The sequence below is a fragment of the Mya arenaria genome, chromosome 12, assembly GCF_026914265.1.
Source record: "Mya arenaria isolate MELC-2E11 chromosome 12, ASM2691426v1".
Lineage (NCBI taxonomy): Eukaryota > Metazoa > Mollusca > Bivalvia > Myida > Myidae > Mya > Mya arenaria.
This window is the reverse complement of record NC_069133.1, coordinates 65,078,029-65,142,357: the sequence shown is the minus strand read 5'-3', so window position 1 is coordinate 65,142,357 and position 64,329 is coordinate 65,078,029. Positions and strand designations below refer to the sequence as shown.

The window sequence follows — 64,329 nt, the reverse complement described above, 5'->3', positions numbered from 1 at the left end:
ACCTCTTCAAAATAGGTACATAAGTGACTGCTTCAAAATAGAACATAAGTGACCTCTTCAAAATAGTACAAGGTGACTGCTTCAAAATAGAAGATAAGTGACCTCTTCAAAATAGTACATAGTGACTGCTTCAAAATAGAACATAAGTGACCTCTTCAAAATAGTAATAAGTTCCCTCTTCAAAATAGGTACATAAGTGACCTCTTCAAAATAGTACATAAGTGACCTCTTCAAAATAACATAAGTGACCTCTTCAAATAGAACATAAGTGACCTCTTCAAAATAGGAACATAAGTGACCTCTTCAAAATAGTACATAAGTGACTGCTTCAAAATAGGTACATAAGTGACTGCTTCAAAATAGGTACATAAGTGACTGCTTCAAAATAGGTACATAAGTGACCTCTTCAAAATAGGTACATAAGTGACCTCTTCAAAATAGGTACATAAGTGACCTCTTCAAAATAGGTACATAAGTGACCTCTTCAAAATAGAACATAAGTGACCTCTTCAAAATAGTACATAAGTGACTGCTTCAAAATAGAACATAAGTGACTCTTCAAATAGGTACATATACATAGGTGACAGCTTCAAAATAGGTACATAAGTGACTGCTTCAAAATAGGTACATAAGTGACTGCTTCAAAATAGGTACATAAGTGACTGCTTCAAAAAGTACATAAGTGACCTCTTCAAAATAGTACATAAGTGACTGCTTCAAAATAGTACATAAGTGACTGCTTCAAAATAGTACATAAGTCACTGCTTCAAAATAGGTACATAAGTGACTTCTTCAAAATAGTACATAAGTGACCTCTTCAAAATAGAACATAAGTGACCTCTTCAAAAAAGAACATAAGTGACCTCTTCAAAATAGAACATAAGTGACCTCTTCAAAATAGTACATAGGTGACCTTCAAAATAGAACATAAGTGACCTCTTCAAAAATAGTACATAGGTGACTGCTTCAAAATAGAACATAAGTGACCTCTTCAAAATAGTACATAAGTGACTGCTTCAAAATAGAACATAAGTGACCTCTTCAAAATAGAACATAATGACCTCTTCAAAAAAGGTACATAAGTGACCTCTTCAAAAATAGAACATAAGTGACCTCTTCAAAATAGAACATAAGTGACCTCTTCAAAATAGAACATAAGTGACCTCTTCAAAATAGAACATAAGTGACCTCTTCAAAATAGTACGTAAGTGACCTCTTCAAAATAGTACATAAGTGACCTCTTTAAAATAGTACATAAGTGACCTCTTCAAAATAGGAAAATAAGTGACCTCTTCAAAATAGGTACATAAGTGACCTCTTCAAATTAGAACATAAGTGACCTCTTCAAAATAGGTACATAAGTGACCTCTTCAAAATATCAATAAGTGACCTCTTCAAAATAGGTACATAGGTGCCCTCTTCAAAATAGTACATAACTGACCTCTTCAAAATAGATACATAGGTGACCTCTTCAAAATAGGTACATAAGTGACCTATTCAAAATAGTACATAAGTGACCTCTTCAAAAAGGACATAAGTGACCTCTTCAAAATAGTACATAAGTGACCTCTTCAAAATAGGAACATAAGTGACCTCTTCAAAAAAGGTACATAAATGACCTCTTCAAAATAGTACATAAGTGACCTCTTCAAAATAGTACATAAGTGACCTCTTCAAAATAGTACATAAATGACCTCTTCAAAATAGGAACATAAGTGACCTCTTCAAAATAGAACATAAGTGACCTCTTCAAAATAGTACATAAGTGACCTCTTCAAAATAGGAACATAAGTGACCTCTTCAAAATAGGTACATAAATGACCTCTTCAAAATAGTACATAAGTGACCTCTTCAAAATAGTACATAAGTGACCTCTTCAAAATAGTACATAAGTGACCTCTTCAAAATAGGTACATAAGTGATTATTTCAAAATAGGTACATAAGTGACTGCTTCAAAATAGGTATATAAGCGACTGCTTTAAAATATGTCTATAAGTGACTGCTTCAACATAGAACATACATGACTGCTTCAAAATAGTACATAAGTGAATGCTTCAAAAAAGGTATACAAGTGACTGTTTTAACATAAGCCTATACGTGTCTGCTTCAACATAAGTCTATTAGTGACTGTTGTTACATACCTCTATAAGAGATTGCAGAAACATAAGTCAATAAGTGACTGCATCAACATAGGTCTATAAGTGACTGCGACAACATAGGTCAATAAGTGACTGCATCAACATAGGTCTTTAAGTGACTGCGTCAACATAGGTCAATAAGTGACTGCATCAACATATGTCAATAAGTGACTGCGTCAACATAGGTCTATAAGTGACTGCGTACCAACATAGGTCTATAAGTGACAGCATCAACATAGGTCAATAAGTGACTGCGTCAACATAGGTCAATAAGTGACTGCGTCAACATAGGTCAATAAGTGACAGCATCAACATAGGTCAATAAGTGACTGCGTCAACATAGGTCAATAAGTGACAGCATCAACATAGGTCAATAAGTGACAGCATCAACATAGGTCAATAAGTGACTGCATCAACATAGGTCTATAAGCGACTGCGTCAACATAGGTCAATAAGTGACTGCATCAATGTAGGTCAATAAGTGACAGCATCAACATAGGTCAATAAGTGACGGCATCAACATTGTCAATAAGTGACAGCATCAACATAGGTCAATAAGTGACAGCATCAACATAGGTCAATAAGTGACAGAATCAACATAGGCCTATAAGTGACTGCGTCAACATAGGTCAATAAGTGACTGCATCAACATAGGTTAATAAGTGACAGCATCAACATAGGTCAATAAGTGACTGCATCAACATAGGTCAATAAGTGACAACATCAATATAGGTCTATACAGTCTGCTTCAACATATGTCTAGTAGTGTCTGCTGCTACATCGGTCTATAAATGACTACTTCAACATATTTTGCCAATATAACACATATGCACTGTATTTCATTCTGTCACATGTAATATACGGGTCACGGCGTCGTCACGTTTTGCTACTATGCATGTCCCTGCACTTCGTTTTGACTTAAGATAATCAATGTTTGAAGATAAGACCTACTCCGTTAAGGCAGTAGCGTGTCAAGGATCAAAACTGGCGTAACTTGCGGCGAGAGGGGATGTGCAGAATCCCGAAGGGTTTTGGCAAGTCTAGGAATCTGTTACTTTGAAATAGACATACTATAATAAGTATATATCTTGACGTTTAAATGGTGATGTCTTAACATCAATGGATAACATTTGATAACCGGCTATTAAATAATTAATCGACACACATGGATATCAATGAGACCGCACGGAATGAATAAAGAGGCTACTTCATGATCCAAATAGGTCAAGTTAAAAATGCTTATTCATACACCACTCTAGAACATTTCAAAATCTTGATTTGAGAAGCTGAACACAACTCCTAAACGTTTGTCTTCCATGTTTGTCCTATATTGTAATGGTTCATTTGAGTTGGTTCTACATTTGCAAACCCTTTCTCATACAGCACTGGTCTTTATTTGTCAAACTAACATTGAACTCCTGAAACATTAATTCTGTGTTACAAAGATAAAGAAATGTTCACTTGAAATATGAGGTACTAGATACAGCATTTTAAAATAGGAATATCTTTGTATCAAACAATAACAGAGCAAGCTGTGTCAACTCAGTTCTTTTTGTAAAATAAAGCCCATAACTCGGCAACAATTAAAGCCTATAGTTATGGGCCTTGCAACATGTTCTTGTTGACTCTGATTTCATGTGTAAATATCTTGACTCGTAACTGAGTTGTGGGTAGGTTTGAGCCCATGTCAAGCCACAGCTGCTAAAATAACTTAAGAAATAACTAAATAACTTGATCAACCAATTGTACCATATAACACACAAGCATGATACACACGTTTGATTCGTTTTATTTCTTCTCGCCACTTACGTTAATAATATTGTGTTTAGAATAATTTTGATCAAAATTGTTTTAGAGCAAGACATCTGTTTGAGTAATTGCCCCCCAAAAAATCATATATAGTTATTTTTTTGAGATTACCTTAATTATATAGAAATAAGTAAAAAACTAAATCATAGTACGAAATAAAACAAAACACCCCAGTATTTTCTCTCCTTTTACATCTTAAAAAAGAGGAACTCAGCTAAGTAGAGCTTCTGCTCAACTGGGGTAAGGTCATTATGGGCTCTGCTACACATTTAAGCGTAGTGTCACTGGTGACATACGGTACACACTGGAACGTAACACATTTTGAAGAATGATTTTCATCACAGTTTATTAATTACAAATCACAGTGCAACACAATTAATGATGTCTGCACACGCACTGCATCTCCCCGGAACCGCCGCCACCTCCGTGCGCAAGTTCGCATGCGTTGTATTCTCCGTGACCGGTGCAAGCTGTATTCGGGCAATCGGCGTCGGTCATACAATGCGTGGTTGCTTCAATGAAAAAAACATCGATCTAGTTGTTTTGCAAGTGTTCTTGGTCTAATATAGTGGAAATGAGTGATCTATTGACTCACCTAATGTGAGCCATGATTAAAGTAATATTTTTTTAATAAATTGTAAGCTACTTTAAGATAACTGTCAATGCTAACGCTATTGACTTTCACTATTGAATGTCCTATTTCTCAATCGCGTTCACATGATACCATGATAAGACACAAAGCGAGTATAGATTGATGCAATGGGGTTGTTTGTTTTTAATGAATACCCTAAATGTCAAACGGTGTTTGCAGCTAATTAGTTTATCTTACTTTGTCTTTTATGGTGAACACATTCACACTGGTTTTCGCCTTGGCCAACCCCACCCCCATGGAGAAGACTGCACGTGGCAACCTCCCCATGCCCGCATGTGACAACCGATGTGCAGTCACTATCTGTCGTACAGGCACTGTACACGGTGGCTGGAAGAATACACGGAGCATTTGATTAATTGTTATCGCAAGTTTAGGGAAGGCTGAATATGCGTGTACTCATCTTTAATTTTAGAAACAAAAATGAATATAATTGAACTTGGTCCAATCTATATTCAGGACAGCCTTTGTTCGCGATTCATATCTGTAGATCATTGATTGGATTTAAATCGGTTATTATAAACTGTACAGTACACAATCATGTCGTGCACTCAAGTAGGTTGAGTCATATTCTTATAGTAGATGTATTAATTTAACAATAATTGCACTGAAATAATTATTATTAAATGCTTGAAGAATGTTAAAAAGTGCTAGACATGCATTGTGACACCGCAGTAAAGCAACACGGGTACGACTGATATGCTTACTAAGCTTTACTCACCCAAAAGGCCCACGAAGGCAAACACTTGAAGAGCACGAACCATGACTGCAAATTGATAACAAATGGTGATTCCTTTGTCGGGTCCTCTTTTATTGTCCCGATCTCGCCGTAAGGGCAGGGAATCGTGACATCGACATATGGTTTGAATCCTTGCACCTTTGCGTTATGACGTATCTACATATTTGTCCTTTGCACTCTTTGTCTTGAGTAGGTTTCAATTAGTTTTGAAACTGACTAATGTCATATGTCATATGGTTCTTTAAGGCAATTGTAGAAGAATAAAAACTCAAGCACGTTTTCTGCCTAAATCAAGTAGATGACACTGTATCAGCCATGGCGTAAGCGAAGAACAATGCGTCTGGGTAACAGGTAACAGGTGATCGGTCATGTTACCCAAAGAATTAACTGCGCAATACAATGTTCATAATGCTGAATCAACCTATTCGGTTCTCTTTATTTAGTGGCCTTTAATGGAGTTCTCGAGATTCAGGAAGGTTGTTCTCGGTATTCAGTTGCTTTTTATGGAGTACTCGAGACTCAAGAGGATGGTTCGCAGTATTCAGTGGATTTTAATGCAGTTCTCGAGTCTCAAGAGGGTTGCTCACGGTATTCAGTTGCTTTTTATGGAGTACTCGAGACTCAAGAGAGTAGTTCGCGGTATTCAGTGGATTTTCACGGAGTTCTAGAAATTCAAGAGGGTGGTTTGTGGTATTAAGTGGGTTTTCATGGAGTACTCGAGACTCAAGAGGGTGGTTCACGTCATTCAGTGGCTTGTTATGGAGTATTCGAGGCGTAAGCGGGTAGTACACGGTATTCAATTGCTATGTACTCTAGACTCAATAGGGCGGTACACGGTATTCACTATTCAGTGGCTTTATATGGAGTACTCGAAACTCGAAAGGATGGTTCACGGTATTCAGTGGCTTTTTATGGAGTACTCGAGGCGTTAGAGGCAGGTTCGCGGTATTCAGTGGCTTTAAATAAATTACTCGAGAATCAAGAGGGTGGTTCGCGGTATTCAATGGCTTTTAATGCAGTTCTCGAGACTCAAGTGGGTGGTTCGCGGTATTCAGTGGATTTAAATACAGTTTTCAAGACTCAAGAGGGTTGTTCTCGGTATTGGGTTGTTTTTATGGGGTATTAGAAATTCAAGAGGTGGTTCGCGGTATTCAGTGGCTTTTCATGGAGTAATCGAGATTGAAGAGAGTTGTACGCGGTATTCAGTGGCCTTTAATGGGGTTCTCGAGACTCAAGAGTGTGTTTCGCGGTATTTATTGGATTTTCATGGAGTACTTGAGATTCAAGAGAGTTGTTCGCGGTATTCATTGCCCTTTAATGGAGATATCGAGACTTCAGAGGGTGGTTTGGGGTATTCAGTGGCTTCTTATTGTGTACTTGAGACTCAAGAGGGAGGTTTGCGGTATTCAGTTGTTTTTTATGGAGTTCTCGAGACGCTAGAGGGTTGAACATGGTATTCAGTGGTTTTATGGAGTACTCGAGACTCAAGAGGGAATTTACACGGTAATCACTATTCAGTGGCTTTGTATGGAGTACTCGAGACTCAAGAGGGTTAACATGGTATTCAGTGGCTTCTTATTGAGTCCTGTAGACTGAATAAGGGGATTAGTTCCTTTTAACAGCTTTTTATGGACGACTTGTGACTTAAAAGGGTGGTTCGCGGTAATCAGTGTTTTTATGCAGAGGGTGGTTCACGATTTTCTGTGGCTTTTTATGGACTACTCAAGACACACGAGGGAGGTTCGCGATATTCAGTGGCTTTTTGTGGAGTACTCGAGACTCAAGAGGTGGTTCGCGACATTCAGTGGCTTTTTATGGAGGACCCGAGACTAGAGAGGTTGTTCGCGATATTCATTGGCTTTTTATGGAGTACTCGAGACTCAAGAGAGTTGTTCGCGGTATTCAGTGGCATTTAATGAAGTTATCGAGACTCAAGAGGGTTGTTTATGGTATTCAGTGTTTTTTTATGGAGTACTCGAGACTCAAAAAAGTGGTACACGGTATTCAGTGGCTTTTTATGGAGTTTTCGAGATTCGAGAGGGTGGTTCGCGATATTTAGTGGCTTTTTATGGTGTAATCGAGACTCAAAGTGGTGATTCGCGAAATTATGTGTTTTTATGGAGAACTCGAGCATCAAGCGGTGGTTCGCGAGATTCAGCGGCTTTTATGGAGTACTCGAGGATCAAGTGGATGGTTCGTCATATTTAGTGGCTTGTTATAGAGTACTCGAGATTCAAGTGATTGGTTCGCGATATTCAATTGCTCTTTATGGAGAACACGGGGCTCAATGAAGAGGGTGGTTCGTGGTATTCAGTGGCCTTTTAAGGAGTTCTCATCTTAACCAATGAATTATCTCTGCGATACGATGTTCGCGGTATTCAGCAGCTTTTAATAGTGTTCTCGATACTTAAGATGGTAGTTCACGGTATTCAAAATATTAAAAAAACCAAATAACATTGACAAACTTTGACTTTATTAACTAGTTAAATAGCATTATTGTTACTCCGGATATATGTAGAAAACGAAGGAGTAAACCATATGCAAAGGGGTTAACTTAGTCTGGGTATTTTAAATAAAGCGTTAGGACGGGCACTGGAGTTCAATAATCGTACACTGCAAAATCGAACAATAAAGAAGACAAAACGGTCCCGGATTTAAAGAATTATATTTCCAAACGATTCTTACACGTGAAAGCATGTGTTAATAGAAATACGCAGTATTCGCATCAACATACATAAAGTCAATTATGTTGTCCCACAGTTTGGTATCTGGACTAAGGAACGGCAGTTTAGTCGTGTCTTATCTCTGCGACCAACATTACACTACTCACAGCTCAATTGTCACTGGGCTGGGGGGAAAGTAAGGTCATACGTCATAGAAGTAGGACACGGTCTCAGGCAATCCGTGACCATTGGAACGCTCTTATCAGTAGCATCTGCCTTATCATTGCCTAATGACAACGACCTTCGTACTCACCTTTTCAGACTTGAAGGAATATTATGCGAAGTTAGCTTTAACGTATGAAATAAATGGGAGGAAAAGTTCAAATAACATTGTTAATTGTTTCCCATGATACTTTCCTTTCTTTTTAATAAAAATTCGTTTGTGAAACCAAACAAAATAGTGTTATTAATTTGTAAATTTCTATTTTATTTCAAGTTATTTTCAAAAATGAGGCAAAAATGAAATGTTCAAGATATGCATTACAAATGTAAAAGCCAATGCCTTAGAATATGAGCTTGCATATTAGTAAAATTCAATTTCTCGCTTATAGTATTGAAACGTTTTGGGACAACCGTTGTTTTCCTAAAACGTTTTGTCTAAATGCTTTAATAACACAAAAAAATTATGTTCTTATTTTACAACCATACAGTTGCGTTATTTCATAGTTTTCAACATACATGTAAAACATTCACATGAAGATGACATTTCGGTTCCCATGGAGCGCTCCCATAGACCCTTCTTAATAAGCTCTCACGAATAATGTATCAGCCAAATCAGAACGAGGCTAAGATGGGTCAGATGTAAACACAGCTGATAAGCCAACATGGTCAACTATAGTAATAGAGATGGTAGTCTCATTCCACAAATCAATTTCTCTTTTGTTGAGTATTATATAAAAGAAAACGAGTTTATATCTGGTAATAAATCCATAAACAAAGGCTACAAGTTCTACAGTGAGAGATAGACTCATTATTTGAAAGGTAAGACTATACGTTTTATTCATATGATTGAAGTACATGAACATTAACCTAAATTGCCATATTCTGTTTACATAGTCCTGATACTATCAGAAAATAAACCATATCTAATGCATTTATAGTTTCTCCCGACCACTCTTAATTGTTAGGCCAGCACATTTAGCCAATGAGGTTTACTGTCTATAGTAAGGACTTAGCCTATTGTAAAGTACAATATCAAGCTAGATGCATGTCTCTGAAACAAACGTTTATATACAGTTGGTCACTAGGAGTCAAACTGACCTGTTGTAAAGGTTTCTGAGCTTTTCTCAGTCCCACATAATTCTAAAGAAGTATGGTATCATACTACATCTAATTAAAACAACCTTACAGTTCACCAAACAGAGTCTGGTTGCAGAGTATCAGCAAAATGTCAAAAGACTCAATAAAAGAATGAAGTGCCATACACTGTTCAGACGCACTGCACATTTTTATTTGTTATGAGTGTTGAATTATTCTTTATAAAACAACAGTAATTATTTTCTTGATAGCTTGATTATGCAAATATTAAGAGCATATTAAGTACAATTCTTTAGTTTTTACAATTTCATTTCTGTTGCTTTTGTAGGTAGACATTGACAACAAAACTGTTTTTGATCCCTTCATCAAGTGCACCTCACGTGGCAGATTTTTTAAGCCTTACTCAGTCGGCAGTGACAGGATTTATTGAGTGGTGTATTTTTTGTAAGGTGTAAGAATGACCATAAAGAAACCTTATATCTTAACCGAGATCTTTGGGATAATGTGAAAGACAAAGTGGACACATTATTTTCAGCTCTCATTTAAATACATGCGTACTTTAAAAATACAAAATTATCAACTGTGTCAATTATAGGTAACAAATTGTATGTATTTGCATGATATATCATATTTGTTTTTTAAATTGACACACTCTTCTTTTTTGTTTTGTAATTGTTCTTTCAATTGTCCGATTTCCTCTTCATAGTAGTCAACATGCAATTGAACAGCTGTGAACATTGCACGTGTTGAGGGATGTTCTTCAAATATGTCATTGCTGCTGCTCTTTTGTCTGCAAAGGAAAAGCCATATGTTTAATATTGTTCTATTCTTAACTTAAACATTTCATTTCAAGGTTGCCTTTATGAAATCTTATATATATTTTAGAATATGTTGGTGATGTTCTTACTGTTTTGATGTTGTCTCGTGTGGTGCTAGTATCATCCCTCTTAAGCTCTCTCCTCTTTGGTATCTTCATCTGCCAGTCTAAAGTACTGGGAACAGCATCTGGCTTTAAACGTCTTCTGTTTGGAGTCCAGCCAGTATAATCATCTTTGGTGAGGTGTTTTGAACAAACTGCTGTTGTTTAAGAAATCTAAAATATACCATAAATATAAAACTAAGTGTTGTTATAAGAACATTTACGGTACTGTATTCGATTCTTTTTCAATTAAAACACACCAGAAACTATTTTAGAAAAGAAACTTTTTAATATCAAAGTAAAACGTTATTTAAATCACATAAAAGAACATCATGCATGTTACTGCGTTTTTGATAAAATATACGAAAATAAGTATGTATACTAAACATACGGTACCTGAAATATAGGCCCTTTAATTGTCTCTCCTGATTTTGGCAATCCATTATTACGTTTTCCTTCTTCTATTGCCATTTTATGAAAGTTCACATTTAAGTCATATCTTTCATTAGAGTTACAAAAAAGAAAACACAATATAAATAATTTGATATTTTATAGCTTTTTCCTAAGTTCAGATCACTGCTATCACCTGTGACAGCCATGGCTAGTATGGCTGGAATCTTTGTTTACATCTGACCCATCTAAGCCTCGTTCTGATTATGGAATGCCAAGCATACATAGAGTTTGAGAATGGGCTATACAGTTGCTATTTTTGACACAAGCATAAACCTATGATAATAAGCCGGCTATTACCTGCTCATAATGATAAATAGCATTTACATCAAGGCTTTGAATATCTTCGAGATCACTAATCCATGTGAGTTTAATAAAACAAGAAAACATTCAATTAACATCTGACCGTTGACTATTAATTCCCATTGTTATTAAAATGTATTTCATTAACATCAACAACAATGTGTAAACACCAGTACACATCAGAATATAGTGGATCCTAGTAAAGATATCAGCAGACCTTTAGACATATAGTCACCAAAACGTATTCAGTCTATTTCATTTACTCAGTGTACTTGTTCCCACCTCGACGTTCACATTAAAATGATAATTACTATTACGTAATTCAATTATAATGTGACGGCAACTATTTAAGTTACAACCGCGTTGTGAGAATCTCCCAATAGATATACCCAAGTCTGCTTAATTGTTTGCACAAATCATCGAGGCAGAAACATCGAATTGGGCTTTAGCAATGTAATGAGGGTTGACATAGTCTTACAAATGGCCTGTTTTGGCATTGAAACCGCCCAAAATAAGGAATTGGTTATTATAAAGAACGTGCAGGTCAATCAGGTTATTTTTACCAGGTAAAACATTGCTGGACAACTATAAGATCATCCAACGGGAGGAAAATAAACAATCGCTAAAATTTACCCAAAATTATTCCAACCATTTAACATAACACATCAATTACCCCACTGGGTGCCTGATTTGAGTCCGTATTGATGCCTCTAGTAACCGCCCGGCGAAGGCATTAAGGTGGAACCCTTGAAAGTAGTCTGATTCAGACTATTGATGTACTCACATGTAGTCCACTTTTTGAATCAGTGTAGTAAAACTTTTAAGTTTCTGTATAACATACCTACATCGAACCAAAACTTAATCTCCATCTGTTCTAAGCTACGGATCATCAACATACAGATAGAAGTCCAGCCACGGTCGGTCACTATGATGTTTTACTGGCCGGAGTATCATCACAGGGACGTGTGTTGTGTATTATGATCAATGAATTCATAACTTAAGTAGCAACCAGTTGCACCCGGAATACTACTCACAACTTATTTAAATTTCATGTCGAGAGGAGTGCTGTCATCAGTGATTTTGTATTTCTGAGAAAGTTTGATTTGTTTTTTTTTTACTAATCTGAATACATCAGTTGTAACGATATACGCGACACATCAGTCGTAACGATATACGCGACACATCAGTCGTAACGATATACGCGACACATCAGTCGTAACGATATACGCGACACATCAGTCGTAACGATATACGCGACACATCAGTCGTAACGATATACGCGACACAAATCTTACGATCCCTTGCTGCTTCTTGCGGACTTTCAATTGATTTCAATTACACTTAGTATTTATATTGTTTACCATGTACAAATGACTATCCGCTTAACAAGGCTCGGTTGGGAACCTTTGTGACGTCTCTGTGACGATAATTGTTCATTCATATCATGCACACTTGATTACAACATAACATTTATGCATAATATGTTTGGTTATGAACAAAAAAAATCTATAATAACTTTTCAACCCAATAACAGATGATACATTTGCGACAACGTTACAGAAAACATTTTAACATCTCATTGATTCAGGTATATGGTGTATGAAATAAATGTATATCGTAGTCTTGTGAATTTCAAAGATATCATTATATCAATTTGATGCATATCAAAATTACTTCGCGAAAGTTGGAACAACAAAGGTAGTTTTATTTTGAGTTCTGGTGCATGAAAAGTAGTTTCATCCATGTTTTTTTTTGTATTATGTGGAGGATTATGTACAGTGTTTGATTCACAAAACGCGTTGGTGGCAATATCATTATATGTATATATACCACGTATAGTTTATAGGCCCGTTATATAATCAACAAGAAAACTACGGTTTAATTAATTGTATAGTAATTTAATTATAATTTGATACCAATACCAGCAGTCGAGTGTGTAGACTTTTTAATTAATTCTAAGCTTTACTTTATATACACTTCGACAATGGGTGACTGAAAACTGTGCTGTTTATGCACCAGTCAATTGTAACCACGCCCCCCCCCCTCAGGTCCGGGGAATAGCGGGGACTTTGACTTACGGTCCAGCCAACCCCGGGTAAAATCCTCGCCCTGCGGGGACGAACTGATGGTAAAATCCCTGCCAAATGTCCCCCGCACCCAAGGGACCCTAAGTAAGGCCCGTTCCCCGCTTTTGAGCGAAGACAAAATTACCGCATTAACCCGGCACTGCGGGGCCACCTGAAAGGTAAAAACACGGCCCATTTCCAAGGCGATCGCCGGTATACCCCCGGACCTGGGGGGGGGGGGGCGTGGTTACAATTGACTGGTGCATAATATTACGTTGTTAACAATAATAACGATGTAAGCGATGTAACCGATGTAAGCGACATGAACAATGGTTGTGTTTTGTTTACATTACCATGGATAGAAATACTATTGTATATCGGGAAGAGCTTTATCAACAATCATATTGAAAGTATATTCTTCAATCAATGTCGTGGACTTCATAAACCTTATCAACTCAATTTTATGTATTTGAAGAGTTAAATGTGTTAAATTACTTCCTGGTTCGTGAAAGAGCAGCAGAAATAGTTCCATTATGAGTTCTGATGCAGGTAACTTACTTTCCATCAATGAGTTTGTATGATGTTGATGATATTGAATTTTTGATTCCAAATACACGTGTATGGTAATTGGAATGTATGTACATGTATATAATCGTCCAGAAGTCTATTATTCAATTACTTGTATATGAAGGTGATACATCCATTAGTTAATTTCACAATACATAATAGACTGTGTAGATTAAAAAAAATATATATAATCTATTTGTTTTTCACAGTTGTTGACTGGAAACTGCCTTTTATACTAATTAATAAACATTAAGTTAGATGTAAGCGGCATGGATTATGGTTGTGTTTGGTTTACATCGTGCTTCGGACGCCAGTGGTAATGAGTCGTCTGAAGTGGAGGTGAGTCGTGGAGACCCCTGTAAAACCCAGGCAAGCAGGCGTTCAGTCGAGCGATAAGTGATAAACTTATGCTTATTTGTTTTATGTTCTATGGTCTTTATCTTACATAATTGTACCTTGTCAATACATTTCGCCTTATTTCCTTTTTTTGCGATAACTTTATTGTCGTTTTTGTTTTATAGATAAATCACTAAAAGAGGCTTTAATCTATTATAAATTAGTTTTACAAGCGAACTGCAGCAACATTGACCAATTTGTGGTCAACCATAAATGCTATCTGTAACAAAGTGGTATAGATAAAGTGTTTAAAATCATACATTGTATTGCCGTATGCTGTAAAATAGATCATAAAGAAGACAATTGTTTAGTCAAATTAGTAATGTATTTATTAAATATTGATAGGAGTTCAAAGCACATTGATATTTGAACTAAGTACATCATGCTTTGCAAACATGAATACTCGCGTTGTTTCAGTGATTGTTTAACAACAGCAATTGCATTATATATTAATATATTCTTAAGAAGGTATTCGCAGATATAATCATGGTATGTCGTGAATTTCTTTGTGTTATGTATATACTGTAAGTATTAGGTGTTTTATGAAGAAGTAAACAGATTGCCAGTCTGGACAATCCAACATTTTTTTGAATTGTCCGTCTTTTTCAAATACGAATAAATCATCAAGTCATATTCAATTATATACAGATACAAATACGTTATATAGATGTATATATTACGAACTATGCTCGTTTAAAAATGTTCACTTAAATTCAAATATTTAACTTAAGATAATGTTTTCTTTTTGTCTGCCAGTTAAGAAACGACTCCTTAAAATGAACATCTTTATTTACACATCAAGCAATCCTTATTTACTTGAAATTGTGAAATCTAAATTATTTGATAAACGTGGATAATATATCTTTTTAAATAATATGATATCATATTACATTTGACCTAATTTATCCCTCTAGTACCATACCGATCAATCTAAGTGAGTAAGCTATTCCTTATATTTAAATGGATGATACATAAACGTAAATCCTGATTAACCGCTTGACTGTCGAAGTATTTATATTAGCCGATAATTAAAACCCATGTTTTCATATTATATATTCTTCTTCTAAAAAAAACAAAACTTAAATGATTCATTGCTTATTATATATCTCTTTTTGTTTTAATTATTCTACATTGTTTTAGTCCCGGGAAGGAAAATAGGTTGTTACAAGGTGTTACTTACTGAAGTGCCTGCCTTTAGCGATGCGGATGGCATACGATCATTCTTCGATAGCGCTGTCGATGTGCAGCTAGATGACAAGGCAAGAACGGCACTAGTCACGTTTGGAAACCAAGCAGGTGACGAAAAACATTCAAATATCAGTCTTAATGTCATAAAAGATAATCACAGATTTAACTACACTAGAAGTGTAAATCAAACTGGTATTAGAAAATAGATAGTATAAAAGAACTGGCAAATTGGTGTTAACATAACCAATGTCAACATTATTGATAAAACCCCAAAGAGTAGTCTTTCCTTCATGGCAACAAACAAACATTAGCGATATGTCAACAATGTTGAATCGTAAGATATCTATGTAACAAGCAGCAAAAGAATATATGTTGCAATTTCAAATTTAAATATGTCGTTGGTCTTGGAACATAATTAAAATTATAATAAAACAATATGGAACACATATCAACACTGTCCCATGTTGTATTTCGCGAACGATTTGTTTCAATATGTTTAAGGCGTGGAATCTGCTTTGGCCAAACGCTCTTTGACAGTTGGAGGAGAGACGATTTTCGTACAAAAATACGATATTTCTTCGACCGTCTTAATGGGCTCGGAGGAGTGTGTAGAAGGCTCCGACTATGTATCACAAGAGGAAGAAAAAATAAAGATCATGGTAGAAAACCTTCCGGTTAGTGTCGATGAGGAATATTTGGAGATGTTTTTTGAGTCAAGAAAGTTTAAAGGTTGCGTCGTGGTAGCCGTTGATTTGAATTCAGATCTTAACAACGCAATAGTAACATTTCAACGCGGGAAAGGTAAGTGGGTTGTGTCATTAACATTTGTCTTAGAGCGACTATGGGATAACATTCTTACTCCTGCTAATTATCATAGTTATAGCATTGAAGTTAAAGAAAGTATCATCCTGCATCTCTCTCAAAATTTACCCGAATTATATGAACACCTTTAGCTTCTCAATATTTTTTCCGAAAATGAATTGGTGTTTTAAATGCAATGACCTTTTAATGACTTTATAGACGTTGAAACAATTCTGGAAAATGTGCCCATAATGATTAAGAAACAAGAAGTTACGGTCAAGAAATACAAACCGGCGCCGCTTTGTACAATCATAGTAAGGGGACCAAATGTTAATGAGGAGAATCTTGAACTGTTGGAGATGTACTTTGACAACGAGAAGAAATCAGGTGGTGGCGAAGTTGTTGAGAACAGTGCTAGATATGATGCGAAAAAAGACGCGGTATACATAACGTTTGAAAGCGAAGTCGGTAAGCTAAAACATTTATTTATCTTCGTTTTTTAATGACATCTTTTTAAAATGTGTTATATTTCATAAAATATCGCATTAATGAAATTCCAACAAATGTTATTCAGAAATCCCGTTCAGCAAATGGTTTAGTAAATGCTCAACTAAAAGGTTTAAACAGTAGTTCTTATAAGGATTCAAAGAATGAAAAGATTGGACTAAGTTCTAATATAAAATCTGGAATTGAGAAGTAAGTTGGGCTTTTTCGCATAATAAAGCCGGATAAATTAGGCTTATATCAAAATTATTTTATTGGCTTTATTCAGTAATACATTTGATACAATATTCAGTGTGTGTGTACCACGTGATAAATAACGTCATAAATGCTACTTCGAAAGGCAATATTTTTCTTAAAACAAAGACTTATATCAAAGATTTCTTGTCTTTTACTACACCATGATGTATACAATAAAAGAGTGAAAAGAAGAGGATTGAGCATATATACATATGGAATATGGTCGCTCAGCACCAAAAGCCAACACTCGACCTGGTTATTGATATTACAGTAGAACAGAGAATAAGTGGTTCCTTGATAAAACAATAATTGCAATGTATGACTGCTTATCAAGACTGATATCGCCGTATTGGAGACACGAGATAGAAATAGAAACAAAGCATAGAGTTTTTCAGCCATATGATCGTTATTCAGCGTAGTGAGGGCATTCCAGCATGAAATATGCAACAGTCTCAATTTCGCCGCGAAGGCAGACGGGATCATCTCTTTTTGAGTCTATCAAGTTGGAGTGAGATGTTTTTACCGATCAAATTAATTATTAATGTTTGATTTGAATATTGTCATGTCATGTCATGTCATGTAGTAAGCATTGTATAAAATCAGAATTTCACACCTTCGGAGTTTTGCTAGACCAAGATCTAGCCTTGAGAAACACAGGCTTGATTTGTTGTATGTGGTGTTTATACGTTTGTGTCTCCAGTTCATTCGTTTGGGATCCTTCCTTGAGCACGTAAACGAAGTTATTTATCGAATTTCCGACTGTAGTTTTCTAGGTAGTATTGTTATAGGAGATTGTTAAATGTATTTTGAGAAACACACATTGTTTTCGTCCATTTAGATAACCAGTGAAAAGTGAATCAGGATACCTAATTGAGTTTGCATAAAAAAGTGAATGCTTAACTCTGTCAAGTCTTTTTCATATCACAAAACACAGCTCTTATATCCTTCCTGTCGACCATAGCGTGGCAGAAGGAATATAGATGTATGAACAAAACTAAACTTAGGAATAACTCCTTCTCATCTGATTATAAGAATACATCTATGAACTACTATAGCTGATCAGTTATATCATTGGTAAGCTGACTCGATGAGGACTCGAGCGACCAAAGGAATAAACAGGAAATAGATATACTGGGTATTTTGAGACTTAGTGTAAGTCAAATCCCGAAACACACAATTTTAGGTTCATCCCAAATAATTATAATTTATTTAAAAATCAATATTATGATGATGATATTGATTTTCAGTTGCAAAGCGGGTCGTAGAAAGGGGTAGACATGTACTTAAAAAGGGTCTACTGGTTGTTGGAATAGCTTATCCAGAGGCAAACGTGTCAACCGGTAAGCGCATTAGGAATAAATATTTGATTGATCTAATACTGCATAATAGAGAAGAATCGATAATTTAGTATATTTTATAACAGGGCTTTTACGTGCTATTAAAGACTCGCAATTTTTAGCATGATAATAGTATAACGATCACTTGGTTATTTTTATTTTAGATCCAAACACTATGTCAACAGCTCAACAAAGAATGTCTGGAACTAACAACATCCACAGTCATTGTAGTACGTGCGTTAAGATTTCGTGCATACAAAATAGTGTCTGCGCTGTTGTTTCATGTAAACTTAAATGTGGACAGCAATTTCATTCTTGTAAAGCATATGAGCACTCACTTCTGTGCAAAAAAGAGCTCGCATTTTGCACCAACAAGGTAAATGGTTGTGAGTTGGTTCTTCCAAGAAAGGATATAGCAAAACATCTGGAATTCTGCTCTGCCAATTTGTTCCGCTCTGACAATCCAATGGAACTCGTCACTTGCAAAAAAGGTTGTGGGATTTCTTACCATGCATGTAGAGATGTGGAGCACAAGTATATTTGCAAAAAGGAAACTGTGAAGTGTACTAACAGCGAATTTGGTTGTCCTTTAGAAATGAAACGGGAAAACATAAATTATCACCTCCAGTTTTGCCCTGCAAGCGTGGTCGTTTGTCAAAGCAAATGGTTACGTCGGCCAATGTTGTCTGGAAATGAAATGTTGAATTGCGCTGAAATAAAGGAACGACCCCGCATAATTTTTGGTCAGATGGAATTGGCATTTGCAATAATGGATCAAGACAAGGTCATCGAAGGCGCGAAATTACCCCAAGGACAGAAAATGTATGAACGACCACTTACGAATCCGTCGCGTTTGAGCGTTGTTCCATTTCGTAGCGACATGGAAATAAGGGACGTTCTAGCCTTTGCATCACCTTCAATATATTATGCGACCATAAATAGCACAAGAGAGCGCCAACTAAGGGGAATGTATACATTTCGCTGTGGCAAGGAACTTAGACGAGATGAATTTCCTGGACATATGAAAACACTTCATGACAACATTCAACAAAATACGCATGGTTGGTTTGAACAGCGATGCCCTCTCGCAAGTCATGGATGCACGTTTTCTTTTCAAAGGTTTCGACCAACGACAAGCAATGTCCCCAAATTCATCACGGCATCTGATACGATCAGCGTAAGATACAACTCTCTGGCCGAACCCGTTCTGTGGAACAAAGATGGAGTATGTAATTTCAATGAACATCAATCGGATCTGATTACAGATCATGGACGTTTTGAGCTTCACACTTCGTTGAAGCTGGACAACAGTATCACTGTTGTAAAACGATCTGAAACAGTGTTGTCCCAAACAAAAACGTCGATCATAGAGCTCCCGTTCAAGGTCCTGATATTGATAGCCAACTATCTGGATGCAATCAGTCTCCGGAGACTTTCCAGAACAAACAAGCTCTTACAATCAGTTTGCTGCTGTCTTCTCAATAAAAAGGGTTTTGTTTCAATAGTTTGGAAGAAGAGGGGAAATAGATGGGAGACAATTAACAAGGTACGCTTCAATCACGTTATTATGCCTAAAATATTGCAGTGATTTACTAAATGAACTACATGTGCAATGAATTGTCAAATGATTGTTACACTTACAAGTATATCAAACAGCCAACCCCTACTGGTCATGAAAACTGTTGTTTATTTTCTTTTAAGAAATGGAAGTTCAGCGACTGTTTTGAATCTATAGATGGGTGGGAATTCAAGGAGGAGTCGCCAGCAATAATGCTTAAGCATTTGAAAGTGTGCAAGTTTAATCAAGAGGAATACCTGAACCGAAAGGCAAACATAGGTCCCGGACCATCCGTTTTGTTTAGATAAGGTTTGTACATTTTTAAGAAGTACATTCAATGTCAATAAAACTGGTACACAAATTAAGGCCTTGCATCTCGCCAAATAACAGGTCAATTTTCTAGTTGACTTATAATTATCCTTTGCAAATATGCATACATATACATGTTTAGTATAAAACGATAGGAATACTTATTGTTAACAAAAGAACTTTAATTCCTCTTGAAAATTATTGCGAAGTATTTCAGATTCATGTTTAAGCTAAATCACGCTACATTTTCCCCGTTAATTATCACAGACCAAAGGTGTGTATTGTTTTCCACTCAGTATGGTGAAATAATAATATTTTACTTAAATGCAAGCACATCTGAAAAAAATGTTTACTGTATTTGCTAAATTCACCGAAAAGGGCGATAAGGTGCATGCGTTTTGTAGCTCTAAATACATTATATGCGTGTTGACAGCAAATGGTGAAAATATGTTATACATAAAACTATATAAATTTTATACACGTTTATGCAAAGCAGCAAATCAAAAATATGTTCCGCTATTCGTCAAGATGCATTTTTTTCATATGGGCTTCAAACAATTGATTGGAAATCCTTGGACAGGTAAATTACCAGTAACATGTTAACAGTAAGTTTGAGTAAACTGAATCACAAAAGAAAATATTTCATTTATAAAGCTCGGAAACGCTAATTACAAGTTTGTACTTTTCTAATGACTGTTCGCATTTCAGATAAACTCATTCTAGTTCATCAGTTTGATCGTGATAAATCTAACTGTGGTACGCATAGCATCATCACTCTGGTGAACGAGAATGGATAAATGATGAACACGCTGCGACCGCTGCTCTGGATGGTTGTACTTTTGGTATGAAAAATATATGAACAAGAACAGTTTGCTTCAACGGTTCAGAAAAACACCCGCCTTCACAGTATTGTAATCGGATTATCGTTTATTCGTTTTTCTGTTTACTGAAGACATTTCGATTCAATGTCGTTCAATGTTATGTGTGTATGGTTATATAATTATGGTTATTAAAGACACTGCATATATGTTTATGTACGTGACATCATTTATCGTCATTGGTCACTCGATTACATAAAGACATATCGAGGTTTAACCGCAGAATATAGCTTTTGTATTGGAATGCTGCAAAATGACAGTGGTCAGCGTCTGTAAAATATGGACAGTTCATGGTTACAAATATAAATTCTGATCACTCTTTGTCAAGCTAAACAAAATCAACTCTGTGAAAACACAGAAACATAACGCCGGCGTTCTTGGTAATATTTAAATTGTTTTCAGAACACTAGTATGTATGTGCTCAATTATCTTATAGTTGACGAGTTTACAAATAACGCTAGGCTCGTTTTAATATGTGGTCCATTATAAGGAATATACAGAGGCGGATCCAGCAATTGACGTTAGAGGGGTCGTAACTTAGGGGCGCAACATTTTGATATACGGCCCTACCTCAGAACCTAACGCTTATGGCATAAACTATTTGCAATGGGGTTTGAGGTATTCCCTCAAGAAATTTTCAACAATTTGTAGTTGGAAAGGGTGCATTTTAGCGTATTTTACTACTTTTTTCTTCCAGATTAAAATACAAAAATAAACTTGGACAATTTAAGAGGGGGTGCGCGCCGGGTGCACCCCCTCTATATCCACTAGTGATAAAGATTGATAGAATATCACGAAATGTGTTAAACGTGGCTAACAGAAGATGATTTGATCCATGAACTTTTACATGGCTTATCAGTGACATGGTGATAAGGCCAAAAAATGGCTTGGTTAGGGAAACATCCATTTCAAAAACAGATAGGGAAAGTAGTTTTTTTTTTTGTTTTTTTTTTTATTTGGCTTTAAAGAAGAACGTAAATGTCATTATTTGAAATTGGTGTTAAAAGTTATCTCGTGTATAAAGCTTTAAACCTCATTAAAACACACACCTACAAAAGAAGAAGTCTTTTTACCAACTGACTATAAAACAGTTGGGTCGGCGCCTATTTCGCAGGTAGGGTCGGGTAACCCAAACCAAATGTATTTGTTTTGGCATTGCCTTTTATTTTGATATTGTTAAATAACTCAATTTATACTACAATATCCAAAATATATATTTTGATTTCAACAGTGACATGAGAGTTTGCATACACATTGTATTCCCGCTCCTTTTTACAACCTCCAAAGCTTGATTGAAACACTATGAGTAAGGTTTGAAAATGCAAACGTGTTTCCAAAAAACCTTATACAATTATAATCATTGAAATATACACGCATTTGCAAATACACATTTTATTCGAAATTAGTTTCAGGGATGGTAACAGACGGGAAATCCTCTACAATTAATCTAGTATCATAGATTCAGGCCGAATAACGGGCTGAGGCGACTGTTAAAATAGTTTTTAATGTCATTTATGATCATTTTTATGTTCTTACTATTCAAAGATTAACGCAAATGTTGACTTCACAACTGTATGATGGTCTGAATTGATAGCTTGCCTGAACTTTATCACCATTGTAACGTTTAAACACAAAAGGAAGTCTATATTCAGAACATTAGTATAAAAAAGCTAAGCTGAGATGTTTATACGGGGAAGATATGTAGGATCTGTCACGAGTCGTCATATGATACACACTTTTATTCAGCAAGTTTAGTAACAATAGCCTAATCTAGTGATAAGCCGAATACCACAAGCAGTGCCATTTCCCGGGTAACATGCATTGATGGAATGTAGTATTCGAAAAAAAAATTAAAACCACAAGTACATCCGATTGTTTAACTTCCGTGTATAAGTAAAATGCATACTAAGATGATATCCGGAAGGAAGTAAAACATTTTTTTATACTTTTAACGAAATGTGCTTTCTTTTAAATCGTTACATCATATCCGGTAAGATAACGTCATAATTTGTTTTATATGTTCAGGACTTAAATTACTGTTTCCACACATTGGTTTAAACAATATTTATTGAAATGGTGTTAATAAATCGGCATATTACAAGTTTACAGGAAAACAGATAGAAGAGATAGCTTTGAGCTAGAATTTAAGACTTCTCTCCTTAAAAGTCCTCGAACGTTTTTGAAAATGTTTTTCACAAAGTCAAGACGAAATACCACGATTTCTTCTTAAGATTTAAGAAACGAAAACATCTGCTGTATTCAATTAAATCTCCAACATAAAAATAAAATGAGAGATAAACGTATGACTTGGTAAACTATTGCCAATAAATCAATTATTTTTTTTCCAATTATTTTGTTTACAAACATTTGGAGTGATATATTTTCTGACCAATAGAAATTGAGTTATAAAGCACATGTGTAATACAGAAAAATATGTGAATGCGATTTTAAACCGGAAACAAGGTATAGCATGTGATAAAATATTTTAGTTTTAAGTTAACACTAACATAAAAATATGTATTTATAGAAATAAAATCGCAAGTGGAGCCACAGACACCAATCTGCTGAGCTAGCACATAAACTAAAACTAACCATATATTCAATAACATCAAAGAAGAACCCACCGTCATTGTAATAAAACACTGGGCAACAAAAGCCTTTCCACTTTCACATTTATGGAAACCCAGTTATGTGCGTCCAGGAAGGATGATTTCATATGTCATGGGTAATATCTGTGAGCAATGTAGTGTCTTTTCCAGGGGACTAGTGCATACCATCCAAGGAGTATGTTACCACTCGATTTTACACACATCCAGTATGCAGAATACCGCCCTACAAGTGGGACACGGTGATTTGCTTCCCAGCCAAGTGTCAGGGCGCTGCTGGTCTTGTCGACTAGCGAACCACTTGCCCATACACTCTAGGCACCACATGGGCCTACAGTAGCACTGAACACATGGCTCCCCGCTCCCCTCGGGCACGGGTTGGCCTGGCTCAGGACTTTCACATCTCTTGTAGAGGTTTATGTCTGACTGTTTCTGCATGCAGCCTATACATGTGTCAACCTCCTATGATAAGAAAAAAACATGCATCTGTGGCATTCCATTTGGGTGGTTGAGTCTGTTGACTTTACATAAATTCATGCAGATATTTAAAAACGAGTAGAACAGTACATCAAAGCTTAAGGAAAATAGCCAAATTTGCTGTTTAACAAAAACATATAACAATATTATAACTAATATGCACAGACAATTGTCCTGTTTTGACATTCTTAAAATTAAGAGTTAATCGTGCGTGCATTACTTTTTTTATTTATGAAGTTTGTAGTATAGAATGATACAGTCTAAAAATAATAAACACAATTGTCGTTTTTCATGAGTACAATGTCATTGTACATTCATGTTACCACATTTGAATGATTTAAGAGGCAAACAAACAAAATAAACTCGTTTAAAAGCCAATGCCAACTCTCGTCTTGTTCCGTGGCATAGACATCAAAGACAGTGTCTACCCAGGAATTGACGTTAGAGGGGGCGTAACTTAGAAGCACAACCTTTTGACATTCGCCCCTCCCTCCGAATCAAAATGTAAATAGTTTAAAATGCTGGCAGGGGGATTTGGGGTATTTCTAGTCCGAAATGGTGTAGTTTTAGCGTTTTTTATTACTTTTTATATTGACATAAAAAGTACACTTGAATGATGTTTTGATCCGCTATTGATAGATGTGGTAGTTTACTCACCATGCTTGGAGGAGGGTGAAAGACTGGGTTCAGAGATATCTGCTCCGCGAAGGCATGTAGGAACTGTTCACTCAGAGTCTGACGGATAACAATGTTCCTAGCATTCCTCACTGGAGACTGGAGTTTCTCCTTTAAGTCTTTGTAATCCAGAGCATTTAACCTGAAAAACAAAATTTTCTTGCTTTGTAGTTGAGGCACCTTTCTGTTATGCACAAAATAAGGACAGGATAGTAACATATACACATATTTTGAATTTTAAAGGCATTTTTATATGAATGGCTTCCTTACATACACAATTACTAATCAACTGTAAGTCATATTTCGAAACATGTAGCAATATGGTCTATATAGATTTCTAACATTTCTGTATTTTTAACAAATTGATTACAATATCGTTATTAAAAAGAATGATAATACTTGTTTCTTTAGTTGTAGAAAAATATAAATGAATTTACACTTGCTGTTTTAACTGTACTCTGTAAATTTGTTTTCAAAATTTAACCTTTAACAATAACACTGCAAGCAGATCCAAGATATAGTTGTAAAGGGGTATAACTCAACAATTATTAAAGCTAGTTATGAGCTTTACTACACATGTGTATCCTCTCCGGCAATATGTGTACCAAGTTTCATGTTTATACCTTGAACAGTTTTTTTTTGTTATAGTTTTGCACGCTGTTGCTGACATTAAGACAGGCTATTACAGTACCTCTCTACTTTATTCAGTCAGACAGGGTAATAATGAAATCATGAGTACACCACTTCAACAAGACCTTACCTTAATGTAAAACGTGAAATATTTTTGTTAATACTAATCACATCAATATGGATATATTGCACTGACGTCATGTTCTCATAAGATATATTATGCTCCTCCGTGGCTGACAAACTCAAGTGAATGTCACTCTGATGAGCAACATGCACAAAATATGTGGAAGTCTTGATCACCCAGGAATCAGTGACAATGATTCTCCTCCCTGTAGGGGGTCCTGAAGTGAATTTATCGATTCTACGAAACTCCACATTGACAGATGAAGCCACAGCTCTCCAATTACTCTCTGGTTCTTTAAGGTTGTCTAATTGCCTAGCTATTGGATGATTGTCCCATTTGTTTTGTGACCAATACAGTACCACTAGGCACGCTGCTGATACCAATGTCAGAGAAATTGACAGAAGTACCTGGCACCAAAAAGGTGCCAACCAGGGTGTGAAGAGTTGCAGCTGAGGGGCAAACAGACCCAGGGCAATGTAGTAACCTGTAAAAGAAACAGAATACTAATAATAAGGTTTTAATACATCGGAATATTTTAAGGCAATCTTTTAAACAAGAGTACCACACAGGGAATATTATAATTCATCTGTTTTTTAGTCAAACCCGAGGCATTACTCATAATTAATTAAAACCAGAATTATGTGCTTGCTTTACATGATTGTTCTCTAGCAAATTGTGTACCAGGTTTCATTTTAATATTTCTTGAGCTATAGAAAAGGTTTGTGTTTTTGAACGACACTGATGATAACAAAACCATGACTATCACAAAAGCCAGACTTTTTTCATTCCAAAAAGATAATATTGTTCAATAGCTAGAGTGGTAGGATTTGACTCTTAAGGATATTGGTTTTAGACTCTGGATTTGTTCATGAAATTTATAGACAAAAGCCAAACTGCTTTCTCTTGCCAAAAGCCTCCATTCCTCTTAAAATATTCATGATATTTTCCCAAAGAATTGGTAGAGTTTTCCCTTCGAATTTAAAACAACACGAACATCGTATACAGAAACATTAAAACGGTCAATTTGTAACTCCTTTATTGATGATTTAAACAGCTTAGTATTATTATATGATCCTGACACTCGCTCAACTAAACCACGCTTTGTCTTAGAAGTGAATACAATAATGATGTAATATGTGCCTATAAAACCAATAAAAAAGTCAAATCAAAAGTAAACAAGGAAAGCAGCAATGCGACGAAACCAGATTTTCAGTGATTGACATAAGAACTTCAGCCTTCCTTGTGAGATTCAGTTTCAACTGGGTTTTTTCCATTTTTTTGTAGCAGTGACCTTGACCCAGGGGCCTAAATTGTAATCCCATGCAAGTCCTAATAAACTCTTCCTACATACCAAGTATTTCAATATTTCAACCCTAACTAAAGTTATTCAGTACCTAACGGTGATCTATTTTAGTAACAGTGACCTTGACCCTAGGGCCCCCAAATGCAAACCCACGAAAGGTCTCCATAAACAATTCATTTATACAAAGTTTGGTCGCAATATGTCTACCCTATGTCAATACTAGCTGGACCGCCTGAACAATAAAGTTTGTCATTCCAATAACCAGGTTTCACCTGGTTAAAAAATATAAAAATATGCATGTCAAAAGCAATAAAACGAAAATGGAAAGTCAATCAAGGGCCATAATTTGTATTTACAGTTTATATGGAGTTATGTAACCTTATTGTGTGATGGTTACTGTGTAAAGTGTGATGGCAATTGAATGAACAGTATTTGAATTAAAACCCAAAGATGCTCTAACACTTTAACCAAACATTTAATGTTGATCAAGGGCCATATTTTGTATTCAGGATATAAAAATATGGAGTCATGTACCCAAATTGTGTGAATAATTATGTCAATTGAATGAATGGTAGAGAAGTAAATAGTGAAATCCCAAAATGACCTAAAACTTTAACCTGACACAATATGCCCTAAAACTTTAACCTAAGTTCCTAAGTCAATCACAGGCCATAATTTGTATTAAAGATGATATTATGTTATGCTATGTTCCTTAATTTTAAGATGTGCATAAATAATTGTGTGAAGTATAAGGTCTGAATTAAATGAATGGAATTATTAGTAAAAATCCAAACTTGTCCTTAACCTTAAACCTTACACAATGTGCCCTAAAACATTAACCTAAGTTCCTAAGTCAATCAGGGGCCACAATTTGCATTATGCCAATTGAATGAATGGTAGAGAAGTAAATAGTGAAATCCCAAAATGACCTAAAACTTTAACCTGACACAATATGCCCTAAAACTTTAACCTAAGTTCCTAAGTCAATCACAGGCCATAATTTGTATTAAAGATGATATTATGTTATGCTATGTTCCTTAATTTTAAGATGTGCATAAATAATTGTGTGAAGTATAAGGTCTGAATTAAATGAATGGAATTATTAGTAAAAATCCAAACTTGTCCTTAACCTTAAACCTTACACAATGTGCCCTAAAACATTAACCTAAGTTCCTAAGTCAATCAGGGGCCACAATTTGCATTAAAAAAATGCACTTTTATTACCAAATAAGATTTACCACAACCAATACAATTGTTTAAGTATACCAAAAAGGGTAAATAAATGTCAAAAACAATTGTTTTTGATGAAGAATACCGAGTTTAATTTGAAAAAAAGTTGCAGAAAACATGGCATTCCTACCTTATGAGACTATTGTAAATCACAGAAAATCTTTAATCATTCACCAATCATTGAATAATTTTGCTTTTTTAGCTATTAAATACACAATTACAATCGTGCTATCTGTAAGTAATATTTTCCATATCATATATCCATTATTCAGTAAGTAGTTAAAGGTTTATCACTTAAAATGTATGTTTGTTATTCATGTGTATGAATTGATTTTAAATAAGAGCGTCACTTTAAGACTAATATTTATGTTATCTCATTGTGGGATGGTCATGAACAACTGTGTGAAGTATTAAGCCTATTAAGGGTATTGGAGTAATAAGTGAAAATGCCAACTTGCCCTAAAACCAGACGCCGGCACTGGGTCAAGTAGTAGCAACAATCAGTGATTTTTAAAAAAGATCAAATCCAGCTTAAACCTTACTGTTTCAGATAGATATAACCATACTTATAACAAAAATGTATACTTTTATTATGTTATGTCAAAGCACATAGAATTTAACAACTCCAGATTATGCAAAAAATCAACATTCGGAAAGTCACTTTTTTCACTTTTCACAAAAAGCTGACCCAAGTTTTTTATTCCACTCTAGAATGTTTTTCCAGTGCACAATTCACTCCTGACTGCTTCTATAACCATCACTGACCTATCCTGTATCTTGTATTGGACCAAGCAACTTCTTAGTATGCTGCTAAGATGAATCGAAGTGCGCCGCGCCAAGACAGAAATACCTGAAAATAGGCAAAACATACATATAAGACATTAATATGGGGAAAAATGTTTATCACATTATATTTTACATTACTTTTATATAAATACATATTAAACTGACCTATCCCGTATCTTTTATTGGACCAGGCAACTTCTTAGTGTGCTGCTAAGATGAATCGAAGTGCGCCGCGCCAAGACAGAAATACCTGAAAATAGGCAAAACATTCATATAAGACATTTATATGGGAAAAAATGTTCATCACATTATATTTTACATTAGTTTTATAAAAATACATATTAAACAGGTTAGTTTCTCAATTACGAAATGATAATGCACTGCAAGAATGATATAATGTCAGGTTAGAAGCTATGAAGTTACCCCATAAACCAACTGTTAATATAATTCTGAACATAAACTGTTAGCATGTGTTATTATTTTACATTATCTACAGAAAATAAACCGAAATAGCAAGCATTATTAGCTTTAGAACCAAAGAATGGAATGTGATATTTGTCATTTAGTATGTAAAAAACTGCCTTATGTTTTATTAAAAAATAATTAACTTTTCTTAACTAAAACTCGGAAACTAATCTACTGTTCTAGGCAAGCAACATTTGTTAACATTATAACATTATAAAGCATCTAAACTTAACAACATGCTACATGCTTTTAGTATTAACTTAACAATGAAACATGAATGCTTTTAGTATTAACTTAACAATGAAACATGAATGCTTTTAGTATTAACGTAACAATGAAACATGGGTGCCTTTTAATAGTATTAACTTAACAATGAAACATGATTGATGAGGGATGAGATGAGAGTGTTAAACTGGCACCTGAAAATAATAAATGTTAATGGAAAGTTAACACTCTCCCTCAGACACAGAGGATTTCAACTGGAACATGTGCACTGTTAAATGTGTCTTACATGTAAATAATGTGGATTATGCCAACACCAGTTTCTATGTCAATATCTGAAAAGCTCAAATAATCTTCATTGAACTTTAAATACTGCTTAAGCTGATCTTTTATAAATAGCACAACTATTCTACCACAAGCTGCAAATCACCTTGTTTGTAATCCTGACATAAGTTATATGCATAAATAGCATCATCATTGTCATATTTAACATTATACCATTCTCCAAAGCTGGGAACCACTGATATAACAAATCCTTTATATTCTTTGCCATCAAAGTTGAACCAGCCCGAGGCGGACACACTCTGTCACGGAGTCAGTGAGTTTCTTCTGAAAATGAATTGAATTCAAATGCACTTATTTCTTAAACAAAACCATTTGTTAACTCAGTTATACACATTACTTTCAGGTTTGACACTGGAACCAATATTTGTGCATGATAAATGAGAAGAAAGCCTTGCCTTAAATTAGTTTTGCTTTTTTTAGATTATATATTTAACATCGATTGCAAAAAAAATGTATGAAAAGTACGACGATTTTGAGTACGAAAAGGATATCACAAAAATGCATCAATTTATCAGACAAACAAATAAGATTCAATAAATGCATACATACAATAACTCAATATAACCAACCTGCACCAAACGGCAATATTGTCATCTACCAGATACAAATCGCTGTTGCAATTACGAAGTAATACGCATTAATTTTTGTTTGCAATCGTTCCGGAAACGTCCACATTAGAAAGTGCTCGATTGGCAGGGGAGGTAATTTTATCCATTCTTAACTCCCCTCGCGGTCGCGCACCAATATTGAAAATAACCTAAATTCACATATATTACGGTTAAATACGGTGTAAATGTTACCCATTTTATTTAGAATGATGATCAAACTTCATTAAAACCACAGAAAGATCCGCGTATATGGCCGTTTTCAACAAAATCCCGATTTGTTTAGTTTTCAAACCTTATTCTCCCTACTAAAAATCAGCATTTATATAATATGTAGGTCATATACGCCATATTTGGACTTAATCCCACCCATTTATGCTAATATTTCATTTGGTTAACCTTTCTTTTCTTCGCATTGACGCGTATAAAATATGCTAAATTTCCGGGTCAGGTTTTAGCGAAAACACCGATTGCGCAATAATTGGCTTTGCACATGCGCGGTTGACGCTACAAGTAGTGTAGCCTCCTTATTCTTTGAATAGTCAAGCTAAAATGGCATATCTATGAGACTATGCATAGATCAGTAAAAATGGGATTTTTTAATGTTATATGTTTCATACGTACATAGAGGCAAAAGACTGTGGAAAATTAACGTTGCTGACGTTCTTTTGATGTGGAAGTAGACAAATCCTATTTGTTCACTGCCCAGATATCTAGATAACACATTCTGGATAGTTAGCCCAGCAGATATAAACTCAGTTGGCGGAGCAACAAGTAGAGCACTAAAGAAAAAGTACATAAATGTAAACAATAGTAATGCTTTTGTCTCTAACATTTTGATAAACTAAAATAACAAAAAAACTACTAAAACATTTGTTGACGTTGTTTACACCGGAAGTGTTAATTTGGCGAGCTTGATCGCAATCTAATCGATTAAGCTTTCAGTCAAAACGGCAATAACATATAACTATTTAAGAAAATTACAATTACTTAAAAGTGCGTCAATAGACGTAAACAATTTTAGCCACTCAAACTACATGTTTTATTCGTCGGGTTTCTGAATGGGTCCCACGTGGGTGTCCGACGATGTTTAAAAATAACAACTCTTAGTATTGGCTTTGACGCTCCTTAATCATTGTATACACTAAGCAATATTAAATAACTGGCGACAGAAACTATTTAGGAAAGGCGGATCAATTTCCAGTGGTATGACACTTGAACGTCAATCAAGAAGTCGTAATTTCGTTCCCCTGCCTCATCAATAAAAAAACTAACATTTTCCCGGGAGGGACTGTACACTGGGGGTTCTATATAACAGTGCTATACACTTGTGTAAGTTAAAGAATGGGGGTAGCTCTAACAGTACTACATCATGTCTTTGCACAGTGTGCCATAACATAACAAGACTTAAACTCATGAACACATGCATGAAACTATATTGTTAAACAATGTAATACACATATCCATGTATCAAGGTCAATTGTTCTATGTAGTGAAGAAATGTGTTTGCACAAAGACGTAGACTATTTTGAATAATTGTGGCAACCAAATGCGTCTTCTGGACATGTACACGGCTAATTATATTCCGACACCATACAGTGTATCTTTGGGATTCTGTTTATTGTTTATTCCAAAAGCATAACTCGTTTACGTTTTATAAAATAAATTGGATTGAAATATGATGAAAATGGTTGATTCAGTACATCATCAAAAGTTAAAAAGCGTTGATAACGGTATTGAATAGTATTTGGCCAGGATTAAAAAAATCCGTTCACACGAGTATCTGTCTGCCAGTTGCTGCTGGGTGTTGATTCACAAACGTAAGTCAAATAACTCAATAGCAACAATCTTTGCCTAAATGTGTGAACGTTGTTAAAATGTTGTTAAAATGAAACATATAAGAAAGTTAACCGTCGCCTTGTTTTAAATTCAAGAGTCACGATTCTAAGAAAAAAGCGTACTTACAATAAATGCCTCTACACATGTTAATTGAGCGTTTTTCAATTCAAGACAGGTTGCCGAGAACTTATCTGGCCGCGGAGCGAACGCAAACGTTCGTCTGTCGATATTCAGCCGAAAAGGGCATTAATGCCACCTTTATTTATTAAAGGCAGTGCTAAGTGCGATGCTGTGCATGTGCTCGCTGTCTCTTGACACATATAAACCAAGCTTGAATTATATATAGTGAACGATTGTTTGAGTTATGGCCAAGTTTCTGCACACTCTTGACAACGGTGCCAACACTACCTCGATATGCTTACTTTAAGAAACAGTGAACTGAATGCACAGAACCACGTCACACTCACTGTTCACTTCTCACAATTTATTCAATACAAAATTCTATTTAAGAACAGTTTATCATTTAACAAACATAACACTCTTTTCTCACTTGAAGGTTGATACAATGCAAAACACACTGAGTACTGTTTTAACATTTTATTCGGAAATATATTTTCAATATTTTTTAATGTAAATTACAGTTATATAAACATTTAAACCAGAAGATATCATATACATTTTATCTACATAAATGCTATTTCAAAAATGTCAGTATAACACATTGACTCATAGGAACTTTTAACATTTTTCATAAAATATAATTCCATAAACAAAGTTTAGTTCATGAAATATTTTAACAACAGGTATTAAATATACTTCATACTGCTTTATAAGCAGGCCCTCATGTCATGTCAATTAAGGTTTCGAAAATTACTAATGAAGACTTTCAACAACTACCCACTAATAATGATAACAAAAAATATAATAAAAATAACAATAATATAATAATAAAAATAAAATATATACTTTTTAGACTTATTGATTTTTTTGAGCCACCAGAATCCCAATTTCTATTTATATATAGGTAGATATAGCATTTATTCCATCCAAGGAAATTGCTCTCAGTCCAATCATGAATGCTTTATTTACAGATATATAATATAATAGTATACATGAACTTTGAAAATCATGAACATTATTACTTCAAAACAGTTTTTTGAGGCAAACTTTTCAGATTCTTATCTTGCAATATTATAATAAAGTGTTTACCTTAAAATGATTGATATAATATTAATTCTAATAAAGAAAATGTTGTGATATTTTAACAATTGTAAATAACAAAGTTGTGGATACCGCCAAAATAAACAAAATTACTACAGCCATTTCTCAATCTCTATCAAGACTCATTTTACAATATAACTTCATAGCATGATACAATGTATTACATGATTTGACTCTCCTTCCATACAGTATGTTGATTTGACTCTTCTTTCATAGAGTATGTTGATTTGACTCTTCTTCCATAGAGTATGTTGATAAAAAAGCTTTGATTAACATTCTACAGAACAGAACTTCTCTGGAGCATAAAATGTAATGTTAAATTAGTTATCAAGAATATTGAGTTGCACTCCAGTGTTTCATGCCTTATTAATCATGAAACACACAACAATTTTCATGATAAAACACATATATAACAATTAATTGACAGATATTAAATTGATCAGAATTTTTAACAACCAGAAGTAAATATTTTTCCATTTACACAACATTTTAAATATTGTACCCAATTGATCATCATTTGTATGATACAGGGGCCATATTCACATATGTCATCAGTCTTAGTTTGAACATTCTGTTAATCATTTTGAGAAAAATGTTTCAAAAAATTGCTGTCCACGTTTCCAATAACAGGTCTTCCTATTGTTTTAATATTCTTCTCACATAATGTTTTGTGACATCTAAATATTCACAGTTCTAAAGACAAAATCTAAAACCTAGATTGAAGACATTGTGAAATGTTTGCTATGTAAGCAGTAGTTGGTAACAACACATCTGTACTCCAGTGTATGCGGTATTTGTTTATATGCAATGTTTTGCCATCCATCTAATTCAAATAGCACCAATTGATCTGGTGTAATCCCTTCAAGGAATTAAAAGCATATATAATTCATATTATCCAACTTATTTATAATTGGACCATATTGGAATTACTTATAAAGAAAGTTGATGGTGACTACATGAAAGAGCACAATGACTGTTCATCATTCTTAAAACAAGTACTGAACTCTTTAAAGAGGACAAAAGCATTCTTTAAAGAAGCATTGAACGCTTTCAAGAAAAGAGAAATGATGAGAGGCCTGTTTCTAGGCATCCTTCTGTTCCTATTCCCCTTGGGAAACAATTTAAAATCATAAAGATTTTCCATCCTTCACAAGCTACTCTTGGAATCTAATTCCTAGTATAATGAGTTTAGTGATCCAATTCTCCACAAACAGGTGGAAAATGTCCAGAAGGAGGACACAATCACTGAGTATTACAATTAAACAGTTGAATGAGTATAACAGAGAAGCATAATGCATAAAAGAGCACTTTATCAAAAATGAACCTACACCACATTTGTAAATCAACATCAAACAATTTAAATATGAAAAAAACTACCTACACCTACATAGCAATGTTAATGAAAATATGTACACGTTGTTATATCAATTTATATCTGTTCAGTATAACTGAAAAGCATCATGAAATTAACTGTTTTCACCGCATTTGTATGGCAAGAAAGCAAAAATATCATAATATAGTTTTGTAGACATTTAATGTTTTCAGATGTGCCCATCTGAACTGTGACATGCAGAGGGTGATCTTAAATGCAGACCATATGACAACATAAAACAATGCTGTCTCTAGTGTGACAAGTTATGTGATATATCATTGTTGTACTGTGACAGGGTTTGTCTCTATTGAGACATGTTATGTGATATATCATTGTTGTACTGTGACATGGTGTGTCTCTATTGTGACATGTTATGTGATATATCATTGTTGTACTGTGACATGGTGTGTCTCTATTGAGACATGTTATGTGATATATCATTGTTGTACTGTGACATGGTGTGTCTCTATTGTGACATGTTATGTGATATATCATTGTTGTACTGTGACAAGGTGTGTCTCTATTGAGACACGTTATGTGATATATCATTGTTGTACTGTGACATGGTGTGTCTCTATTGTGACATGTTATGTGATATATCATTGTTGTACTGTGACAAGGTGTGTCTCTATTGTGACACGTTATGTGATATATCATTGTTGTACTGTGACATGGTGTGTCTCTATTGTGACACGTTATGTGATATATCATTGTTGTACTGTGACATGGTGTGTCTCTATTGTGACACGTTATGTGATATATCATTGTTGTACTGTGACATGGTGTGTCTCAATAGAGACACGTTATGTGATATATCATTGTTGTACTGTGACATGGTGTGTCTCTATTGTGACACGTTATGTGATATATCATTGTTGTACTGTGACATGGTGTGTCCCTATTGTGACACGTTATGTGATATATCATTGTTGTCCTGTGACATGGTGTGTCTCTATTGAGACATGTTATGTGATATATCATTGTTGTACTGTGACAAGGTGTGTCTCTATTGAGACACGTTATGTGATATATCATTGTTGTACTGTGACATGGTGTGTCTCTATTGTGACACGTTATGTGATATATCATTGTTGTACTGTGACAAGGTGTGTCTCTATTGTGACACGTTATGTGATATATCATTGTTGTACTGTGACATGGTGTGTCTCTATTGTGACACGTTATGTGATATATCATTGTTGTACTGTGACATGGTGTGTCTCTATTGTGACACGTTATGTGATATATCATTGTTGTACTGTGACATGGTGTGTCTCTATTGTGACACGTTATGTGATATATCATTGTTGTACTATGACAAGGTGTGTCTCTATTGTGACACGTTATGTGATATATCATTGTTGTACTGTGACATGGTGTGTCTCTATTGTGACACGTTATGTGATATATCATTGTTGTACTGTGACATGGTGTGTCTCTATTGTGACACGTTATGTGATATATCATTGTTGTACTGTGACATGGTGTGTCTCTAGTGTGACAAGTTATGTGATATATCATTGTTGTACTGTGACAGGGTTTGTCTCTATTGAGACATGTTATGTGATATATCATTGTTGTACTGTGACATGGTGTGTCTCTATTGAGACACGTTATGTGATATATCATTGTTGTACTGTGACAAGGTGTGTCTCTATTGAGACACGTTATGTGATATATCATTGTTGTACTGTGACAAGGTGTGTCTCTATTGTGACACGTTATGTGATATATCATTGTTGTACTGTGACATGGTGTGTCTCTATTGTGACACGTTATGTGATATATCATTGTTGTACTGTGACATGGTGTGTCTCTATTGTGACAAGTTATGTGATATATCATTGTTGTACTGTGACATGGTGTGTCTCTATTGAGTGCCTGTAAGGGATTGTAGTTTGTGCATCTAAACAGTAAATAGTTGAAGTGTCTGACTTACAGATTTCAAGTTGTTTCATTTCGTTTTATGTAAAACTCATGATTGAATAATGCCAAAAAACTGACAATTCCAACAATCAATTATAAGACCTCCTCCTGCTTGGTACAGTTCTGTGAACAGGTAATAATTTACTCTGTTATTGTTTGGCTAAACCTATTTTTTGTATTCATGATGATGCTATAAAGAAGATACATGTAATAGACAGAAATACGTTAAAAACTTGGACTTGAACACTTAGAGGAAAGCTCCATATACATTATAAATGTACCTTGTTCAGGTTATATGAGATTCGTTTAATTGAATAGCAAGGAATGTTACTACAAAAATCAACAATGAATATTATAAACACATAGAAGTGACAGTCCAAATATAATAGTTATAGGAAATCATGAAGAATGCAGAAGATTTCTTTAATGAAAGGATTATTTTCCACAATCCAAGAATAATTTCTCTCATACATACCATATTTTCTGGAGACCATTAAGGGGGATTTGTTCAAAAGGCTGAAAATTCAGGGGCATTTTGGTTGTATTCAGGGGGATTTTTTTAGCAGGTTTAAGTTGGCGAAATTTTAAAGTATTTTTAGACGCAAGTATGAAAAAATGTATTCACATATAGTTTGCTTTGAAAACCTCTTCACTTTTTCATTATACAGAATTATTTTATGTCATGATTTATCATATTTTTATGATACACTGTCATGTCATACTGTAATGCACTTGCAGAACAAAATATGTCATTGGTAAAGTATGTTTTCGACACAATTAAATTAAATTTACCTTCTTTCAAAGTCTTTAAAAAAAAATGTGCTTAATTCTATCAGCTTTGATGACTTTCAGACAATAAGAGAATAGAATAAATATTATTAATTTCTTCCTTCCAAAATAGTAATATTTCTTTGCCTTTGATAATTACTACAATACAATTGATCACTTGTTGTAAAAGTTTCCTTTTGGAGAGTTTCACTCACAAACTGTGGTTTCACTTTGTCATTATTGCCTGATGTAAATTTAAAAAAAATAAAAATAAATTAATAAATTCTGGGGAATTTTTATCTCCCACCGGGAGACCGGGGGTGGATCCAAATGCCGGAGGATTTCCCCCCCCCCCCCCCCGCCGGGGGATATGGCATGTATGTTCTCTAAATGCAAATGCTATTTTCAATATGCTTGTAGCTTTCTCCAGAATGCTAACGTAACAAAACATTATCCAAAAACCAATGCAAGTTTTTTTTAACATAGGAATATACAAAACACATTCCAAAATTCAAGAAACATTTTCCAGAAAGCAATTTTTAGGAAAGCTTTTGTTTTATCTTCAATGAAACTTAAAAATCTACTAAGTCAAGGGTGTGAGCCAATTAAAATATGATCACGAAGTAAATAAATGGAATAAACACATAAATAAAAACAGGAATTTATAAAACAGTAAAATGATGGGTCAGCAATATTTCCAACAATACTGGAGTTGAGGAGTAAAGATCTTATAACATTGTATCTCCTGTTCACATTGCTGTCAGCTTGCTCAGGTATAAAACATATACACTATTATAGCTGCACTCTCACAGATTTACAATTTTCAAAACTTTTTTGTCTTGGAAAGAGCCAGTTTTTGCGTAAATATCTGAAAACAAATGATAAAAGATTGCTGACAAAAGATCATATCGCAGATTTTTATATTTCCGTTCGAAAATTAATGTTTTATGGCTTAAACCGTTAATAACTATCTAGTTTTTTGTCAGCAGTCTATTTAGCCAGTTTCCATGGATTTTCGCAAAAAAAGGCTCCTTCCAAGACAAAAAATGAAAAACATTCAATCTTTGAGGGTGCAGCTTTAATACCTAAATATTTGAATATCATATAATATTCACTATACATGTATGGACTATCTACCTTGATTGGCACAAAGCAAATGACACAAAATTGACCATCATAAATGTAAAATGATTAACTTCTTAAATCTCAATAAAAAACATATTATCAATTAAATGATATTTCTGCACATATAACTACACAAATATTGGTATTATTAAAAACAATTCATTTTCACATTGAACAAAATGATTAGGGTATACTAGTATATAATTCCAAGTTGTTGGTTTTTAACAGAATTACACTTCTTGATCAAACACTAAAGATAATGGCCAAATTTCTACATAAAAGCAGTCTTACATTTTAGCTGCAATTATGCTTGAAGTATAGTAGTTAGCAAGGAAAGATATTGTTCAGTTAATTTTACTGACCAACATGTCAATTAAAAAATAATACTGTGGGTATGTCTTACAAAATTTTACAATTATCTTTTTTAACAATCCTCGTACTATAATGTCATTAGTTAAGCAAAACACTGTTGTTTTTTAAAAAATGAGAAACTAATAAAACATACAAGCAATACTTTCTTAAGACTAAAATTAAGTATTTGCAAATATACATACAGGTTATTTCTGAATACAACATAGATAAAGTACTGATGTCACATTGAAAAGATACCTAACCAAGAGTAACCTTACATCAATAATCAAACTTCTTCTGCCATATGACCCTAAACCAAACCCAGAGTGTAAAAACTGAAACAAAGAACAGAATTTTGCAGAATTTCAAGTATTGAATTAATTAATAACCAAGCAGACAAGGTTTAAACTTATAACAAATTTCCCTTGCAGCCAAGTAAGACCCCTGAAAAAAGATGACTGTCACTAATGTTCCTGCTAGTGGTGATATTTTTGAAATGAAACAAAATTCTGCTAGTGGTTTGCCCGACGATATCGCACCATCTGATCTTGGATTTGCCCATCAAGCAGCCGACCAAGACAGATTCCAAGCAGCTGTGGGACCCCGAGCCCGAGAACGATTGCCCCGATTATCGGCAGGTTCGACTCTGCCAGGTTTACAAAGGTATCGACACACCCCATTGTGTAGATTTTACTGGTTGTTGAAAATGTCTGTGTGATGAAGAATGGTAATGATATTTATTATAACAAGCAAGATTAAAAAAACAAAACAAAATTTGAGGGAAAATTATATCAATTTGTTTTTAAAGCTGCACTCTCACAGATTGAACATTTTGACAACTTTTTTTTATTTTTTGTCGTGGAACGAGCCAATTTTTGCAAAAATCCATGGAAACCAGTCATGTAAGACTGTTGACAAAAAATTAGATCGCAGATTTTTATAAACCGTTACTAACGGTTTAAGCCATAAAACATTCATTTTCGAACGGAAATATGGAAATCTACTATCTGATTTTTTGTCAGCAATCTTATGTCATTGGCTTGCAGATAATTATGCAAAAATCTGCTCTTTCCAAGACAAAAAATAAAAAAGTTGTAAAAATGGTATATCTGTGAGAGTGCAGCTTTAAATGTGTACAATATTTTTGCTTTATTTAGTGAAACAACTTGGCTGGACCATTGCTTTGACCTTTTCTAACTTGATTCCTGATTTTGTTCATTGCTTAACTAGCATTTTAGTTGTACAATGAATTTTCTCTTGTAAGAAATATTTACAACAATGAACATATTGAATGGAATAATGCACTTACTGTAGCTGAGTCATTTAAGGCATTGGCTCCACAGAGTATGTTGATTATTCCAGGCTGAAAAGTAGTAGCATTGCATTTCAGGAACTTTACCATCACAATAAATATTAATTCTGCAATCAGTTTTAGACAATTGAGCCATGGAAGGCTTTCATCATTAATGAATTTAATAATAATAATGATTATTGCAAGTCATAACCCTCAGGCAAAATTTTCTCAAATTATAAAACTTAATAAATGAAAACTTGACTTGATTGAACAAAAACCTTATCCCAAAGTTTCCTTTTTTCTTTTCTGAAGCCAAACATTAAGCAGTCCTTGACATTGAAGGATGATTGATCAAAACCTGAAGTTTCCGATTTTTATCATAAGCTAAACCTTTAGTTTGTCCTTGACATCAAAGAACGCTTAATAAGAAAACATTCAATCAAATTTGTACACAATTAAGACACATCTTAAAAAATATATAAGATTTTATCATTCTTCTTCCCAATTGAAACTTAATTATTAACTTAAGAACATCAGCATATTTTATCATAGAACAAAGCCATTCATAAAGATAATGTTGATGGCTGTATTCTTCCAGGCTCCGTAAGTTTAACCTTGTGTTGCAAATTTATTATTTTAACCCATTTTAAGAATTTACATTTTTGCGGGTAGGATTTAATACCAAAAAGTAATATTTTATTATAATCATAGGCAAATATTATTTCATGTATAAGGAAAAACCACCCCTCCCTGCCACACACAAAATTTAAAGCAATCAACATTAATTAAACTACCCTGCCACACACAATATTTTAAAGCAATCTACATGAATTAAACTAATATAGACCTATGTAAACTCACACTCATAGCATCAGGATCTCTACAACAGGAGTAAGGAACACCACACCGAAGTCCGCTTGGATTTTCCTTTGTACAGTTGAAATACATATTCATGTTCCAGTCTTTGTAGTTCTTTATGCCGCAACACTTAATCTGTAAATTAAATGTATAACAAGTATTTAACTTTCTGATTTGTAATCAGTATCACATTAAGAAGGAATAACAGTCTACACCAAGCTTAGTTAAACGTCTGGTATTGTCTCATAAAGTTAAACAGACAAATTGATGAGTGTAAGTTTTCATAGCATATCTTCTTGCATTTGGTAGGGCATACAACAAATTCTGATTTATGTAACTTTTTGTGCATATCATTGGTTAAATGACACCTCGCTAACCAAATCAAAGTGAAATATTGTAAACAATGGTGTCACACCTCCTTGCGTGTTATACAATATGAATGTAAAAATTTATTTATACAAAGGGCTAGGTGAATATAAGTATAAACAAGAGCCGTCGTAAGACAGCGCGCTCGACTACGCCGCTTTGACTTAGAATACAATAACGATGTAATAATACCAAGTTTGGTCTCTTTATGTCAAACCTAACTAAAATTATTCAATACATAAGGTGACATTGATGCTGCCCTGCCACCAGCCCGCCCAAACAATGACGCAAGTCATTCAAATAATTTGATTTCCCATTATGAAAATGTGGTTAAGAATATACAAATATGCCTTTCAAAAGAAATAAAAAAAATTTAAGGGCCATAATTTGTATTTAGGCTTTAAACGGAGTTATGTTTCTTGTTGTAACTTTTACTTGCCTAAAAATTTAACCTACGTCAATCAGGGGCCATAACTTATATTAAGGATATGGAGTTATGTAACCTCATTGGGTGATGGTCCTGAACAATTGTGTGAAGTATTAAGTCAATTGAATGAAGGGTATAGAAGTTATTAAACAATATCCCAACCTGCCCTAAAACTTAACCCAAGTTCCATAGTCAATCAGGGGCCATAATTTGTATAAAAGATAATATGGAGTTATCAAACCTCATAATGTGATGGCCATGAACATCTGTGTGAAGTATTAAGTCAATTGAATGAATGGTATTGGAGTTTTAAGTCCCAACTTGCCCTAAAACTTTAACCTGCCCTAAAACTTTAACCTAAGTCAATCAGTGGCCATTACTTGTATTTAGGATAATATGGAGTTACGTAACCTCATTGTGTGATGGTCCTGAACAACTATGTGAAGTATTAAGTCAATTGAACAAAGGATATAGAAGTTATTAATAAATATTCCAACTTGCCCTAAAACTTTAACCTAAATGACCACCATGATCTGTAATCACTAAGTCACAAAGCCAAACTTCTTCAAATTACTTTCCATAAGGATATAGATACTTTATACAGTGCATGAAAATCTGAATTTTTTGGATTGCAAAAAAGCAACCCACATTTTCCTGAGCCCAGTCCATAAGTGCATCCTCATCGTCTTGGTAACGCTGAATCATCCCCTCCTCCAGGATGCCTGTCAACACTTTGTGAACACTGTCTTTGTATACAAAGGCTAACACAGCAACTGTTACCTCCGCAATTACCACTAGAATAATGGAGCCATAGAACTGAAATATATAAAAATACTAAAAAGTATAACTTATTAATTGGAGTGGAAAGTAACAATACTGGCGTGTAAGCATTACCTCACATATTGTGAAAAAAATGTCAAAAGAAGACAAACGATCTAAAATTTTAAAATCATTGCCATTAAGCTTTTGTATCATATAAATTGCTGAAAAGCAAAAAATATGTTTTGATGATGGGATCTTGGAGAGTATCAGAATGGGCCAGCTGTGTGTATCTTTTAACATGATCATACAACAACTTTGTACATTTATAATAAAATTATATTACATAAAAATATAAACAAAGTTATATTTCTAAATATGAAGAACTTTCAAATGAATTCTTACCACTCGTAAGAAGCAGAGGTTTTCTCTTAAGGCACCAACACATCCAGCGAAACTCACGATAAAAATGAATCCTCCAACAATTATAAGAAGAATTGAAAGGTCCAAGAATATGTCATATATTGTCTAAAAATAGAAAAACACCAAATTGCAAAGTGAAATTCAGTTTCTATGAATTTATTTTAATAAGTTTTATTGCTAGACATTTCATTTGCTTTCAAAATCAATAAGAATTCCCAATTTTAAGAGAATATTCTCTGAATTTACATTCCAGATTAAATGATTTTAGCTTATAACTCTCCCAAATTTCAGATTTAGTTTTGTCACATTTGTTTTATAAGATCAGAAAAAGGCCTGCTACCCTTAAAGCCATGCCCATCTTACTCAATATCAAAAACAAAAAAAAATAAAAGTGTACTCAAGTTTATAAAATTGATAATCATGGAGGAAATGTAACCAGTACTAAATTACACACAAACAAAATTTGCTTAAATTCAACAAATTTATAATGGGGTGGGTGGTAGCTACAATAATGAGCGATCAGGGATACTTGTTTATTATTTTGACATTTCTTATGTATCCCTGAAACGCTACAACTCACTACCATTTAACAACGGGCGAAATGATATACTGTAATAATATGCATTGATGTTAAATAATAAGGACAAAGTTGTTCAATTTTTATCCGACAGTGATCGGAACTGGATTTAATTTGTCATTAGAGTTGTTATTTTCACATTAACATATTATGGATCCTGAATACCATTATACATGTACACAACCCGTCAGCTTTTTCCCCGATTTACCGATATCGGGATACTTGATAAACAATCAACACTTGTAAGTGTTTTATGATAACTTAACATGTTTTTGGGCATACTGACATAACTAAATATGTGTTCAATAGTAGGCAATAATATTTTCGTAGAAATTTGAATTTATAACGGAGATAATTTCAAAATTGTGGGCGCGAGGATTCTCTGCGCAAGGACCGCTTGCTACTATTTGCTGGGATGGTGGATGTCACGAGTCTGCCATACTAAAAAAATCGTCAAAAGACTCGTTGAAGGCCATTTAGGTGGACTAGGGTGGGTGGGATTCAGGGCGTGGCTATCGGGTTGTTCACCCTTCCCATGTTGTTCCAACTGGAATTGACACACTTACCTCAATCTGCTGGTAATAGTATTTGTTTTTTTCGATAAATGCCCAAACTCCAATTGCAATCATCAAAACCCCACACAACTGGAAAAGAATAAAAGAAAATGTTCAATCTGTAAATTTAAAAGTGTGTACAAAAACAACAACATATGATAATAAGAGTGTCGTCTGTTAATGAAAAAATACTATAGAAACAGGTGACGACACAAAGCATTGAAAATGTGTGAGCGAAATGATATTTTCAAAGATATGTTAGTAATTTTGAAAGATATGCTAGGTTAGTATTATTAAAATTAATTGACTAAACATAATGTAATTCTCTAGTCTATATAGAATGATAAATCATAATTTTACTTTAATTTTTGGTTAATGATTGAAAATTTGAAATATCTAAATGGTAGAAAAAATGGTAAATTGAGCATGAGTAATATAAATGATTAATATAAGAACAACATTTCAATCAATAAAGTTGAATATTTTTAAAATGACTCACATATTTACACAGTATCACAGGTAATTAAAAAGTTAACAACTATTGCTTACCCACAAAACAAAATTAAAGAAGAAAATTGCATATTTAAGGCAAGGGCTGACAAAAGTGTCGCCTTTTGGACAACAGGCCATTTTGATAAGCGTCCGACTGTAATCAAAATTAATCTAAATTCATTGACTTATAAATTGTTGACATTTTAAAGCAGGAAGTGATTTTTTCCGGAAGCAGAGCTTTTAAGTGCGTAAAAACGGCCAAGAAGTAAAACGGTCTAAAACCAAATACGGTAGTTTACCATTTGTCTCCTTTGTGTCATTGCTCTAGACTATTCTAACTACTAGGGACTGTACACTTCTTTAATTCAAATCACAGGTGGTTATCCTGATCGTATGAACTGTGTATTAATACGTACTCTTTCTTGGTGTTAATACTAGAAATTACCATACGATATTTGCTTTAAAATCTGTAATATATCCCACTTATGAAAAACAACAACACCTTTTGACAGGATTGGTATTATAAAAATGTGTATATTAATGCAGATAGCAAACAAACTTGCTTTTTCAGACGACATACATTGTGGCTTAGGCGTCATAAATCTCTGAAAAGAGAACGAGGTTGAAAAATGTCGGTTGGAAAATTTTGCTTAGGTTTCAAGTTTTAAATTTATTTTCGAATATAGTGTTTTGGGATTAAAATTGTGTGTTAAAAAGTGATAAACTGTTATTGGAGACTTAATCAAACGGACACATCATGTCAGATAATCAAACAAAACAGGGAAAGCAAAGCAAAGACAATAAAAAGACACAGGCTAAATCTGGCGCCAAACGCACGGACAAAGAACAAGACAGACAGGAGGTGGGAGGGGTACATTTACAGGTATCTAATGCCTCATTTAACACCGCAAACCCCCATGACTCTCAAAATATGAATAATAATATATCAAATATAGGGACTGGACTTCAAAATGTAAACCATCCGAGTGTCGCCTTTTCTACTCAGGCACCGCAATGTCCCACCTCCCTCGCCCCTCCTATTGCCTGTGCGACTACGCCCTTCGGAACAAGTAACTATTCGAATGGCAATATTGGTAATGGACAGTATATTGCTTACCAACCTGGATCAGGAGCAGGACCGGTGTTTTCCCAAGGAGCCCAGGACTTGGCATACAACACACCGAACCCAGGGCACCATGGGTTTAATGGTTTAATCCTCCGAGTTACCACCAATATATGGAAAATAGACAGCCAATGGCCGATTCTACCTCTTCGATACTGGTTGGATTGGTGGAAAAGCTGGACATCCGTCTACAAACCATAGAATCAAAGCTGGACCCCATCCAAAACGAACTATTGTCATTAAAAACTTAAGTTGCCAAAGTCCACGATGAAAATCTAAATATAACCTCAAAAGTGACAGAGATGGAGACTTTTCGTCAGTCCATCAGCGATTTTATCGACGACTGCAACCGCAATATACAAAAATGTTCCAATTCTGTTGACGATCTCCAAATCCATTGTACAGGCATGTCAAAACTTTTGAACACTATACAGTCCGATAATGAAGCTTATAAGGAGGAAATCCTAGACCTGAAATGGCGATCGATGAGAGAAAATCTCATATTCGTAGGTATTCCTGAGAACTATATAACACCATACAGAACACTGATGAACACTTAATGAACGCTCAACAAATGAATAAACATGAGCAAACACTTTGGCAATTCCTTGTGAAACATGTACAAAATGACACTAGCGTGAACAAAGACAGTATGATAAATGTTCAAAATATACGGTTTGATCGCGTAAATCGCTCTTGAGGCCCCTCTCGACTTGGAAAACCAAGGCCGATCATAGCAAAGTTCGAGAGGTTTAGTGATAGGGAATCTGTACGCGAGGCCGGCGTACGTTTGAATATGAAAAAGTCAGGCTTCTACATAAATGAACAGTTTCCCCCAGAAATGGAAGAACGTAGACGTGAACTGTACGGCGTAATGCGTAGATATAAAGCGGACCCGCTGGTATCTGATAAATGCAAGCTGGTACGGGATAAATTGTATGTTGGCAACAAAGTGTACGACCCCGTTACATCAACTCTCATTTTCCCCAAACCGAAGTATTCGAGACCTCAACAATATCAGCCGCCGGCTAGGTGTTTTGTTCACGAACGGCCACGCACTGGTAATAAACAAACATTAGATAGCCATCCAGTGCGATTAGACTTTTCTACTCCGAACAGATTCAACGTACTGACTAACCTGGACCCCTAACAAACAGTGGTACGTAACAGACCAGCGCAGCGCTCACCACCAACCCCGCTTGACGAGACTATTCTGAAACGACCCCGAGACGACACTTCTACCCCCGTCGGGCCTGATCCGTCAAGCATGGCGAACCCCGAGGAAAATGTGCAAACTGCCGTTGTAGGTGTTTAGGACAGGCCGGAGGAGAGTGTTAATGACAATACATTATTAATTTTTTATCTCTTAATGTTTGTGGTCTTATTTCGAAACAAATTATTACAGAATTTTGCACATATATTGATGATTTTGACATAATTGGGTTTCAAGAAACGAAAACTGATTCTTTAGACGCAGTAGATCTCGAAAATTTTACATTGTTTTTTAACATAGGAAAACTATTGCTAAAAGAAAATCAGGTGGGATATGCTTAGGCATTAAGAATGATTTAGTACCTTATATTTCTATAATTGATTCAGATAGTGACCTTGTGTTATGGTTTGTTTTGTCTGACCAAATTTCAGGCAGAGGTGATATATTGTATGGTGTTGTATATTTGCCCCCCGAAAACTCGGATTATGCTAGTGCCGACCCGTTTTTGATATAACAAAATGATATTGACCATTTTGCAGATAAGTTTGATAAAATGTGCATATTTGGCGACTTTAATTCGAGAACAAAAGACATGAATGAGTATATATACAGTGACTACGATATATTTCATGAAATGCATTTAGATGAACTTTATGAAGATTTACAGATAAATGAAAAATATTTTTCAGCTAATGTACGCAAACAGAAATTTAATACGGATTTAATAACTAATGATTATGGTCGAAAGCTAGTTGACTTTTTACAACTAAACAATATGTACATTTTGATTGGCCGTACGATTGGTGATTTCGAAGGCAAAACAACTTGCAAAGGTGTAAGCACGGTTGATTATTTTATTTGTACGCCTAATATTTTTGCTAATGTTATCCAATTAAGCATAGATGAATTTTCTAACATTTTTTCAGATGTTCATAATCCTGTACATATGTTGTTAAAATTTCAGTGTAAATCTAGTTTTAAACATTCCTGTGATGATAAAGCAAAACTGTGGAATGCTAGCAAAAAAAGATGATTTTATTAATAATATCAATTCAAATAAGATTGAGGATATACTTAGAGAGTTAACTAGTCTTGAAAATGAAAACGATACTAGTATAGATGCATTGAACCATGTTGTTTCGAGTATTGGTCAAGTTTTTCTAGATTCTGCAATAAAAACAAACGGATGTGAATCACGATTAAATAACTCTGATAACTCTGATAAAAAGACAAACAATAAATCACGTTGTTGGTTTAATGCTGAATGTAAAACTGCAAGACGAAACTTTCATACAGCTAGGTTTATGTTTAAATTTAAGAAAAATGATGCAAATAAAGAAAATTTGAATGTACAAGGTAAACATTATAAGAAAGTTTTGAATAGCAATTTTAACAGTTATAGACGAGAAAAGGCTATTAAACTGAAGCAAATGAGTAAGGCTAAGCCAAAAGATTTTTGGAAAGTTTTAAAATCTAAACAGTCTAGTCATGTCAATGCATCTTTAGAAGATATGTATAATCATTTCAAAAATATTAACTCCAACGCTAATTCTGATGATATTGACCTGAACGACGATAATATGGAAAATATTGATATTGACGGAAATGAGTTGAATATACCAATTACATATGATGAAATTGAAAAAGCGATTAAACAATTAAAGAACAATAAAGCGTGTGAAGATAATATTTTAAATGAACATATCAAATATTCTTATTGTTGTTTCAAAGAAGTTTATATTAAACGTTTTAACATTATGTTTGATAAAGGTCTCGTACCACAAAACTGGACCGTTGGTATTATACATCCAATTTATAAAAATAAAGGTGATACATCTGATCCTGTAAATTATAGCCTTTACTTAGTTGTTTTGGTAAATTGTTTACCTTAATACTGAATAACAGATTTCAAAAGTTTGTCAAGAATCATGATTTGTTAAGTGAATATCAGTCAGGTTTTAGACAAGGATATTCAACAGTGGACAATATGTTTGTCATAAATATGTTAATAGACCTTCTTCATAATTCAAAGATAAAGTTATTTTGTGCATTCATAGATCTTAAAGGAGCATTTGATACCATAAATAGAAGCTACTTGTGGCTTAAATTAGATAAAATGTGTATAGCAGGGAAATTTATACAAATTATAAAAAATATGTATGAAAATGCTAAAAGTTGTGTACGTGTTAATGGTGTAAAGTCAAACTATTTCCCTTGTACTATAGGTGTAAGGCAGGGCGAGAGCCTTTCTCCGTTGTTATTTTCTATGTTTGCGAACGATTTACATAGCTTCTTTGCAAATAGTAATATTGTTAAGGGTACAATTGTGTATAAACATGATGATGATGTTCGTTTGATAGATTTTTTAAAGTTATTTGTATTGCTCTATGCAGATGACACAGTCATATTGGCAGAATCATATAGAGATCTGCAAAATGCTCTAAATATATATGAAAATTATTGTAAAAGATGGCAACTTACTGTTAACACCACTAAAACAAAAGTGCTTATTTTTTCGCAGGGAAGACGTGTTGAACACGAATTCCTTCTATGCGATGATAAATTAGAAATAGTAAACGAATATAAATATTTAGGTGTGTTATTTAGTAGAAGTGGTTCGTTTTTCAAAGCAAAAGAATATATCGCAAATCAAGCCATTAAAGCTATGTTTGTTTTGTTGAAGAAAGCTAGATATCATTGTCTTTCTATTGAATTGCAAATTGATTTATTTCACAAAGTTGTCAAACCTATTTTGTTATATGGATGTGAATGTTGGGGTTATGGTAATATTAATATTCTCGAGAAAGTGCAACTAAAGTGTTTGAAATATGTGTTATGTGTCAAGAGCAGTACACCAAACTGTATTGTATATGGCGAAACTGGTGTTAAACCTCTAAATATTGACATTAATACACGTTTGATTGACTTTTGGTCAAAATTAATAACCCCGCCGTTACCTAAACTTACTGTATCTTTATATAATATTGTCCTAAGTAGATTTATGTTTTCCGAAAATCCACGACAGTCCCATTTCCAGTGGATTCGTAATATTAAGGAAATATTGATTAAATGGGGGCATATTAACATTTGGCAGAGTCATGACTTTTTAAACAGATCATGGTTAAAGAAAACCGTTTATCAAAAATTGTCCGATCTCTTTATTAATGAATGGTTTTCTACTATAAATACTTCTAGAAAATGTATAAATTATAGATTGTATAAAGAAAAGTTTGAATTTGAAAATTATCTTGTACAGACACCTTACAAACTCTTGCGATATATGATAAAATTTAGAACTAGAAATAACAAATTACCTGTGGAAATTGGAAGCTGGAATAATGTAGAATACAACGACAGAAAATGTTTATTTTGTAACGATAATAGCATAGGAGATGAATATCATTATTTGTTGGAATGTCAAGAATTTGTTGGTAAAAGAAAAAGTTGTCTTGATAATAAATATATTAGACATCCAAATATTATTATTCTTACTGATAATTTTGATGTAAATGCCGAATACTTTCCTTTGTTAAAAGCTAGACTCCGTGACCAGTTTATCCAAGATTGGCGTGGATCGATAAATAGCATGACTAAATTAGAAACATATTGCTCACTGAAAACAAATTTTGAATACGAAGAATATCTTGATAGAATTGAAAACGATAATTTACGCAAACATTTTTCTTCCATGAGATTGTCTGCTCACAAGTTAGAAATTGAAGTCGGCAGATACACCGGTATTGCAAGAGAAAACAGACTTTGCAAATGCTGTAACGCTAATGTTATAGAAAATGAATACCATTTTGTATTATGCTGTAGTAAATTTAGACTCTTACGCTTAAAATACCTAGGAAATATATCATGGCCAAATTTAAATATGTTTAAACGACTAATGTTAAGCAAAAGACAAACTAAGATAGCAATCTACATTAAAGAAGCCATGAATTTAAGAAATACTTTCCTTGTACAATAGTAATCCTCCTTATGTTAACTTTTGTTAATTTCTGCTTTTTCCTTCAAAGTGTTTAAAAATTTATATTTTCATATTTAATTACATGATGTATATTTATTATTATTCCGTTACTTTTTATAGTTGATTTATGTCTTTGCCATATTTATGTTGTTAATGGCCAAAGGCTATTCTATGCCGATCTGCCAATAAACTTTGAAACTTGAAACTTGAATTAAATTTAAACAAGAAATGCAAATAAGACCTGATTCAGGTATACATTTTGAAAAGCTTATTAAAGAGATAATGGTTCGATTCTCATAATGATACATACATTGATGCATTTTGTTTCCCTTTAAATGCCTCCTCCATTATAAAGGTGTAATGTTAATATTGGATGACACTGATTGAATTTATTTATTCTTATAGATTATGTCTTAAATGTTGAGACTATTCTCGTTCTTTACATAGTTGTGTATATATATATTTCAATACTCTTTTTGTCATGTTTTGTGACATGAATTATACGAAATAAACTTGGAAACTTGGAAACTAAATCTCCAGTCTGTGATAGGCTTTGCATTAATGGTTGTTCGAAGGGTCTGCTGTGGAAAATATAATTTTGTCTATGCTCTTATTTTCTACAGACAATTCAAAATTCAACACGATATTGATCATTCAGTTCTTATTTACACACTTCATAAAAGTAACAATTCATTTTTCAAAAATAGTAATACTATTATGATAAAAACAGGACTGGTATTTTCACAACTAATTAACAAAATAGTCATCATAATAAAGTCGATTTGAAACTATTTAATGAGGTGATTTTAACATTTAAGAGAGAAATATTTTATTTACGTTTGTAAAAATAAAGTAAATTTAATATTTCCAAAAGAACATTGTTGCAATATGACGAGTAAGGAACTTAAATCAGGGATAATATATGTTATGATTACCGCTCCAGAGAAAAAAATGTTTATGCCGTTTGCCTCTGCCAAACATTCAGTGAGACATGTTAATTTCTGTTACATCTTATTTATAAACACACCAATGTGGCGTATTCCAAGTTTTGGAATAATAATTCTAAAAGAATGTTGTCAGGTCATAAGTGGACCTGCTGCTGAGGAAAATACAGTGGATACAAACCCAATCAAAAACTCAAAACATCAATAAACCAGTAATTTCACACTTAGCCTTTTTATCAAATTTACCAAATATAGTGATTTAAAATTACAATTTTGTAACATGTTTTCATAATAAAAGTGATAATAGGACCAAAATTTACTCATCCCATTCTTAAAAGTGTATTTTAAAATACATTATTATGTTCTTGAATATACCAAGGAGTAGGAACATTCGGATTAATAGAAATATATTTATTTAATGATTAAAGCAATACCCATCAGACTATGCCTGCTTATTAAAATGTGTATAACGGTCACCAAATAAAAGCTTAAAAACTCTTAATATCATATAAATATTTTAAAAACACCAAATCAAAAAGATATTTTTTTCAATCAGACTCCCAGGAGCAGGAAAGTTACTTTGATAAATAACTAGTAAGCTACAGCCGTTTGTTCAATTTTATATTATATATTTCCATGGTCCAAAAGGTTAGACATGTATATTTAATCAACAATATAACCAAATATGTACACAGAACATTGAACATCGTATCTGTTGTATTCTGTACATATATCATATTGAAGTGTAATGTGCGACATCAAAGACGCAAGAGATCTCTTCAAAGAAATGCATGCTCGACCCTGAAGGGGTCCACTGGTATATATACCGTGAATTCTCAATTCACACGGAGCCCGAGTTTTGCTCATTTACATATAACTAACCAAGTAAACATACGTTCTATGAACGTATTTCCGTCTATAATGGAATGTAATACTATGAACGCACATCCGCCGCCTAAAGCGGACCGTTAAAGAAGTATAATAATTCGACACTTACAAAACTGCTAGAAATGGTGTGAGCATGTTAATGTGCTGTGAAACAGGCATATTCAATATTGACTGATATTAAACAAGAAGTAAATGCTGTAAGACCACAGACATAAAAGAGGTAGCTTCAAAGAAGACATAATAAGCATCCAACAAACAAGAAATACCATAGCATAGCATTTTTGGCAAACATTACTTTTAATGGCAACATGACATATAATGCAGAATTTGAAGACTTAACGGGAACATGTCAATCCTTACTTTCTTACGGTAATGCTTTGACACTTGGTGTTTTGAAAGTCATAAGACAAGTTAAAAAACATCAATTCAAGAAATCATCGAAAAACAACCAAAAATCTTCATAGGCATACATACCAACTGAAAATACCAATAAACAAAATTATTATACCTCACTTTTGTCTACAGTGCTAAAATCCCATTACCCGAATAAGAGATATTTTGACTGTCAGAAACATTTGCAACATTTTTGACACGTGACCAAGCGAAAATTCACTGACATGTCATGTGACCGCAGTGACATTTTGAATGTCATATAAGGGCAAATAACTGTTTAATATTTTAGCTAAATCATGACTTGATTGCCTCCCTTATACACATACAGTAGTAACGTCACTAGTCAATGTGTACCCACAAACATCAGACGACAGGAACTGTCAGTTTTTGAAGGAATTTTAGCATAATTAACGGAGAAATTATGTTCTAGATATAATTATTTTGTTATGTTATACAGTCGAACCTCGCTATGTCGACGTCGGATAAGTCGACTTTCCGGTTATGTCGACTTTTTTTCCGGTCCCGAATTTATTCCTTCTTATTCTATTTAAAATTAATCTGTTTGTGTCGATTTTTTATCCCGACTTTTTCGCTATGTCGACCTCGTTTTTTAGTCCCAGTGGTCGAATTTCACACATTTCCTATGTTCTTTATGGACAGAACAGAACAGAACATTATGCATGTCCGATATGGGGGTTTACGAAGTCCAAGGACCTGGAAAGAATACACCTTAAATATTGTAAATTTCTACTTGGTGTCAAGCAAACAACGTGCACAGCAGCAGTCTATGGCGAATTAGGACGCTATCCATTATATATTACCCGATATTTAAAAATAATTAAGTACTGGTTAAAGGCACAAGATTCCAATAATATATTGCTTACATCCCTTTATCGTAAATCCCTTCAGTCGTGTGAACTTGGACGCAAAAACTGGGCATATAATGTTAAAACATTACTAGAGGGATATGGATTTTATGATGTCTGGTGCAACCCATGGAATTATAATGTTAAAACATTTGTTCCGCTATTTAAACAGCGCCTTACTGATACTTTTTTACAGAAGTGGCGCGCGGATATTACTAACAGTACAAAACTTAATACTGTATTTTTACACCTCCATGATAAGTTTGAAATCGCCAGTTATTTAAATTTGCTATATAATAAGACATATAGAAAATATCTTACCAAATTACGTGTGTCAGCCCATTGTTTACGTATTGAAACCGGAAGATATGGGGCAAATAGACTTCAAAGAAACGAGAGAATATGTTTATTGTGTTGTGCACAGGACATTGAAGACGAATTTCATTTTGTTTTAAGTTGTAGTCGTTATAACGATCTAAGGATACAGTACATTAAACGATACTTTAGAATTAGACCAAATATGTACAAGTTTATTGAATTACTCAAATGTTCTTGTAAAACAACTATTGTTAATCTTTGTAAATACTTATTATTTGCTAACGATAGACGTAATACAATCATTAATGATATAAATGAGTAACGACCTTAATCACCATTTACATTTCCACTATTTAGCTATTATTTTGTGGAATCAATTACTTTATATTACTATAATTTAGCTTATTGATACATTGTTAACATTCTCCATATAACAATATGATATCTACAGTTTATTGTTTACTCTATTATCTAAAAGTACCATCTTATACACGTTGAACACATATTATGACATTTGTCTTTTCTTTGTACGAATACTGTAACGAGATGCTTTATGCATAAGTTGAAATAAAATCTGTTCTGTTCTATGTTCTTTATGTCGAACTGTAGATCGAGACGTAGGTGTGAAAATATTCATGACGGTTTGCGGCATGTTGCAAAATACCGTGCGTGTCAATATGACAAACTGTCATAATTTGGGGATACAAAAATGTAATTGGTAAGTGCGAATAATTAAAGTTGTTTGTTTATGTATTTAATTAAAGAGACATTTATTGCTCAAGCTCTTTTGTATTGTATAAGGGATAGATGCCTTAGCGTCTAAAGCGGAAAAATCATTGCACTCGTTGTTTGACATAACAAAGGGGATTGAAGTGCCGTTAAACATTATGATAAATCTGTTTAATTCATATGTGACATCAATTTTGTGCTACTGTGGCGAAGTATGGGGGTTCTCAGCAGCCGAAAAGGCGGAAATGGTGCACAGGAAGTTCCTCAAACGAGTTCTTGGTGTCAAGATGTCAACAGTGAACGCAGCGGTCTATGGAGAGACCGGACGCTACCCGCTAATTATTACTAGGCAATGCAAAATTATTAAGTTCTGATTTGAGCTTGATACAAATTATAACGGGATTTGCATTCTTAGCTCTTTGTATAATGAAGCCCGTAGGCAGTGTGAACATGGCGTTGAAAATTTTGTTTTTAAAGTGAAACATTTACTGTGTTATAAAGGCTTTAATGATGTTTGGTATTATCCGCAATCTGTGAATGTAAACGTATTTATGGTTTTGTTAAAGCAAAGACTGTTGGATCAATACATTACTTCTTGGAGATTAGCTGTAAATAACTCACCAACTCTCGCATTATATAAGGAAGTTAAACTTGTATTTGAGTTCTCTCAACATTTATCAGTTATAGAAAACAAGAAGCATAGACATGCATTAACAAAATTAAGACTATCATCCCACTGTTTAGAAATTGAACATGGGCGCCATAGAGGAATTGAAAGAAGAAATAGACTGTGTACATTGTGTGACAAAGGTGTGATCGAGGATGAATACCATTTCGTTATCGAGTGTGAAGCTTACAATGAGCTTAGACTAAGGTTTATTCCCCCAAGATATAGGATTCGACCAAGCATGTTTAAATTTGTGGAGTTACTGTCAACTAAAAATAAGACGATTCTTAACAGTTTACCTAATTTCTTGTGTAAATGTTTTATTAAACGTCTTAATTTGATAAATACTATAACTTAATAACGCAAATCACAGTCCTGTCAATTGTGTTTGTAAACATATCGCTCTCAGCTTATTTTATGTATGTTTACTATCATGCACTGACTTGAATGTTTTCGTTAACTTTGTACATGCATTCATTATCGTGTATATTTATTTGTACATTTCTTGACTTTATGCCTAAACTTTCTATTGAATCATTGATATGCTGTATATGCATAAGATAATAAAAATTCTGTTCTGTTCTGTTCTGTATAAAACATGAACATTTATTGATTAGATATCAATCCCGAATGGGAACAGAAAGAATAACTTGTCAAATGTTAGTTCCACTGCTCTGGTCGACCAATTCAGAGAAGGATCCGGTATAAAATCTTACAATGTACAAATGTATGCAATTGTGGTTTTATATATGTGTTTTGAGTTATCCATAAACGCAAAAGAAATAAATTTGACACAAATAATTCTTCTTTTGTTTCACTTTATTTTTCAATAATAAGTTTGCTGTTTTCACGACGAAAATATTTGACAAGACCGTTCAATTGTGGATGTAAACATCAGACAATCCAACTCAAACGTTTTGGGATTGGTGATATTTTTTGTAATTCGGATGAGTCGACTTTTCGTTATCTCGACTTTTTTCACTATGTCCCGAAAAAGTCGACATAACGAGGTTCGACTGTATTTTGTTTACCTTGTTAAACCTGTTTAATTAATTGAAGCAAAATCAGTTTTATGTACTTAATTTTGTTCGGTATAATAACATTATTAATATCATATGGCAGCATGTGTGACATTGATTGTTTTAATATACCAAAAAGGATAAATAAATGTCGAAATCAATGGTTTTCATGAAGTAAAACGAGTTTAATTTGAAAGAAAGGTACAGAAAACACTGTATTTCTACCTTATGAGACGATAGTAGATCGCAGTAAATCTTTAAGCACTCACCAATCATTTGATATTTTTGCGTATTAAGCTATAAAATACACGGTAACAATCTTTTTTTATCAGTAATTAATATTACATTGTGTAATGTGCTCTTGAAAACAACGGATTTTCATTGAATTTAGGTAAATGTCAAATTTATATGTCAAAATTTAATGGGCCGTGAATTGTTAGACGTGATCAAAGTAAATTGATTAAAAATTGTGGATGCGTGTAAGAAAGAAAACGTGAGCGAATTTAAACGTTTGACGTTTTCTAGGTTAAGTAAACTTTAGTGCAATATATATTCATTGTATCTCCACCATTTCAAATGTATTGCGCGATCTTATGCGTAAAACTGCAAGCAATCAGTTGGGTACTGAACAACAAAATGCGTTTGTTAAAAATCATCACAGATTAGCTAGTTCGGATTCACTGGCCTACTTTGTTGATGCACACCCTGGATTAGGTTCTGTATAAGAACAGAACCAAGAAGGTGAATTACGTCCGGTATGTTTTGCGAGCCGCAGTCTATCTGATGTAGAGAAAATATATAAACAAACTATTATAAACTGTTTCATATTCTGATAATGCGGTATATAAGTGAAGCTATGTGTAAGTGAAGCTATGTGTTAAACATGTAGGTACATTGTCTGATTTCTTTGACAGTAATGTCGGATTATTTTAAGGGGAGATAACTTCCCCGATCTGTTTTTCCCTATTTTTAAATGACATTGAGTTACATTTGCAACAAGGAACCAACGCCGGGCTCACCATTGATGAACTTAATATTTACCTATTGTTGTTTGCTGACGATGCCGCTCTAATATAATAATCAAAAGAAGGCTTACAGAAATCACTTGATCAACTGGAAACTTATTGTAATCGTTGGAAACTCACAGTGAATGTTGAGAAAACTAAAATTGTTGTGTTCAAAAAAGGTGGTAGACTTTCGCGAACTGACAAATGAAAATATGCCGGTGTCGATGTTGAAATAGTTAACTCTTTTAATTACCTAGGTGTAGTACTAACGTCTGGTGGTTCTTTTGCTCAAGCAGCTCAAAGTCAAAGTCAAACACCGTTTATTCGCTCATACCATACACATGGCAAATGAGGTCATATACAAAACATATATACATACATGGCGGCAGATACATTGTAAATTTTTAACTACAATTTATATGATACCCAATATGAGTATCGGAGAGACATTCACATTAGGTCAGAAAACATTTTAGACAATTCTCAATGAATAAGGTTGTATCAATAGTAGAAATATTACCTTTGAATCACTAGTAAATAAGAAAAGGATTATCTTACAAGTGTGTGCCTAATTGAAAATTGATATATTTAATCGAATTTGGCGAACGAAATACTGTAAAAGAAGAGAGAGTCATACAAAAAACCCTTAATATATGAGAAAACCTATCCGAAACAAAATGATAGGAAGTCAAAGGGTTTTTTAATTCAATATTTTGTTTTTCTGACATGAGACATGTTAATAATACATCACTGCTTGTTTCTAACTAACATCGTATTACGCCAATATGAGAATTTTAATGTTTTACATAATTATAATAATTAAAACTACAGCACATGTCATACATATATGTTTGTGAAAAATCTGCAAATCGACAATGATTAACATATAACTACAGTACATATATTTACATATGTAATACATACATTCAAAAACTCAAAATAATGAATGGAAATTTTCAAGCAAATCACTATATATAACTATCAATTCACTATATTGTATATAGTTACTTAATTTTTGAAATAATAATATTAACAAATCTATATAGATTTATCTGTGTTTGTTTACTGCCTGTATTCATTAGTTTTTCTAATTTAAATGTATTGAGATGTCTATAAAAGTAAGGTTTTAGAAACTGTTTTCTTTCATCGTTTAAGAATTGACATTCAAACAAATAATGAAATTCGTCTCCTAGTTTGTTATTGCAGTGAGTACATAGTCGTTCGTTGAGTGGTATTCTACGCCAATTGCCTATTTCAATAGGCATTCTATGATTTCTTGTTCTAAATTTGATGAATGAAAATAACTGTCTATTTGGAAATTTGGCGAGATACTTTTCAAAACCAAAGTCCTTTTTAAAAATTCTATAATATATACTGTTGCTTGCATTTTCCATATTCGACAACCAATCATTTAAAAATAAATCGGTTAGCTTTTGCTTTACATTGTTTTTTAACCACTTGTGATTTATTACTTCTTGATTAAGCCATAGGTTATTCAGGCCACATTTGATGAAAATCGTTTTAATGAAATATATCCAGGGATATTTTTTCTTTGTTACTCTGTCATCTAATGAAAGTGCTAAGTTGTATATAACTTTATATATCATTGATGAGAGTTTTTCTTGTGTATTGTTGAATGGTGTTTGTAATCTTCCCCAAAAAACTATATTTCTTTCTTCTATGTCGATTGATAAAGGTTGCATGCCTGTTTCGCCATAGACCATGTAGTTTGGTGTTGATCGTTTTAATTTGAGAACATATTTCAAGTATTTAAGTTGGACCCTTTCCAGTATGCTATTGTTACCAAATCCCCAAATTTCTGCACCATATAACAAAATAGGTTTAATTGTTTTATCAAAGAGTTCTATACGTAGGTCAACAGGTAATGATAGGCGATTTGAGTTTCTTATTAGACTATACATTGCACGTGTTGCCTGAGAAGCTATATGTTTTTTGCAGCTAGCAAATGAACCGGTTCTACTAAAATAAATCCCGAGATACTTGTATTCGTTTACTACTTCTAAGTTGTTATTTTTGAATTTAAAATCATAGGGCCGTTGTCAACTTTTACCAAAAACAACTATATTTGATTTTGTGGTGTTGACTGTTAGTTTCCATAGATCACAATAATTGGAATATGTATTAATAGCATTTTGTAGTCCTATTTCTGTCTCTGACATGATTATTGTGTCATCAGCGTATAATAAAATAAATAGTTTAAGGAACATATGCATATTGTCATTATGAGCAGGATCTTGAATATCAACACCGTCATTCATTATATTTTGGGTAAAATAGGAGTGCAAATCATTTAAAAACAGCGAAAAAAGGAGCGGGGATAGATTTTCGCCTTGGCGGACGCCAATATTACTTGGAAAGAAGTTTGAATATTCTGAATCTTTCGTAACACACGATTTTATGTTGTTATATATGTTCTGTATAAGTTGCAGACATTTTCCATTAATATTTGTCTTAATTAGTTTTTGCCATAAAACTAGCTGGAAAAGCTCTTCGATCAATGAATGGCTTATTTTCTATTGTAAAAGATACAATTGTTCCAGTTAAAATTATGTTTAATCTGTTTGACTCATATGTTGTGTCTATACTTAATTATGGATCGGAGGTTTGGGGATTTGGGAAATATGAGTGCTTGGAAAGAGTGCAAAAACGATTTTGTAAATGGATACTTAAAGTAAAACGGTCTACAAATACATTGTCTTTATACAGTATGCTAGGTCGGTTTCCGCTATATATCGAACGATATATTCGTATTATTAAATATTTTATCAAACTATTCACTAGCAAAACTGATAATTGTATTTTAAGGACAACTATCGGTAAAGAATTAAGAGAGATAGATGCAAACCGTGCTGTTAGAAATTGGGCCTCAAATTTTCGAGATGTTTTACAACATTCGGGATTTCATGACGTGTGGCTTTATTCAGAATCAGTAAATATGACTGTCTTTGTACCTTTGATTAAAAATAGGCTACGAGATATTTATATTTCAGACTGGAGAGTGGGTATGGAAAGTATATAAAGAACTAAAAGACACATTCGAAGTCTCAAGCTATATTCATAAATTAGAAAACATGAAGTACAGACAAGTACTTGCAAAATTAAGACTATCGTCACATAGATTAAATATTGAAGTTGGGAGACATAATAACATTGTAAGAAATGAAAGAAAGTGTACATTTTGTAATTCAAACGATCTGGAAGACGAGTACCATTTTGTCTTAAAATGTCCAATGTATGCTGATGTTCGTAGAAACTTTATACCCAGATACTATTCAGAACATCCTAAGTATGGCTAAGTTTATCTCTCTACTGCAAACTGATAATAAATCACTTCTCGTTAAATTAGCAATTTTTTGTCTAAAAGCCTTTGAAATAAGAAAGAACAATGCCTAATGGTTTTATTCATAAATTGTCACCAAAAACTAGACGAGCTGTATATGTCTTTGTATTTCCTTTTTACATGTTTGTTTGTTTTGTTTCCTGTTGTTGTTTTATCACACATGATGTATCTCCAATCTATTGGTATTAGGTTCCTCTATAAACGGCAATACTGCTTCTATTTTCATGTCGATTTCTTTCCACAATTTTCAAAGCTTATGTGTTAAAGAATATATTTAACATTCTCACTTCCATATCAACCATCATGCACGCTGATTTGTGTGTAACTTGGTTGATGTTTGCCTTTTTTTGTATTGTTCTTTCCATTTTTGAGTATTTACTGAAAAATCTGTCAATGAATTAAACTAATTTAAAATGTGTTATACATGAAACTTTATATATTTTGATTGTTTATGTGTGTGTGTATTCTATATTTATGTTTATATTTTGTGTAATGTGACGATGAGCTGTATATGCTTAAGTCAAAAATAAATTTTCTGTTTTGTTCTATAATTTGAAAAAATGGACTAAAGCTTTATCAGTGAACCAACTGGTCAAACATTGATGATCCTTTTCATGTCAGTATGCGACATTCAAGCAGAACCTCGATTTGGTCATTGCAAAACAAGGTATTCTGCAATAATGAGTTTACAATGTAAACTTGTTTATAATATACAGTATGTAGACACAAGTTCCAGTTTCACTACTCGCTGCAAGGCGATAATCCCTTCATTTAACGGTAAAGCAATTTGATGAGGGTATTGGTTTTTCGTGGTGTTTGTGTTTATGTATGTGGTGTTAATATGTTTGTGTATGTGGTGTTAACATGTTTGTGTATGTGGAGTTAATATGTTTGTGTATGTGGTGTTAATATGTTTGTGTATGTGGTGTTAATATGTTTGTGTATGTGGTGTTAATGTGTTTGTGTATGTGGTGTTAATATGTTTGTGTATGTGGTGTTAATATGTTTGTGTATGTGGTGTTAATATGTTTGTGCATGTGGTGTTAATATGTTTGTGTATGTGGTGTTAATATGTTTGTGTCTATAGTTCATTGTCGTTTGGACCCTTGCCTTGTGCCTCATTAACAGGGTTTATTTTTTTAATTTTCTACTACTGTCCGTGTACTTTTCATTGTATTATGGGGGTTTTCCTGGTGAGCTATTTAAAGATGACCCAATCGTCACCTGTGTAGTTCACCCCAAGAAGCACTATTGTGGCTTTAGAGAAAAAAACAAACTCAAACGCAGTTACAATCTATGGTAGATGTAAAAATCATCATTAAGGTCATAACGCCAAACAGTTGGGTCTATTCAGAGGTGGTCGTAGAAAAGTAACATTTTAGACAATGTTCAAATACGCTTAGCCCAAAAAGGTTTTAACATGGATACATCACGTAGACATCATTAACCTATAAGAATACTGGATGATGTTTTCACAAAATTAATGTCAGGTCCACACTATATAGAAATCTGAAGGTGTCCAAAAGTGATCCCTCATGACTACGCTCAACAGTCAACTCCATATTTTTAAGATATAGGTTCGACAGATTACAGATCGTGTTTACCTCGGAAGTTTATCAGAAATTATATGAGACTCTATAATTGTTAAATACTAACTTTTGTAATTTTGAATCTAGTTATTTAATCCTATGTGATACTTGGACTTTAAAGATCATTTACTGTTTAAACTCACGATGGCGACGAATATAGAATAAATATAGTTCATCTATTTAAACCATATAAAATTCCACAAACCCCTATAGTTTAATCTGCAGTGAAAACTCACTTCCATTGGAAAGCAATGCAAATATCACAGGAACCAATCTAAATAAACTAGTAGAATTGAATTTTAAATCTGAATCTGAGGATTAAACGAATTCTCAAAGAAATATATTACACGCCCTGTTCGACTTGTTAAACCAAAGGTTATTGCTTCAGTTTCATAAAATGCCAGACTGAGGCATGGATCATGTTTCTATTGTTAATACGAGGTGCAGTCAAAAGTTCCCGGACTGGTTATTTATTGCACAATTTTGACGTCGGACTATGACGATTCTTGTCACACATAAATCTTAACGACATTTTTTACATTTTGTTAGAAAAGTTAATAACATATTATCAATATTTTAATTGAAAAATATGTTTATTATAACATATAACCTACGCTACGGATCAGTTTGAAACATTTACGACTACCAAATTGTCTTCACTGCTATTAACGCTAGATATGTAATATTTTGGCGCTGTTTTACGGGGTAAATTTACATGACTTCACATCAACGTCATTTCTAAAAACACGCGCAAAAACAAACACCATCGCTTAAAAATCATTGAATTCATGCACATTGTTTGAAGCAATTGAAGAAATCGCTGGTGTAGAAACGTCAACGTCATCCGAGCGAATAGATCAACGGGCAGTCATTTAATACAGTGCGAGAGCGGGAATGACACCAACGGAAACATGGAAATTTATGCATCCGGAGGATGGATTAAGGAAATGTTCCAGGACGCTCGTTTTTGATTGGCACAAGCGTTTCCGGGACGGTCGTGACGACGTTAGGGACAATAAGACAAGCGGTCGACAAAAGGATAGTGGCAGTATAATTTGTTTCTATATGAAAGTAATCATTGTAATTTGATAAAGACAATTAGCACATATTAGTGCTGATAAACATCGATGAAAACATTTTGACCAGAAACATTTGTGTGAAACACAAAAGGCAGATTGTGCTTTTATTTTAATTGACTATGCATTTTTCTTTTTTGCAAAGAAGGAGCTATTCATAGCTGTAAGTGTAATATGATTGGTCTTCTCGGAGATATATGCTCAAGCTATAGCCATATGTATTTAGTCGTCGCTATAGAAACATCACAGTCGCTCTACCTCATAGACGAACCCATAACAGACCCGAAACTTTTCAAAAGACGACATTAGGACGATCTAAATATTCAAACTTACGTCAGATCAGAGTAAATATTCACAGTAGCTACTTGGTTTGACATTACGATATTTTGCTAAAATTATGTTGCATGCATTTACGAATTAAACATACCAATTTTATAAATAGTATTTAAACAGAGCAGTGCTGAAGCCGGAAATTCGCATTTTACATCCCATTATTCGATTACACATGGTTTCT

The 64,329-nt window shown here is 33.8% G+C and overlaps 4 protein-coding genes and 1 long non-coding RNA gene across 8 annotated transcripts; 1 reads left to right on the top strand and 4 right to left on the bottom strand.

Annotated features, from left to right (window-relative positions):
• Positions 1-4,323: 4,323 nt before the first annotated feature.
• Positions 4,324-5,372, bottom strand: LOC128210892 (uncharacterized). The gene is made up of 3 exons (XM_052915245.1): positions 5,319-5,372; positions 4,778-4,927; positions 4,324-4,460 (listed from the first exon to the last, which is right to left on the bottom strand). Exons 1-3 carry the CDS (start codon positions 5,359-5,361, stop codon positions 4,324-4,326), a joined length of 330 nt encoding a protein of 109 aa, XP_052771205.1. The 5' UTR covers positions 5,362-5,372.
• Positions 5,373-13,381: 8,009 nt separating this feature from the next.
• On the top strand, positions 13,382-20,978 carry LOC128212363 (F-box only protein 40-like). Of its 3 annotated transcripts, none has more exons than XM_052917785.1 (8): positions 13,382-13,603; positions 15,158-15,313; positions 15,707-16,006; positions 16,226-16,474; positions 17,995-18,087; positions 18,249-19,630; positions 19,786-19,951; positions 20,660-20,978. In XM_052917785.1, the coding sequence occupies exons 1-7, from the start codon at positions 13,588-13,590 to the stop codon at positions 19,948-19,950; spliced, it is 2,361 nt and encodes a 786-aa protein (XP_052773745.1). In that variant the 5' UTR covers positions 13,382-13,587; the 3' UTR covers position 19,951; positions 20,660-20,978. The 3 variants fall into 3 exon arrangements, with proteins under 3 accessions (XP_052773745.1, XP_052773746.1, XP_052773747.1); XM_052917786.1 differs by having other exon boundaries at positions 13,831-15,313; XM_052917787.1 differs by having other exon boundaries at positions 13,382-13,960.
• A 1,575-nt stretch (positions 20,979-22,553) lies between these two features.
• On the bottom strand, positions 22,554-31,201 carry LOC128212405 (E3 ubiquitin-protein ligase TM129-like). The gene is made up of 4 exons (XM_052917858.1): positions 30,922-31,201; positions 25,348-25,825; positions 24,570-24,729; positions 22,554-23,897 (listed from the first exon to the last, which is right to left on the bottom strand). Exons 1-4 carry the CDS (start codon positions 31,130-31,132, stop codon positions 23,619-23,621), a joined length of 1,128 nt encoding a protein of 375 aa, XP_052773818.1. The 5' UTR covers positions 31,133-31,201; the 3' UTR covers positions 22,554-23,618.
• LOC128212406 (uncharacterized) lies at positions 28,441-30,812 on the bottom strand. 2 transcript variants are annotated; one of them, XR_008257448.1, is made up of 4 exons: positions 30,262-30,812; positions 29,778-29,956; positions 28,826-28,910; positions 28,441-28,724 (listed from the first exon to the last, which is right to left on the bottom strand). It is a non-coding gene; the product is annotated as an uncharacterized LOC128212406 (long non-coding RNA). The 2 variants fall into 2 exon arrangements; XR_008257447.1 differs by having other exon boundaries at positions 29,846-29,956.
• A 6,871-nt stretch (positions 31,202-38,072) lies between the features above and the next one.
• Positions 38,073-44,869, bottom strand: LOC128212507 (tetraspanin-33-like). The gene is made up of 7 exons (XM_052917992.1): positions 44,707-44,869; positions 44,170-44,247; positions 43,009-43,131; positions 42,493-42,660; positions 41,055-41,186; positions 40,209-40,262; positions 38,073-39,609 (listed from the first exon to the last, which is right to left on the bottom strand). Exons 1-7 carry the CDS (start codon positions 44,785-44,787, stop codon positions 39,412-39,414), a joined length of 834 nt encoding a protein of 277 aa, XP_052773952.1. The 5' UTR covers positions 44,788-44,869; the 3' UTR covers positions 38,073-39,411.
• Positions 44,870-64,329: the final 19,460 nt, after the last annotated feature.

Bases quoted from the DNA above. Each gene is read 5' to 3' on its own strand.
- LOC128212363 (XM_052917785.1), top strand. The intron at 16,007-16,225 runs GTAAGTGGGTTG...ATGACTTTATAG, and splicing joins AACATTTCAACGCGGGAAAG to ACGTTGAAACAATTCTGGAA. The intron at 16,475-17,994 runs GTAAGCTAAAAC...ATTGATTTTCAG, and splicing joins AACGTTTGAAAGCGAAGTCG to TTGCAAAGCGGGTCGTAGAA.
- LOC128212507 (XM_052917992.1), bottom strand. From the start codon at position 44,787: ATGGCCTGTTGTCCAAAAGGCGACACTTTTGTCAGCCCTTGCCTTAAA. The intron at 44,248-44,706 runs GTAAGCAATAGT...ATTCTTTTCCAG, and splicing joins TCTTTAATTTTGTTTTGTGG to TTGTGTGGGGTTTTGATGAT. The intron at 40,263-41,054 runs GTGAGTTTACAT...ACTACTTTTCAG, and splicing joins GAGATCCTGATGCTATGAGT to CCTGGAATAATCAACATACT.
- LOC128210892 (XM_052915245.1), bottom strand. From the start codon at position 5,361: ATGGTTCGTGCTCTTCAAGTGTTTGCCTTCGTGGGCCTTTTGG. The intron at 4,928-5,318 runs GTGAGTAAAGCT...GTATTCTTCCAG, and splicing joins TGCCTTCGTGGGCCTTTTGG to CCACCGTGTACAGTGCCTGT. The intron at 4,461-4,777 runs GTAAGATAAACT...TTTTCATTGAAG, and splicing joins TGTTCACCATAAAAGACAAA to CAACCACGCATTGTATGACC.
- LOC128212405 (XM_052917858.1), bottom strand. From the start codon at position 31,132: ATGTTAGAGACAAAAGCATTACTATTGTTTACATTTATGTACTTTTTC. The intron at 25,826-30,921 runs GTACGTATGAAA...TTTCTTTTACAG, and splicing joins CCACAGTCTTTTGCCTCTAT to GTTACTACATTGCCCTGGGT. The intron at 23,898-24,569 runs GTGAGTAAACTA...TTCTTATCATAG, and splicing joins TTCACCCTCCTCCAAGCATG to GAGGTTGACACATGTATAGG.